At 48.6% G+C, this 65,469-nt stretch overlaps 1 protein-coding gene across 1 annotated transcript; it reads right to left on the reverse strand.

Annotated features, from left to right (window-relative positions):
• Window positions 1-5,158: 5,158 nt before the first annotated feature.
• FADS6 (fatty acid desaturase 6) lies at window positions 5,159-55,862 on the reverse strand. The gene is made up of 7 exons (XM_054048107.1): window positions 55,647-55,862; window positions 19,402-19,958; window positions 14,912-15,078; window positions 12,344-12,524; window positions 10,697-10,884; window positions 9,578-9,757; window positions 5,159-8,305 (listed from the first exon to the last, which is right to left on the reverse strand). Exons 2-7 carry the CDS (start codon window positions 19,952-19,954, stop codon window positions 8,156-8,158), a joined length of 1,419 nt encoding a protein of 472 aa, XP_053904082.1. The 5' UTR covers window positions 19,955-19,958; window positions 55,647-55,862; the 3' UTR covers window positions 5,159-8,155.
• Between the last annotated feature and the right edge of the window lie 9,607 nt (window positions 55,863-65,469).

Genomic DNA, 65,469 nt, shown 5'->3' on the forward strand with positions numbered 1-65,469 from the left:
CACCCCCAGATTCCAAACACAGCTAATGAATGGTGGGAACACATCTTCAATCGAAGGGGGAGAAATCAGCCTTGCCATGTCACTTAGCCTACCAGCATCACCTCAGTCTTATCTGGATTGAGCTTCAGCCAGCTAGCTCTCATAAAGTTGCCCAAATCTCCTTCCGGTGACAGCTGGTGATATTTGAGTTCTCTTTATCTACAGAAAGACAAGTCAGTCCTTTGTGAGGCTACTTTTAATAGAAAAAAAGCCTTGAGGCCCAGAATATAGTCCCTTAAAGGTCTGATAGATAAGAACTCCCTCCCACCCAGAGATAGACAAACCAAGGCCAGCCAACTTATCTGGCTGGGGCATGGGAATATGGAGGTTTCTGTCCTTTAATACCCTCTGGGATGCATTTGAGTTAAACAGTGTCTTTATATTATCTACATCACCACAAACCAGACAACTCCTACTGTCATTTAAACAAAACTTCCACATAAAATGTTTTAGAAAGGGATGTGATTTTGAGAGTCACCGCTGCTACTCAGCAACATCCACATTCAAGCCCTCACTGCTGTTTGTGACAGTACACCTTTGTCCCGGTCACTGCTGTCTCTGAAACAGTAGTGAGCGGCGTTACTTCCTGGCTATGCTTGCAGGTAAGCTCTGTTCAGCACCTGTCCAGCTACACCTGCTGCTCACACCCCTTCCCAGTAACAGGTAATTTTTGTGGATTCTGAGACAGGAGTTGTATGCAGTCAGTGTCATTGTAGCAATGTCAGTTCCAGGATGTTAGAAAGACAAGGTGGGTGAGGTAATAGCATTTATTGGACTAGTTTCTGTTGGTGAGAGAGACAAGCTTCTGAGGTACACAAAGCTCTTCTTCAGGTCTGGGAAAGGTAGGCCCAGCATCACAGCAAAATGCAAGGTGGAACAGATTGTTTAGCACATATTGTAAGGGACCGTTCAAGGTAGAGTGGCCCATTAACACCTCTGCAGTCATAGGACAAAAAGAGGGGGTTAGCAGGTTACTGATTCTTGTAATAAGACATAAATCTAGTGTCTCTGGGCTTGGTTACACTTGCAGATGTAGAGCGCTGGGAGTTAAACCAGCCTTCGGAGACCGCAGCAGGGAAAACGCTGCTATGTGTTTACAACTGTCAGCTGCAAGCGCACTGGCGTGGCCACATTAGCAGCTCTTGCAACGCCACAAAGAGCAGTGCATTGTGGTAGCTATCCCAGTGTGCAAGTGGCCGCAACATGCTTTTCAAATGGGTGAGGGGTGGAGTGTGACAGGGAGTGTATTGTGTGTATGTGGGAGGAGAGACAGTGTGTTTTGGGGGGCAGAGAGTGTGTCAGCATGCTGTCTTGTAAGTTCAGACAGCAGCAGACCCCCCCCACACACACACACTCACTCACAACAGCAGCATTCCACACTAATGGTTTCTTTGTCCCGGAGCAGATAAGCATGCCGGCTGTCAGAAATGGAGCTTTGAAAGGGGATATCTGCATCCTGCAGCTGATTTCAAAACAATGAGAAGAGTGGCCGCTTGACTTCAGAGGATTATGGGATGTTTCCAGAGGCCAATCACAGTGCAGTAATGCAACACCTTATCCACACTGACTCCCGGGCATTTCAGCCGGGGCGCAGCAAGCTTTATGCTTCTCTTGGAGGTGGATTACCAGGAGCGCTCCAGCTGCAGAGTCCAGGCGCTCTACGTGCCTTGCCAGTGTGGACACCTCAGGAGTGAGGGCGCCCGGGGCTGCTTTTATGCGCTCTAACTTGCAAGTGTAGCCAAGCCCGCTGTTCAGCCATGATTTTTAGTGACTAGCAAAGTTATGAATTTAAGCTCCCAGGACAAAACACAGGAGAGCATGCTGTGAGGAACAATCAATTTTACATTCGCCCCAGAGCAATAGACGAGGGGTAACATTTTTACTAGATGTTTAAAGGTATTTCGGCCCCTAAATATGCATGTAAGTGCCTTGTGGGATTTTCAAAAGCCCCTAGGTATCTAACTTCCATTGATTTCATTGACTTTCAAAAAGACTTAGGCTCCCAAGCCCTTACATCACTTTTGAAAATGGGACTTAGGCACCCATGTCATTTCCCTCAGGTCTTTTCTCCAACTCCTCTGGTGTTTAATTGCCAAGTAAGGAACAAACTAAGTCCAACCTGCATTTTGGAGATGGGAGGAGGTGCACGACATGAGCAGTTGTGCAGGGAAGCACTATGCATCCATAACAGGAGCAGGATCACTGACCAGGGCATACCCACTAGCTGACCATGCCCTCTCCCGAGCAGAGCCATTCCTTGGGTATGGCGAATCGGGCGACCACTCCGGGCCACGCACTTCAGTGTGTGTGTGTGTGGTACTAGGCCGGCCCAGGGAGGGTGGGGTTAGGGATGCCTTGCATTGCTTTTTCTTGCTCGGCATCGTCAGGCTCCGGCTCAGTCGGTGGTAGCGACAGCAACAACCCCAGCCCGCCCCACCCCGCCGGCTCCCAGCGTTGCCCGCTGCCGCACCAACAGCGTCTTAGTGCCACCAAAACACGCCAGCGCCAGGCTGACCCCATCCATTGCCCTTCCACTCTGGACCCCTCCCTTTTCCGGAACCAGCCAGCACAGGGGGCTCCCTTGTCCCTAGGACAGGTGACACCCTAGGACTCTCCATTGTCCCTCGCCCCCCAGCACTGGGGTTCCCTCCCCACACCAGACTTCACCCGTATAAAAAATGTTAAGGGGGGCCCATACAGGCTGATTTGTCCCAGGCCCCGCACCCCCCTAGGGACGGTCTTGCTCCCCAGTATTATCATCCAGATACCTGCCAATGCACAAAGGGAATAGCCCCTGTCCACTCCGGGCTGCTAAGTGCTGGCAGCACTAGCACCATCCTCCTATGCTCCGCAAGGGCAGGGGGGCAAATTATCGCGACCTTGGAGCAGAAGCACCAGTGAGAATGGGGCTCCTTGCACTTTCTCCTTTGCCTCCATGGTGCCCTCAGGCAATTTGTCTTTTAACACTTTATTCCCAGGCTAGTAACTTTTCTGCCTGGAGTTTCATTGTGCTTCCTCCACACCCATCAGCCTGAACCCATCCTCTTTCTCACCAGGACATTTACAGCCACGTTATGCAGTAACTCTTGGTCCTTCACATCCATCACCCCAGGATTTGGTACTGGCAGAATTTGGCTTAACCAACTGTCTTTCAGCCTCAGAGGGTCCCCACTTCTATTACATTGCTGGCCAGTATGATGCATTGGCCCTTCCCTTCCTCACAAGGTACTCTCTTTACAGAACCCCAAATCATCAAGCAAGAGAAGGATGGATTTCTACCACCAAGTTGTTACAGTGGGGCTGGTAACACCCATATAGTTAAGATTGAAACTAGCTTACTGTTTAACAGGATTTTGTCAAGCCGGGCCTTAAAAACCTCTAAGGATGGAGATTACACCACCTCCTGATGTAACACATTCCAGTGCTTCACTGCCTGCCTAGTGAAATAGTTTTTCCTAATATCCAACCTAGATCTCCCCTACTGCAACTTGTTCTGTCATCTGCCACCACTGAGAACAGCCTAACTCCATCCTCTTTGGAACCCCCCTTCAGGTAATTGAAGGCTGCTATCAAATCCCTCCTCACTCTTCTCTTCTGCAGACTAAATAAGCCCAGTTCCCTCAGCCTCTCCTCCTAAATCATGTGCCCCAGCCCACTAATAATTTTCGTTGCCCTCTGCTGGACTCTCTCCAATTTGTCCACATGCTTTCTGTAATGGCAATGCTTCTACTAAAGCAGCCCAATATGCTGTTAGCCGTCTTGGCAACAAGGGCACATTGTTGACTCATATCCAGCTTCTCGTTCACTGTAATCCCCAGGTCCTTTTTTGCATAACTGCTGCTTAGCCAGTCGGTCCCCAGCCTGTAAATGTGTATGGGATTCTTCCATCCTAAGTGCAGGACTCTGCACTTGTCCTTGTTGAACCTCATCAGATATCTTTTGGCCCAATCCTCCAATTTGTCTATGTCACTCTGGACCCTATCTCTACCCTCCAGCGTATCTACCTCTCCCCCCAGCTTAGTTTCATCTGCAAACTTGCTGAGGGTGCAATCCACCCCATCATCTAGATCATTAATGAAGATGTTGAACAAAACTGGCCCCAGGACCGACCCCTGGGGCACTCCGCTTGATACCGGCTGCCAACTAGACATTGAGGCATTGATCACTACCCCCTGAGCCTGATGATCTAGCCAGCTTTCTATCTACCTTATAGTCCATTCATCCAATCCATACTTCTTTAACTGCACAGGGGCTGGCCAGCTCCAGGCCTCTGGCCCTTTAAGGCACAGGCCACCCTACCACAGTATCTTTTAAGAGCTGATAGTTCAAATTGCTCTAAAAGCTACATGCATACTCTCATTATTTTGAAAATTGCTATGCCTTGTCAGAGCCAGGGATAGAGTGAGTGGTGCCAGTCTGAGATCAGTTGGCCCAGTGGTTCTTCAGGCACCGCCTCCTCAAGACGGAGCTGATTTTAATATTCAAATTGCTCTAAAACCCATGTGTGTGGGGAGATTATCTTGAAAACTGGTATTTCACAAGAGAGGCTGACGTAGATCAAAGTTGGGGTCATTTGGTCAAGGGGTTCTCAAATTACAGCCCATTTACACTGAGCTGGCCATACCAATTTCAGATTCTTATAGCGTTTTTGATGCAGAGCTAGGGAAAATTCACACCCCAACCTTAACCTCAGCACTAAGGTTTTTGGGCGGTGAATAATCAATAGAGTTCCTACGCTGCAGACCGTCTTCCTTAGACCCTAGTAATTGCCACTTTCAGTCTCTAGGTGGCTCTGTAGGTAAGGATGCCTTTGTGATGGAGAATTATTGAAAACTGCCATTGCGCCCACTGTTGCTTGGCTGATGGGATATCAGGTTTTGTACATGTTAGTGGAGGGAAAAATAGCCTTTTCAGTCCTCAGGATTTCTTTTCCCACCAGGTTTCTGTCAAATCCACTTCTTTTCAAACAGTGCTGTAATAACTACAGTAGCATGTGGCAGTGGGATTAGCTAATCTGTACTGCCTAAGAGTGTAGCTAATGCACAGTTAAAATCTCTCTCCTGCTATCGCTGGAACTGGAAGCTCCATTAACATTGCAGATTTTAGCATAAATTGGCCATCAGGATTAATGAAGCATTTAATAACAGAATCATAAACATTATCGATGGAAAAGGTCTGTTAGAGCTTAACTCTGTGACTCAACTGCACATCCTTGGATGATCTCACGAGTACAACCACAGGGCCCGATTCTCCTCTCACAGTGGTGTAAACCAGGAGTAACTACACAAACCAATGGAGTGACACCGGTGCAGAACTGCAGTCAGGGTGAAATTCACTCCTGTGCACAGGGCCAAGGGGACTTAGGCTGTGAATATGCCTAGTGCTGACCCTGTGCTCAGAGGTGAAATTCACATTCAGTGAGGAAAAGGAAGGGCCTCCAACTCTCAAGATGTGAGATCTTGTTAAATCTTGGTAAGATAAATGGCACAGATATTCTAGTATAGCCCTTCTTAGATGCACATTCCAACACAAGACCCACTCCCCACCCCTCCCACAGACATGCTATATTCTCGGGGCCAGATCATTTTCCTTGACTCCAGTGGTAATTTTGCCTGAAAAAGGACTGACTGCAGGATTTGGCTCATAGAAGGTGACCAGAGAATCTGCCTTTGCAATGGCTTTCTAGAACGGAGGACAAAGATAGATAAGCGAACTTTATTGCCCATTTAGAATGGTTTGTAATGGGCAGTTTGGGTTTTAGGATTTGCTTCTTGCTGAATGAGCATTTCTTTCCTTGCGTTAGCCACACAGCAGACAAAGTGTTAGGAACAGTGGAGGCAGTGCTCCCTTATCTGAAGTTATCTTGCCTTTTCTTAAAATGAAATATTAATCCATGAAAGTGGATAAATATTAATAGCGTCTTGGCCGAGAACCCAAAAGGGACAGAAGAGGAATTTGCCTCTTGCTGTTTTTCAGAAAGCTTTGAGAGGCAGTCTTAGCACAATGCAGTCACGCCCCCCTCTTCCCACCCTCCAACAATACTCCTGGCTGGTTCTGATGTTCATCCTCTAGGATTTTACAGCAGAAGGAAGGGAGGCTTCCTGTGTCTCTCCCTGAGGACAGTGGAAAAAGAAGTGAGACCTGGGCTCGCACTGCATTTTAGTCCTTTCACACACAGTTCGATGCTGGCGAAAGGTGCCAAATTGCAGCGCCAACCTAAGGGCTATCCCTCCGCCCCATCCCATCCCAAGTGTGGAGGAACTGTGCCAAGTAGTGTAAAGGAGAGAATCTCTTCTCTCAAGCTTCTCCCCCTTTTCCTCGCAAAGTGCTCTGATAATGTAACCCAGTCGCTAGGGATGAAAGCTTGCCACAGACTTTTGGCTTGAAGATCACAGGTTACCCCGGGCTCCTCTATATACCCAGGACTGGTGCATTGGCTCAGAAAACCATGGCCACGGGTCCCTCAATTCTAGAGCGAATCTCCGAGGAGCTCATGGCTCTCGGGGGCTGTGGCATCCCAGCTGCCCCTGAGGACATGAGCAGGCTGCAAGCCAAGCCCTCTCCTGGATAGTGTGGTATCTGGCTGCACACGGGGGCAGCTAAGCAGTGAATTAGGTACAGGACTGAGACCAGGAGTCTCTTGCATTCTAAGCCTGGCTCCGACACCAACTCCCTCTTATCTAGATCATTTAACCTCTGTGCCTTAGCTCCCCCGTCTGTTAAACTGGGTAACAACAGGTAACTATCTTGCCGGATGTGTTGTGATGATTAAGTGCACAGGGCAACATTTTGGGACTCTGCCTACATCACTTAGGCATTTTTGAACATTTTACCCTTAATATTTGTATATTGCTATATATCCAGGGTGAAATACTGCCCCTGCTGAAGTCACTGAGAGTTTTGCAGTGGGCCAGGATTTCACCTTAGGTATATGGCACAATTCCTGAATGAGCCCAAAGCCCCTCCAGTAGCTAGAAACCAGCAGGCTCCCAGAGTCCTGCCTTCTTTGGATAACTGCCTCTTACAAAACTCTCTGCGATGTTGGTGAGTATGTACGGTGGCAGGACAAACAGCGGGGTTCCACGTTTGCAGCAGGAGGCTGGGGTAACCTTCTGATTGCCACCATGACCACCCACCACACACACACTCCACATGTCAGAAGCCGGTTAAGTTTGAAGTGCACCCCAAAGAATCCTCTCTCTAACTCTTCTGCAAATCCTCCATCCTGCTCTGTGCACTGGAGTGAAACCCTGCTTGCACTGGGGGGGAGGGGCAGCACAAAAACTTTTCACCAACTCACCCCCAAACTGCTCTGGCTAGTTTTGTCAAATCCACACTCCTGGAAGGAATTTATTTATCCACAAAACAGGTAGAGCACAGGCTGCAGCAGTGCAAGTTTCTCTTACCACCAATGGGCCTCCATTAATCTGGAGAGACCACCTTTAAAGCAGCACATTCTTTATGGCCCATTCCATCCTCAGCCTCTCAACTGAGTCTGCTGACTAAGGTTTTGTAATATGGGCATCTTTCTCTGAGGAACTGGAGCCATCAACTGAATTCACACGGGCCATCAGATGGGAACCAGTTTTCGGTTGTTCCAAAAATACAAGCTTTGCCTAGATTTGAACCATTGACCTAGAGTTAAAGGCTGCCCCGCTGCCAGTCCCCTGAGTCATCCTGTCCTTTTGGCACACTGGAGTTGGATAGGATGTGAATTCCCTTTCTTGTTGGGCTCCCAGTCCTGTTCCAGAGACACAACAGTAAAGAAAACAAGAATCAATAGCGACCTGTGTCCAAGAGTTAAAAGAAAATGGAGGAAAAATAAATACCAGCTTCTAATATCTCAGGTAAACTCCCATTTGATCTACTGTATTGGAGCTACAGAATTCCCTTCTGTCCCATCACCATTCAGTCACAATTTATCATTCTAGTGGCATTTCTTGGTCTCTATGTGTGTTTCTATCTGTCCAAAAGCAAGACACTTCAGGCAAACTTGTTTCCTCTTTGATTGCTTTATAAGGGCAATGTCTTTGGTTTTAAACTTCCTGATCTTGTCCGATGTTATAATGACCCACAGGAAACAGCCCTATGTCTTGCTGTCGTGTTCCAGAGCCTATCATTGAATCCCCACAAGTTCAGTTATTGGGGGTGCATTAACCATCAGTTCCTCGTAACGGTGTAGGAACAACTGTAGTCGGGACATATAGGAGTCCTCGTTGTATGGCAGCTTCTTCTTTTTCAGGTACTGGGAGACTATGGGCTTGATCTAAAAGGGAAAGGTAGTATTAAAATGGCACAGTAAATTCTAATGATGATGACTTACATTTGTACAGGGCCTTTCCTCCAAAGTGATCATTAAGTCCTTTGAAAACTATGCATGTAGGAATCATATTGCCTACTGACAAAATGTAGCCAACTCTGGGGTGGAATGCAAAAACTGCTTAACAGTAGCTAACACTACACAATGGATTAACTCAGGGAATGAAGATGAATACAGTATCCAACTCGAGCAGCAAAGGGTTCTCTTATCATAAGGGCCAGATGACCACAAGCGCTCACTACTTTGATCTTGCACCTGATCTGAAAGCTAGGATCTCTGCCATCCTTCCCTCATACCACGCTGGGGCACTGGTTCAATATTGGCACAGAGGGAAGAGTGCCACCTACTGAACTACCAACATCACCCTTTGTAGCACCTGAAGGTTGGTTTGTTTGTTTTTTGAGACCTCCCAAGCCTGACCTTGCTCATCTTGTGAGAGCTGACAAGGACACTGCCTTGAGTTGGTATCACAGTAGCACCATGTCTTTATTGTTACTAACACCAGAAGTATACATGGGACTGTAAAATTAGTAAGTGGTGTCAAACAAACACAGTGTAGAGATGTGCCTGGACTGCAAAGTTTAGCTCCAGATCTCAGCTTTCCCAAAATTTCAGGGTGTTTGGATCTAGGGTTTTGGTTGGAGCCTACATCTAATACACTGCAAGTGGACGAATGAACACAATACAGGTCAACCATAGCAGATGTATGATGATTATAGCTGGAATTATTCACAGATTAGGCGGGGCTTGAAAAGCTTTCCTAGGAGGAGAGGGGGGACTTTGCTAAACACTCACTGGAAGGCTGCTACAATAATAAAGCACAAAGTCAAGAATGGAGGAAGGAAACAACGGAAGAAGATTGGAGAGAAGATTGACTAGAGTGTGGGGAGGAAGAAGTGGAGTGGGAGAAAGTGAGGACAGAGATCTAGTTAGAGTTGGAGTTATGGAGTGTTCTGAAAATGGGAAGGAGTCTAAAATTAATGAGGAAGAAGAGGGTAAGCCAGTGCAAAGAGAAGAGTGCAGAAGCATGTTCAGAACTGCAGGTTAGGGAAAGAGGCTTACCACCTCCATTTTAGTTAACTGGAAGGGGGAAACACACAAACTTATCTCCTCATTACCTCTTCCCATACTCATCAGTCTTCTCTATGCTAAATGGCACTCCCCCTCCTATCCCCCTCCCTCCACACACCTTCTGGACATGCCCTCCTTTTATCTTACCTTCAGGCACATGTTGTCAGAGAGGTTTGGGAAGAGGTGATGCTCCACATGGCAGCTGATGATTGAGTGCCCAAAGGACCAGTCCAGCAGGGCATTCCGGGGCAGATTCAGAACTCCAAGGCTCATCAGGTGAATCCGCTTGGGCTTCTTATCAACCGAGAACATCGGGAGGCCAATGTGCTACAAGACAAAACAGGAAGGCTATGGCATCTCTTCCTACAGCAGGCAGATAGGGAGAAGGGCTTCCTGAGGACAAGGGTGGAATCCAGCTGTCAGGCCAGGGCAGAAGAGTGGCAGTTTCTTGAACTCCTCATCCTTTTCTGTACATGATCTTGTGAGTCTCCTTCTTTATGGGGATGAGGAGTCCTCATAAAAGGTAACAGGCTAGTGCCATCAACTGGAATGCTCTAGTTTCCCACTCACTATTTACGAGTCAAGCATGGTGTGGAAGCATTCACACACTGCTCCCCGCATATTATCCCAGGGCCACCCATTCATGGCACATAGAAAATAAGCTTCTGTGTCAGAATCCAATGACACCACAGTAGCTTGGAAACACCAGCGGCTTCAGAGGGGTTAACCTGCCTAAATGTGATCAGAATCCGGCCATCTATATGCATTTCATCCTAGGCCTGTCAAGACTGATCTATCAATGAATCCCCAACGTGCGAGGACCACCCACTTTTGTGGTTCTATGCTCATTCCATCTTTCCCAAATGCACCTGGATTTTAAAGTAACATCTTCTCTTAGCGTGGGAAGGGGCCAATTCTGATCCCATTTACACCTGTATAAAACTGGATAAATTCCACTGAACTCAGTAGACGTGTTCCATTTTTACACCACTGTAATTAAGATCAGAATCCAGCCTTCTGTGTTCATTCTGTCTCAACTTTCTGCACACTGCTATGCCAACTGACATCAGTCTCCTCGACATTTTGGACCTGAGTCTAATCTGATGTGAAATCAGTGCAACTGAGATCAGAATCAGGTTGTTTGTCTCAAGTTTCTAGACGCTTCAATTGCCAAAGTCAAAGTGAGAGCTATTTAATTAATACAGGGAGCTTTGCTTTGTTTTGTTTCCAAGGACTTTGGTACAAGCTGGAGTTTGTAGCCTCTACCTGGAAGATGTTAACATGGATGTAGGGGTGGGCAAGGAGAGATCGTGTGATCAACATGCAGATGAGGGCAGACCACACTGATTGGAACCCTGAGACATTGACCAGGAGCCAGTAATGGGAGTAGAGCCCAAGAAACATGCAGCAGAGGGTCCGGAGAGCTGTTTTCAACTCAACATCCTTCAGCAAACCTATGAAAGAAAGAACAGACAACGTGTAGGGCAGCAGTCAACCCCTCCCCACATCTTCCAGGTTACCCAGCTGGGGAACAATGCTGTAGTGCTTATATTCTAAATCCCAGGATAGGCACTGGTCAGTCACTATGTACAAATTCGAGGAGCACCTGATCCCAGATCCACTTCAACACCTAAGGTTCCGCTGGCTTTCAGAACATTTTTGAACAGTGTCACCAAGAGAGCTGTAGGACATGGATTTGTTTCTGGTTTAACTTGATTATTGTTCTAGTCCTGAGACAATTTATGGGTCAGATACTGAAGACCTTACTAAGCTTCAGCAGTCCTTACTCGGGTGAAATCCCCCACTAAAGTCAATAGGCATTTGCTTGAACAAGGACCGAGTAAAAATTAATTCTGCAACTCTTACTCATGCTGAGTAGCACTCACCCAAGCGAGTAGTCTCATTGACTGAATGCTACCGCTACTGTGCAACATGAGTTAGGGTTGCAGAATCAGGACTTAAATAATGACCTCAGAATTTGGTCCTATATATGATTTTTCTGCAAGCAATTAGCATCTGTTCACTGCCCATGGTTGTGTGTTGGCCTCCTGTAGACTGAAGAGCTTCCATACACTATGAACGTTGTATTTCCCCAGTTATCATCCGGTCTCTTCTTCCAATGTCTGCACCACCTCATCCCATTCTTCCCAATGAGGCCATCTTCTTACACTTCCTAGCACTGACACCAGTACACTTCAAATATTTTCCATCCCTTTCATTCATTATATTCCAGCCTAGCATGCCCCTCACCAATCCTACATACATCTAAGTAAGGACAACAGGATCTGGCCTGGGTAAGGGCTTCAGTGTTTGTATAATGCTTTGAAGATCTGAAGAAGTATATAAAAATCTGGATCCTGTTGTCCTTATCTAGGCAAAATACCTGCTGAAGTCAACGGGTCTGAGAATGGACTGAATTAAAAATAAATAAGGATTTCAGGCACTTGGCCCATTGACTTCAATGTGAGATTTGCCTAAGGTCTTCAGTATTTGACCCAATATATTTAAATACTGAGTTTTTGTGACTGCATTCCATTCTGAATGTAAAATCTGCTTCCAAAAGGATCCCTTTTGTGTCAGTTTAAGAATCAAGAAGCCCCACAGATGGTTGTGGCGAATGCCTTAGTTTTGAGCAGATGGCCCAAAGGACTTCTCCTGCTCCTTCCTACTGTCTGTTATACGCGCTTGTCCTGTCTCATCCTAACTTAGATTGTAAGCTGTTCAGGCAAGGGAATGCATTTGTACAGCTCCTAGCACCATCAGGCCTTTAACCTGACTGCGGCTTCCATAATGCCGATAATTGTATTTATCTTTTGGGGCCCCTACAAACTAGTTTAATTTTTAGTTTAAAAAAATGTTTAGGTTTTAAACAATACTTATAGAAGAAAAATATCTCAGAGGAAAGCAACATACCAAGTGCCACTAGAGGGGTTAAAATAGGTATAGCAATGGGTGCAATGAACATGTAGACGTATCGGTTCAAGAAAGGAAGCTTCCAAGTACTGGAATCTCCTAGTTTGATAACATTAGTGTAACCGTGGTGGAGTTTCACGTGGTTGTAGTATGCCTGCTCCGCTGTGAAAGCCGAGCAAACCTGGAACAGAAAGAAAGGAGAACAAAATGAAGAACAGCGTGCATGCAAGGATCAGAACATGGCAGGTACACAACATTGTCTCACTGGGATGACCCCACCATAGAGGTTCACACTCAAAGCCTTGTTATTGTCGTGCTCTAGGACAAGATATGATATAACAACACCCGAGAAATGCATCTGATGTCATGTCTGCACCACATATGCCTTAAAATGCTATTGAAGCTGCATGATACAAGCATGGTAGATAATTTCTGGAGTTACACAAAGATATGTACTTTACAGCTGACGACAGTACTAATCTCTAAGGTCATTTACCATGATAAGAACATTCCACTTACACAAAGAGTTATTCAGGCTTACTGATCATCAGAGACAGGCTTTAGCCAAAACCCTGAATCAAACAACCCCCAGCTTCAGGGTAAGTTGAGAGTGAGAGGCAGAATTGAGGCTCAGGCCCAGCTCCATTAAGTGATGCATCTAGTGGTCAGGTATACCTTTGGCTGTTCTGAATGTAGGAACTCTTACACAGGTAGGAGCTCATGTCTGTGCCCTAACTGATTGGAAAGCTAATTTCTCTTCATTTTGGAAATTCCAATTTTCCAGTGTGGTCTCAGAGTTGATGTATGGCCTTAATTTTACAAGAAGATATTATAACAAATCTGTGTTCACTTTTTACTTCCTGGTTATCACTACATTGCATATCAGGGCCATTTGCAATTTTGCAACACCAGCAGAGATAGAATTCACTTCCTCCTGCTTCAAAAAAGCACAAACTCCTGCCAACTGAGCCAAAGGAGAATCTCTGGGAATCTTCAACAATATAGAGACTACAACACATTCCTGAACAGTTCTGATTCCACCCAGTAGAGGGCAGTGGTGTACATACTTAATAGCCAGCAGATTGCAGTGCTCATTCTATCTATACCGGGGTCGGCAACCTTTGGCACGCGGCTCGCCAGGGTAAGCACCCTGGCGGGCCGGGCCAGTTTATTTACCTGCTGAGGTTCAGCCGATCGCGGCCCCCACTGGCCGCGGTTCACCATCCCGGGCCAATGGGGGTGGCGGGAAGCGGCGCGGGCGAGGGATGTGCTGGCTGCGGCTTCCAGCCGCCCCCATTGGCCCGGGACGGCGAACCGCGGCCAGTGGGGGGCCGCGATTGGCCGAACCTGCTGCGTCAGCAGGGAAATAAACTGGCCCAGCCCGCCAGGGTGCTTACCCTGGCGAGCCACGTGCCAAACGTTGCCAACCGCTGATCTATACAGACAATCTACAGTCAAAAACATGTTTTTCTAGTTCTGCTACGGTGTTATTAATTTAACAGAATAAAGTTAGTTAGCAAAACTAATTTGTTTTTAAAAGGAATTTTTTTCTCTGAATATATCTTTCCCTTGATCGGAAAGTGCTACTAGTTCAGCACATCAGGGACTGGCTTTTGAAATGAAGATGTGATCCCAGGAGCTGTTGTATTCACAAGTTATGGATCAGTGGAGCAGGTGGTTATCAGGAGAAGACTGAAGAGGATTGCCTTCATTTCCTTTGGCATTTTCAAAATCAGAAATAAACCTCTCCCCTCTTTGGAGAGGAACATGGCAGTTAATACACTGCAACTTGTTGAGCCGTTGATTAGAGCTAATGTGCCAAATTCTGATCTCAGTTACACCCACATGAATCGAAAGTAACTGAGTTAAGAATCTGGTGATGAGTTGCCATCAAGGTATCTGACAGAACTGCCTCTGCTCAATGGAAATGTGCTTCTATGCATATTATCTACCCCATCCCCAGGTATGTACACACATTCATAGGTGCCGACTCCGTGGGTGCTCTGGGGCTGGAGCACCCATGGGGAAAAATTAGTGGGTGCTCTGCACCCACCGGCAGCCAAACTCCCCTCCCACCCCACCTCACCTCACCTTCGCCTCTTCCCCTGAGCGCGCTGTGTCCCCGCTCCTCCACCTACCTCCCAGCACTTGCAGCCGGAACATGGCACTCTCAGGGGAGGAGGCAGGGAAGAGGTGGGGCCAGGGCAGAGATTGGGGGAAGGAGTCAGAATAGGGGCAGGGAGGGAGTGGAGTTGGGGCGGGGACTTTGGGGAAGGGGTTGGAATGGGGGTGGGGCAGGGGCGGGAGGAGGCGAGGCTGGAGGCTGAGGGAGGTCGAGCACCCTCCAGCACTAGCAGAAGTCGGTGCCTATGCACACATTCACATACACATGCCATGGGGGATGCAGCAAACCACCCCACATCCATGCAACACTACAAGGTGTAGCTGTAAAGCTTTGCAGTGTTCTGCCTAGCTATCTAGGTTTTTATAGTCACCCAACACCACGAAATCTGAGCACTTCCTATATAAACGTACACACAGGAGCATTCTCACACACTGGTTACATACCTCAAGGAAGAATATGGCCCAAACTTTCCCCCAAGACTTGGACTCCGTCAAGGCATTGTGGCTGGCCAAGTGGCTTCCTTTCACTGTTACAGTGTGGTGCACTATGCCCAAGATGAAGATGCCCAACAGGAAGGGAAGGGCATTGTCTGAACGCAGACACAGGAACCCTAGAGATAGAAAGAAAAACCTTGGAGCTGTTAAGTCTTCTAGATAGTCAAGATCAGACCAGTATAATGGCCAAGGCAAGACCCAGGGGGACTGCTTTCCCCATAAGAACTACAGCTCTCCTGGGCAAATGAGATCTCATTTTGAAGGAGTCTCCATTTTCCTTCTTCTCACCAAGGTAAAGTGGAAATCCAGGTACCCAGTTCAGATACAACGGGGATGAGGGCCATAAAAGCACCTAGCTTGCTTGACAGATGAAAATCTATGGGACAGGGAAGTGTTCATGTAGTCTCCGGGACTGTCAGTGACAGACGAAAAGGGTTACGATGAAGGTTCTCTTTATGCTGACTATCCAACTCGCTTTCCCCCCCAAGTTTAAGGGCAAATACTTATGTAGTCAGAGTGCCCTGCACACACCAGGGCATTCTTGCACTCCTCCAGTCTCCCCCACAAGCTCCCTGGGCATTACTCTCCCATCCCCCACTATTTCAGGGACTCCCAGCAACTCCCTGCCCCGTTCATGCCATGGGCTCTGTGTCCCTCCCAGCCTCCCTACCAGGATCCCCCATTCTTCCCCTGCCCACCTCCAACCACAGAGACTGTGTGTGCACCTTGTGGATAAACATGACTAAAACACAATTCCTAACTCCCCTCTCCCCACTGCTAAGACCTCCCCTCTCTCTCTTTTCTCAACCACCATGGACAATACCATCATCCAGGCCCATAACCATGGGCAGCGTGGCGCATAGGCTGGGGAAGGCTGTGCCTCCCCAAACAGCCTGGCGTGGCCCTGCCCACGCTCCTCCCCAAAGCCCTGCTTGTCCTTCCCCCTTGGCCCCAGCCCAGGCAGGCTGGTCCTTTTCAGGGAAGCAGCGTGCTGGGGATAGAGCAGCCGGGACTTGGAGTGGCTGAGGCCGCGCAGCGTTGGGGGGCCCCAGGAGCTGGGGCAACTCTGCCAGGAGCTCAGGGGGGGAGGGAGGGGGCTGGAGGCATTGGGGCTGCCCAGCCTGTGCTTAGCGGGCCAGGGGGGCCATACACTGCCCACCCTGTGCTCAGTGGCTGGGGCCGCTCACCACCGTCCCGCCCTGTGCTCAGGGGCTGGGGGCGCCGCTCATCCGGCACTGGGGGATCCGGCGGGGGAAGGGGGCAGATCCTCGGGCGAGGGGACGGGGCTGGCCGGGGGCTAGCCTCCCGCAGCTGGCGGGTCAGAACCTGGGCATCACCTTCAATCTGAACCTCTCTCTGATCCTCACATCCAGGCTATATCTAAATCTTCTCCCTCCAACATAGCTACCGCCTCTCGCAGAGGTGGAATTATTAAACCAATGGGAAAGCGCTCTCCCATCAGCTTAGAGCGTCTTCACCAGACACACTACAGTGGCACAGTTGCATTGGTGCAGCTGGGCCGATGCAAGTTTGTAGTGTAGGCCTGCAAAAGGAATCAGCAAGCTTTAGATATAGTCTAGATGTGAGGATCAGAGAGAACACATATTGCAAGGGACCACTGAAGGTGAAGTGGCCAGTTAATACCTCTCCAGTCATGAACAAGGGAGAAAATGGAGGAGTAGTGGGTTATAATTATTGTAATAAGCCATAAATTCGCTCCATGATTTTTAGTGTCTAGCAAAGTTATGAATTTAAGCTCCCAGGCTCGTCTTTTGAAGGCGGTGTGCAGGTTTCCAACAGAAGGTGTTATATCTGCCCAACCGGAACGGTCCAATGACATCAGACTGACTATTGTGGGACGATAAAGAGGACAAAAGACATTTGTTGTTTTGTCCCTCCCTCCATGAACAGGAGTCTTGCAAGTGGATTTCTCCTGTCAGCTGAGCTTGCAGCTCAGAGCACAAGGGAAGAGGGAGATAAAAACCCCTAACAAGAAGGAACTGGATCTCTATGCTGATTGGACTCTGGAGGGGCAAGGTTTAGAAGGCACAAGCAAGGCATCCCTTGATGCCTACAAATAACTCCAGAATGGTTAGGTTGTTGGTGCTGAAACACTGCCCATCACGCTGACCAATACTGTCTCATTGTTCACTTGTACACACACACACACACCATCTATATCCATCTGCTGTCTTTTATCTCTTATCTTATATTTTGATTGTGAACTCCTTGGAGCAGGGACCACCTTTTTGCTCTGTATTTGCATAATGCCTAGCACAATGGAGCTCTTGTCCATGACTGGAGCTCCTAGGTGCTACAGTAATACAAATAATAATTTCCCATTTTCCCTCCATGCCCCCTTTTCCTCATTCCACCCTATACCCCCCCATTCCCTCCATGCCAGAGGATCTGTTTGCTCCCCATTTTCCCCATGCCAGGGTCCCCCATTCTTCCCCCACTCCATCAGGGGCTCTGTGTGTGCCCCCCTTCCTCCCAGGCCTCTCCATTCCCCCCTTCCCTCCCACCATTTTTATTTTCCTTTCTTTCTCTCTCTTTCTTTCAGGGTATTAACACTTTTAAACTGTATTGGGAGGAGTGGGAGAGCTAAACTGAGGAGTATTGTTAATAGTTGCCATCAATTGGCTCTTTGATCTATAGATTATTATAGGTGGTTGAAGGAGCTGGCTCTGCTAATCAGATGCCAGGGACACCATGTGTCCCCCATTTCCCCCTTCCAATTTTTGCATTTCCACCAAAATCAATAGAACATTCCCTAACATTTTGGAATTGATTGGATACAGCATTCATAAGTTATTGCATTGCATCCAAATATCCAAACAGAGAAATGCCATTATGGTGAGTGGAAGTCCTCGCACGGTTGGTCAAATAAACAGTGATGGCAAAATGTTCCAGAGTTCTGGTTCAGCTCAGCTAAGCAGCCATAAACCCTCCTTTTCTCCTTGTGGGTGACCTCTTTCCTTCCACATTAAAGCCAAGGCTTTGCTCCTCACTTTTAAGGCACTCCACAAATCTGTTCCCTACATCTTAATCTGTATCTCCAGCTGCACCCAACCACATCCAAGGAAGCTTCCCTCCTAAGAGCTCCCTTCATCTCTCTTTCCCCACTCCCAACTCAATGCCCTCTGTCACGCTGCTTAGTATGCTTTGGCCAACACCCAACTCCCATTCGTTCCTTATTCAAAACACTTCTGAGAAGCTACCTAACTCTTGCAATTTCTAGCTACAATCACGCCATTATTGACTTCAATGGGATACATTTGGCTCATGCTGTTTAGATGTAGAAGTGCAGGTTGCTGTCTTCATAATTCCATCCTGATGCAACACTTCCAAGAGATGACACCTCGCTAGCTCCCAAACTGGTTTAGGGGCCTGTGAAAGGAGTGCGAGCACTGTCTGTAGGGTGTAGAAGCACTCCAGTATAACTGGGACAAACCTGGAAATACCTGTCCCAGGATGAGTGGAGAACCACCAGCCACAGGACAGTGCGACACCTACGCTCGCAAGTGGTTGCTTCTTGTACCCCTTATTCACAGCAAAAATTAATGCTCACGGGCTGCCAGATGATAAACGAGGGCCTGTATTGGCAATTCTTGCACATCCTGAGAGAAGCTGCAAGACCAGCTCGGCCTGTAGTTAAAAATACATCTCTCCTCCATCACACCCACCATCAGAACCATAAGAAGTGACTCATATAAATACAATAACAAAGCTTCCACGGCAGGGCTGAGCTCCCACTTTGAAGATCTCACTGGGATAGACAGAGCTAGTATTAAATGGCAGCCCAATAGTGCTGAACAAGGACGGTTTCCCCAGATGCGCATCTTTGCATCAAAGGGTTAAATCAGAGACCGAGGCACTGAAAAGGCTGCTGCCTCGGCATCCCACTTACCTGAAGCTCACCTGTACACTTCATCCGGATCCACAGGAACAATTACAAGCTGCATCACCTCCTTAAGCCTGAGCAGGTTTAAAGCACAGGTACTGAAATGATGCTGAACACAGTTCAGCTCTACTATATTCAGGTTCTTATGCTGCTCCCATCACCACAGTATCTGAGGCCCCTTTTGCCTGGCGCTACACTTGCAGCTAAACTGCATTCAGCATTGGCTCAGCTGTGCCCACTGCTGACCCCAATTGTCACCAACAGCTAATTGTGTTCATACAATGCAGATCTCGGACACCATCCCCCGCGGCAGCTCCCACGGGGCAGTATGGGAAGTAGGGCTTTGGAACACAGGGGCAGTACTTGGAGGTGCCTTTCGCCCCATCAGCGGCAACATCTAGGTGGTTAATAACCAGCTGAGCTTTCATGCCTACTAACACAAAGAGAATACGGTTCCCTGTTAATGTGTAATGAGAAACCAATAAGGAGACACAGGGGCCCTTCCCTTAGTTGACACAAACCTTCCCACTTTTACCTGCAGGAAGGATGAGGAAGTTCAGGGCAATGATGGAGTCATCTATGCCATGTCTCTCCCACCAGCTGCTTCTCTTCACCACCTGCTGCACCAGCTCAGAGAGCTCCCCCATCAGGGCTTCCTCACGTCTCCCCTCCTCGGGCGGCTCTGCTTCCTCCTTGGCACCTCTCTGAAAGACCCTCGGCATCTCTTCTCCTCCGGAGGTGTTTCCATCTCCATCCAGGACGGGATGACTTAAGGTGGGCCCTGGATCCTGTCCTTTCGGAGTCACCTCCTGTTCTGGGGGACCCGCTCTGCTGGTGCCAGTCTGCAGCTGTTGTGTTGGAGCTGCAATCTCTTGACCTGGTGTGTCCCCTTGCCCCAATTTCTCACCTTTCTCCTGGGCATTTCTTCCTTCTCCTGGGGGTTCTGGCTGTTCCACTCCATGATTTAGGGGAGAACCTTTTTGCAGTGGCTCTATCCTGGCTGCCCCTGCCTCACTTGGCTGCTCTCCCTTCTGTCTCTCTTGGTACAGGTCCTGATTCTCCATCAGCATCTCCTGCCATGGCTCCATCCCCCTGTAGAGCACAGGACACTGCAGAGTGATCCAACGTCCCAGTACCTCTGCAGGATCAGATAACAAATGAGCCTGTCCCGGGAAGGGCAGAGGCAGCAGAGAAATGCAGCTGGCCTTGGCAGAAGTGCCACAGTGTGCAATCTGAAATGCTTGCAGACTGCAAGCTCAAATTGCTTAGCGCTAGTAATGCGAAGCTGGCTTTAGTCCCATCCCTAGACTCTGCCCCTTTCTCACCCTCATCTGCTTCCTCCACGCCCTTTCTGACTCTCTCTCCCTCATGGTGCTGCTGTGTCTCTTGCCCTTGGCTCTCTCTCTCATGAAGAATAGCTTGTGCAGGCAGGCAGGAGTTCTGCTGCTCTCACCAGAGCCAAAGGACGTGAGAAGGGCAGCGATATAAAAAAAAAAAAAACGTTACTGCTCCTATAAGAAGAGCACAGAGCTGTGCTGGAGGCAAGAAGAGGGAGAACAAAGAGAGCAGAGAGAGCACAGAACAGCTGGGGGAAACCTTGTATGCATGCCAAGCATCCTTGTTAGGAGGGACAGTTCCTATCCTACTGTCTCTTCCTAAAGCTCCTTTAGCCCCAGGGATTTTAAAGGAGTTAAAAGGCGTGCTCCTATTTTTCTCTCCAAATGTTCCTACATATAGGTACCAAATACAAGCGGGTTTAGGAGGGAAAACAAGGAGCTGGGAGGGGAAAGAGTTTGCAGCAGCATTAACCTATTTCTAAAAGCAGCCATCAGCGTAGTATCTGGGAGTTTGTAGCACATGGAATGTCCCTGGGAAGGGGGGGGCAGGGAGGGAGAAAAGGGGTAGGAAAAAGAGACTGTAATAAGAGCTGGAGATAGAAAGACAGGCAGTGGAAATGGTAAAGGTGGAGAAATCCACTGGTGGAAACTACTGAGAGAAACACCAGCAGTGTATCTAGGCCAGAAGATATTGTTTCATTTACTCCCAAGAGAAGAGGAGCCAGAGGAAGCACAGAGGGTATTGGGTGGATCTGTTGTCTCAGGTTCAACAGCCTTTAATGAGCGGATTAAGAGAAGTCAGGGGTGAGGGATAGAATCAGAGTTACAAAGAGACACAACCAGATGGGTGCAAAGGGGTTACAGTACCAGAAATCAGGTGCCAGGTGACACATGCATGTTCTCTTGCTCTCTGTTTCTAGTTTGCTCTCTCCTCTTCTGCAAGTTGAGAGACTGAGGCTGTGGGGTTTTGCCTGGCTACAAACTATAGCAGAGGTTTCCTGTAAAAGACTTGTTCTTTGGGGACACTATTCTCCCTTCTTGCTGGGGACTTCACCCAGTCCATTTGGGACCCATAAGGAACATCTCCTCTGGGGTCCATAACAGCAGCACATGCACATGCTGAACCATTAATTAAGCCAGACTCCCAGACCAAGAGGAGAGAGATCACGGGAACCCCCTAGGAGGGTGAAGAGACCTTGGATTTCATAGCGGGTTGAAACAACCAGTTGGCTGGGCACAGAATGTCCCCAGTAAACACATGCCTAAGGTTCTATCTTACAGCCCTTCTCCGGAGCCAATGCACTGGCACAACATCATGACTGTGAGTAGGTGCCACCCACTAAAGGATTAATCAGAACTTGCTACAAAGGAGTCTCCTGCCCCCAGGCCACTGCTCAGCCAACACACATTGCTTGGATGTAGTAATGCCTACATAATTAATACCCTTGTGGGGGTGGGTTTCTGGGAGAACCAGTCTCCGCTTGGAGAATGCTCTAGGTTCCTCGCCTGCTCCTGCCATTGAGCTGAGTTTCTAAATAATCATTTATTTCTCTCTCTAACGTCATGGCCACGTTGGGGATTTGGCCCAGTGGCAGTCACCAGCGGCTGGCTACTGATGTCGCTCCTCCAGCACACATCTTTGGTGTAGAAAAGGGAGGTTGCTATGAGCCATGATTTGCACCTGTGCAGTTTACCCCGTTTCACGCAGGGATAACTTCACTGATGCAAACTGTGACTTACATTGGCTTTGGCTGCTTACACTAGGGGTTTGCACTAGTGCAGCCACACTGACGGCTAAAACCCCTAGTGTAGACAAAGCCCGATTCACCTCCAGACTTTTATTATTGCTTCAACCACAACAGTCTGGCACAGCAGTATCCCTAGCTATGACTCTGATTTCTCCATACGACATTTTTAGTATTATTATTTGTATAACCATAGCGACTAAGGGCCTCAGTCATGGACCAGCCCATAAGACCCCCTGGGCACTCTACAAACACATACAAGAACCCTGCTTGGCTGCCTGCTAGCTAAGGGGCAGACTGTAGAAGGAGACAGATCAAGAAACACATTCCACTTTTTGTCTCATGGAGACTTTATATTTGTTCCTTCTTAGTGTGTTGTCTCCTTCAATCTAAAATAAAAGTCACTTAGCCAAAGGAAACCTGGTTCATAAGTATCTGTATGTGTAAAAATATAGAGTTTAGTTCACTTTGATTCACAGGGTCACAGTAGTAGTTATTCACTATTAGATTAAATTTACCCCTGTGCAGAGGGCTAGCACGGGGCCTATGCACCATCTGCATTCCACTTCAGCCTTCAAAACGGAGCTTATCTGAGATGAGAGTAGAGCAGAGGCCTCACTGGGATGAACCTCTCTTATTATTTGGACAACTATTGGGTTATGTGAATCCTGAGTGTCACTCATTTTAACACAAATGACTATTCATTCAAAACTGTATTCTGAATGTTCATATTTGTCCCTCATTATCCACCCGCTTTGAAAGTTTTAGTCATAAAACAAGGGTGGAGAAACAATACCATGTGACTTCCTGTGGGTGACCAATCGCACCACACAATCGGAAAATAGCAAACAGCAAAAGTGAACAGTTTGTGCACAATCAATAGGCTGCAATGGTTTGTGAAAACTCTGGTGAATGCTTACATCTAGCAAATACATTCACATGACTCAGTTCCTAACAAGCAGCAAATGCCTCTAACACTGTATGCACAGTACCCCACAACTTGATCACGACTGAAGTCTTTGAGTACCGCAGTAAAAGAAGTGCTTTATTAATAATCATAATCACCAAAAATGGAGCTAAATTCATAACAAACAGTTCATCCAGTTCTCCCTAAACTACAGGTTTCATCATCTGTGCATGGAAAGAACAGCGGCAAAAAGGACAGGGTTGATAGTATTTTAAAGACGAAAGGAAGAAAAAAGAAGAAAAAAGTAAAAAACCAGGCCTGTCTCAGCAGAGTCTGACTTGTGCTCTGACAAAGTTCCTCCAGCTGTAGCCCCCATAAGGAGAATCTAGCTTTGCTAAGCAAATGATTTAGAGCCAAGAGGAAAAAAGTACTATGTTTATGTCAGAAGTTGGCTCAAACTCATTTCCTCTCCCAAAGGACCTCATGGCAACACAATATTAGGTGACACTGAATGTAACAAGCTCATTAAAGGATTAGATTTTTATTCCCATAGCAAACGTGTCTTGGCTGAAAGATCATTTCCCAAGCCACAGATGACTCTGAAACAGCATCTGAACTTGCAGCAAGTTTAAAATACTCTAACTCTACAGTGTGTGAATCTGGAGATCCATGTGAACAGCTGAGAGATCATTTTGAACATGGACTCATTAGCAACATCCTGTGAAACAAATTATTAAATGCTGCATGTGGAGGGGACATATCTTATGCAAGGACATTGGGTGAAATTCACGCGAGTACAGAAAAGCTGCACACAGCCTTCTAAACTCCTTATGTGACCATTATGACTTAAGTGGTGTGTTGGTCTTGTCTAGATTCTCTACATTTGGTCAAATTCCACCCATGATGATGATTTTGTAAAGTACTGCGCTCAGCATGGAAAGGAACAAATGTCCACAGCCATCCAGGCCAATGGGGACACATTGGCTTACATTTGCAGATTCCATCTACAAAGTCATCCCAGACAAGTCACCCATTGAAAACAGTATATAAAGCCGATCACATTTTCCCCCCCACCATCATCAAAGAGTCAGAGATTTAAGAAATTCCAATGCTGATCCACTTTCACAGCGAGGACATATTGAGAGAGCACGTGAGAAAATGACAGTGGGGAAGCTAGCAGTGTCTTCATCAACACTAGGTTCTCAAACGCAGCACCAGACAAAGGAATATAATAACCAATAGGCCCTTGAGGCATTAGTTTGCGGTGCAGTGATTTTGGGGGTATTTTTTGGATACGGACAGTGGACGAACAGCAGTGGTGAGGGGAGTAACTGTGACAGTAAATTTAACTGTTGGTCTCAGGTGGAAAGGTCCTGCTCATCCGAACAGCCATCGGACTGAGGTGCTAAATTCTGACAGCTCAAGGGTTAACTGGGTCAGATGATCCAGTGTCGGAGTTAGGTATTAAACATCGCTCCGAGTTCAAATCGAGATGGGCATGTTACAAAAGGGACTGAGACTAAACTGTAGATTTAGACTGAGGAAACCATTCTAAAGCTTTGGAAAGTTAGACCAGGGCCTGGCATGCTGTGAATCAACAACTCGAAAAGCTCAAACATTAACTGTTAATCCCCCTTCATGCTAATGAGTGGATCACACCTATTCAATGTGTTTCCAAAGCAGAGGGCTGACGGTAAACGTGCAGCGGTTGTCAAATGGCAGTAGATCACTATCGATGCGTAGATCTTCACCCTATTCCTGTAGCCCAGGACTTGTTTTTAGATGTTAGCAGGAGATAAGATGGGTGAGGTAATATCTTTTATTGGACCAACTTCCAGTAGCTTTTATTGGACGGACTTCTGTTGGTGAGAGAGACATGCTTTTGAGCTTGAGAAAGAGCTCTGTGTAAGTGCAAAAGCGTGTCTCTCTCACCAACAGAAGTCGGTCCAATAAAAGCTATTACCTCAACCACCTTGTCTCTCGAATATCCTGGGACCAACACGGCTACAACACTGCATATAGCCTGTAGGAAAGAAATTCGCCAAGATTAATAAGATTAGACTCATGTTTACCAGCAGGTGGCACTGGATAGTGAAACTAAGCTGGTACTTTGTCATTAACACAGTAAAAGGGTTATTCCAATATAACAGGTTACTCTATTGTATATCTAGGTGCACCAGTTTTTTTTCAGGAAGGAAGATGATATCTGTCTGTACCTGTGCAAGTTTCTTCATGAGGTTGATAGATTTCCATTCCATACGGCTAAATGCAGTGCCTTGCATGGTGTCAAGTATCAGAGGGGTAGCCGTGTTAGTCTGGATCTGTAAAAAGCAACAGAGAGTCTGGTGGCACCTTTAAGACTAACATGTATTGGAGCATAAGCTTTCGTGGGTGAATGCCCACTTCGTCGGATGCATGCAGTACTTTCAGTTGCTTTTTACAGATCCAGACTAACACGGCTACCCCTCTGATACTTGACAGGTTTTTTTCAGCATTTCATAGACCAGATATTGCAAGGGCTAACAAGTGCCATGCATAATCTGTACAATGTCCTAGTTACTTGCTAACTGACCATTTATTATTTACATTACAGGAGTGCTGAGAGGCCCCAATCAATATATGGGTCCCATTGGGCTAGATGCTAGGGAAGTTAGATGCTCAAATATCTTTGAGGATCTAGGCCTAAGTGGCTGCTCAAAGTCAAACGGGAAATCTGTGGTAGAAATGGAGGAATTAACCCTGATTTCCTGGGTCACAGTCCAGTGCCTTTAACCATTCCTTGGACCATGATTGAGCTTCTGGTCACTCCTCCAATAGAAATACATAAATTATAAATAAATTCAGAGATTTATGTTTCAGATGTTTTAAAACTCTTGGATGTAAGTTCTCCAGACCTACTGATTTTAAAAATTTAGTAGCTGCTGTTTAATATCCTCCTGACGTACTAGTGGAATAGAAAGAGTGTTATAATAGGATTACATCATCTGTTTTCCCCCAAATACAGAACAAAAATATTTATTGAACACTCCTGCCATATTATTGATAATTATACCATTTCCACCTAGTAATGGACCAATAACATTATTAGGATTTTTTTTGTTCCTAATATACTTTAAAACCTCCTCCTCATTGTCCTTAACTCTGCTGGCTATAGATTTCTCCTTCTGTCCCTTTGCTTCCCTTATCAATTTTCTACTATTCCTAGCTTCTGATTTATACTCATTATCATCAACTTTCCCTTTCTTCCATTTGTTATATATATATTTAGTTTTCATAGCTGCCTTCACTTCCCCTCTAAACCAGGACTTTTTTTTTTTTACACCAATGCAGCCTTCTTCCTCAATTGTGGGATTGTGGCTTTTGGGGCATCTAATAAAGTGTTTTTGAATCACTCCCAATTATCATTCACATTTGTATAATTAAATTCTTCCTCTCAGCTGATCTGGCTCATAATTGTTTTCAGCTTTGAGAAACTGGCCCTTTTAAATCATCAAATATATGGATCACAGGTCTGGATTCTATTTTGTTTGCACATCATAAATGTGATCAAGTCCTGATTACTTGTACCTAAGCTACCATTAATTGTTAGGTCTGTGATCAGTTCCTCTTTATCTGTCAAGTGTAATACTGAAAGTCTAATAAAGAATTCCCCTGGGTTAGATGCCACACAGAGTTAGGTAGTTGTCATCTATAATATTTAGAAATTCCAAGGATGTCTCAGTACTGGCAGCATGAGACCTCCAGCATACCTCATTCAAATTGAAGTCTCCCATGATCACACAGCTTCCTTCTCCCTCCCCTCCGCACATTTCTTCTCTTTATGTCTGTTGGTTCCTTGATTAATTTTGTTCTCAACATCTCCATTTTGTGTTGAGTGCTCAGATCTTCCCTTTCTTTGCCCTCCCCTTTTGTTATTAGTTTAACAACCTCCTGACTATTCTAGCCAGCCTGTCCCCATGAAGACTAGCCTCTCTTCTACTGAGGTGGAAGCCATTCAAACTGTACAGCCCCCTCCATAGGTGCTGACTTCTCCTCTGCCAGGTGGGTGCTCGAACCCCCCTGGCCCTGCCCCTGGCCACGCCCCTGTCCCGCCTCTGCACCACCCTCACTCCACCCCCATTCCACCGCTTCCCCAAAGTCCCTGCCCCCTTCCCGCCCCCATTCTACCCCCCTTCCCCCAAGTCCCCGCCCCTTGTCCGCCTCCTCCCGAGCGCACCTCATCCCAGCTCCTCCCCCTCCCTCCTGGAAAATTCTAAGTGCCGCCAAACGGCTATTAGGCGGGGGGAGGGGGGCAGTAATCACTGGGAGGAGCGGGGATGCGGCGCGCTGGGGGGGGAGGTGAGGCAGAGGTGAGGGGAGCTTGGCTGCTGGTGGGTGCTGAGCACCCGCTAATTTTTCCCCTTGGGTGCTCTAGCCCCAGAGCACCCACGGAGTCGGCACCTATGGCCCCCTCCACTCATAGAAGGTGGACCAATGTTCCACCAAACCCTTCACCCCATACCACTTACCTAGCTAGCAGTTCACTTCCAGAATCTTCTGCCATCTGTTTTCCATAAAATAAATACGTAAATAATGATAATAGCATCATCAGTGAAAGTCCATTGACTTCAGTGAAGTTGCACCAATGTAACTGGGAACAGAATTTGGCTCCAAATCTTCAGAAACAAAAATATTGTGTTGCCTTGATTCTAATCAGCCAAGAAGAGCTGATCTGATGTTGTAATGCTTGTAACTCACCCTCCTTGCAGGTGCCTGTGTGGATGAAGTGCAATGGGATCCGGACGGGCAATTCCAGTTCTGCTGTCTGCTTGTATTAATGAATTCTGCTTCATCATAACTCAGCATTTGTCTTTCTAATTCACTCCCCCAGACTCTGACTGTTGTTTTAAGCCCAACAGTCATGTTGGGATGGGACCCACATTGATTTACCAACTCTTGAAGCTGTTTTATGGCTTTTAATGGCCCCATTCTGCACCCACTGAAGTTGGTGTGATTTTTGCCACTGCCCAAAGTACATTTTCAACACATGTACAGTATATGCAGGCCTTGAATGCTGATTATTTCAATGTGAATGATTAAGATGTACAAAAAAACAAAGAGCAAAGATAGTCTTGTGGTTAAGGCACTTGATTGGGACTCAGGTGCTCTGTCATAAACTTCCTGTGTGACCTGTGCAAGTCATGTGATTTCCCTGTGCCTCAGTTCCCCATCTGTGACAGCGGGATAATGATACTTCCTTTGTCTGTCTTTTGCTGTGTTGTAGCGGTGCTGGGCCCAGGATATGAGAAAGACAAGAGAGGTGAGTAATATCTTTTACTGGACCAACTTCTGTTGGTGTGAAGTACAAGCTTTCAGACTACATAGAGCTCTTCCTTGGGTATGGGGAAGGAAATCACAGTGTCTGAGCCAACTCGTATTTAGCTCTGATTTCCTCCCCCAGGCCCAAGGAAGAGCTCTGTGTAGTCTGAAACCTTGTACTTTACACCAACAGAACTAGGTCCAACAAAAGATATTACCTCCCCTACCTCACCTGTCTGTCTTGTCTTTTTAAATGATAAGCTCTCCAGGGCAGTGACTGTCTCATTATTGTGTCTATACAGCATCTGGCACGAAGGGGCCCCAGTCTCAGTTGAAAACTCTGGACACTACTGTAACATAAATGACAACTTGAACCTATCCTACTCAAAGACTCTCTATCAGTTTGAAAATAATATTTCCATACATTTCCTTACAATGTTACTTATTACACCTTATATCATTAACACTAAAAGAAGTATTCTTAAATCTACTTTACTTTTCACTATGTATGTTGTTTGTTTACTTTGGATAAAACTCACTTCTATGCTGAGGGTCAGCACAAGGCCTATTCACCACATGAGTCCTATTTAAGATTAGGGTTTACTCACCTTTTACAAAAGGATAAACTTCACATTACATTCAGCTTGGACAGTAAAACAAGCCCAGCCAGTTTCATTTTGGTTTATAATCAATTTCACTGTAAAGCCCAGTGTGGCAAGATTTTTATTTCTATAATGAAAATGTTTAAACCCAACAGTTCCAATCTGAATCACCTGCGTCACCTATTGCCTTATACAGTCAGCACATAAGAAGCAGCTGAACCGCATGGACCAACTTCTGACCCCCGTTATGTCAGTGTAACCCCACTGACTTCAGTAAAGTTGTGTGGACACAACTACAAGTAGGATGTGTACCCACATGTAAAACAACAAGCTACAATTTTGAAAAGACAACAGCAAAGGCTCACAAATCCTTAAAATACATGGCAGCTTGCAGGGGTCAAATATAATCCCCAGATGCACAGCACAGTCCTTCCAACAGTAGGCTCCTCCTTCCACAAATCCTGCTGCCTGGCTTTTCCATCCATCCTTAGTAACCAGCTTCCTCTGCTGCTGTTCAGAGAAAGCTGTCCTAAATCCAGCACCACCTCACTCCCTGCTGATTAAACAATCCATCCGCATTTCCAATTAACTTGATCAAGGGTAGGGAGGATGGCGAGTGAATTCCACAGTCAATAGATACTACAGGCCAAATCCTTCCCTCCTTGACACCCCTGGAGCCTTACCAGCTCCAAAGGAGATGGGTGTAACTGAGATCAGTATCTGGCCCTACACGTCTTCCCACTGGGGATTCAAAATCTCCCTGCCGTTGCTGCTCCCTCCCTTTTCACTCTGTTCCCATGTCTATTGAGATCTAGTTTGTTTCCAAACCAGGTTGTCACCATTCCATCCTTAAAGCTCAAATCAAGCTCATGTATAAACATGGGAATCTCTCAGTCCAATACAGCAGTGACATAAGTAGTCACATAAGGGCAGAATATTCCTGCTGCACCACCCCTAACAAAGGGGATAGAAGAGGATGCATAGCAGATAAAGCAACTAACAGCAGAATGTTCAGCAAAGCAGGCTTCATGGGCCAAATCCATCCTTGATGTAACTCCATTGACGTCCAAGGAGTTAACCCAACAGCGAATTTGTCCCACAGATTTCAGTGGAGTTGCACCCATTACACCAGGAATGAATGTGACTGGAGAAAGAGCCTTGATTATATTACACCCTTCAGTTAGTTTCTTTCCTGGTGTACATTCCCTATCCCCCCTGCCCCTGTGATCTAATGCAGTTTCTCAAGGACTAGTCCATAGACAGGCGCTGGTCCCTGAGATCTCCCTGACACAGTTTAGGAAGGCAGCAAGCCTGTCCCTGGCCTCAAAAAGATTGAGGGAACACTGAAATTCTAATGGACCTCTCTGCTTTACCACTTCACGTCGTTAAATCCATTTTCTCACCAATTTGCATCACTGTTTACAATGAGTAAGTTACACCAGCTTGCAACAGCCAGCCCAGCACCATTTATGTCACTGGTGATTATGGCCCTACATTTCTTAAACTGGAAGAGGCTATTTTGATTTATTTTTATAACTAGGTGCTACAGACAGGGACCCGGCACAATCTGAAGAGAGGCCAGGTCCCAAACACACTGCACTGGCTGCAGACCTGTCTCTGTGTGCGTGCGCTGTTGTCACTGGGACTAGGCCAACGTACAGCAGCTGAAGATCTGGCCCTATCGGTCCTTTGAAGGGTGCACTCAGCTGGCAATGTGGAAAACGCTCATTCTCTACTAAAGCAGTGCCCTGGTTCTCCCCATCACCCTGCGCCTTGGCCCGTCAGTCACGCCGGCAGACAGCGGGTGTAAAACGCCACCAGATCAGCGCAGAGTTCTGCGCAGCGAGAAACCGTCGCCGAGTCCCCAAGCAGCGGGGCCGGGTGCGGGAGAGGCCCGAGCCTCAGGAGGGGAGGCAGGGGCTGTCACAAAGGACGGGAGCCAAGGCGAGGGGGGCTGGAGGAGACAGTGAGGGGCAGCAGGAGCCTGGCACAGACTGAGTGGGTTCTGGGGCAGGGAGAGCTGGGCGGGGAGCCTGGCACAGCCTGCGGGGGTTGCTGGGAGGCTGGAGGACCGGAGGGGTGGGAGGCTGCTGGAGGACTGGGGGGCAGGGGGACTGCTGGGGGCTGCTAGGTGATTGGGGGACCTGGGGGGCAGGGGAGGCTGGAGGGCCTGAGGCAGCCTCCCCCCAATACTTCCCCTCTCTCCATATGTCTCCCCTAAACTGTCCCTTCCCAGCCCCCATCCTAGCCTCTCCCCTCCCTCTCCGGCCCAACTTACCAGCACGGCCTCCTATGTGCGGGGCCTCCAGGTTGCCATGGCACCAGCAGAGGGCGCACACAGAGAGAGAGAGAGACCAATCAGAGGTCATTTGGCCTGAGGCCAGGCATTACACTGTCCCCCAGTGGCCAGATAGAGGAACTGCATCTCTTGTGCACACCTGGCTGGGCGCCGAATGGTCCCACTGGACTAAAGATATAGGTGGGGGGTGACATAAGAGCTCATACTGTGCTTGATTCAAACCCAGGCTGGCGATAGCAACCCTGCCAAGTCTTTATCCTTAGAGCTTGTCTATCCACAAAGGTTGCACGGCTTTATGTATACTGGTATAATTATACCCCGGCAACCACCCTAATGTGGACACAGTTATACCAGCAGAGCGAAGCGTACGTCTACACTACAAGCACAACAGCTATGTCACTGTAGTGTAGCCATTTACAGAAATGATGAAAGGGGGCTTTCTGTCACTGTAGTAAATCCACCTCCTCAAGAAGTGGTAGCTAGGACAATGGAAAAAATTTTCTCAGCCCTGAGCACAGTAACTAATTTGACCTACGTTTTAGGTGTAGGTGAGGCCTGAATCCCATAAGGGAAGAGGAATAAGCTATATCCATATAAGACAGATTTTTACCTCTACAACACCAATATAACTGTGTCCACACGAAGGGTCGTACCTGAATAACTAATTTGGTTAAAAAAATCACTCTCCTAATCAAAATAGTTATACCGGTACTTTGTCCTGACCATGCCTTGGAAACTTACACTGCTGTGGCTATAAAATGGATACTTAGCTGCCTAAGACATGCGGCTAGACCTGATTTGGGTTATACGCAGGGTAATTCCAATGAAGTTACTCCAGATTGGCACTGGTTTAACTGAGATAAGAACCTGGTCAAAAGGCATCACTTTTGTAAAAGCAGCCTGCTCCAGGCCAAAGTGAGCTGAATCCTCAGGGGACTGCGAAACTGAGAACCCTGGAGGTAGGTTACTGACTAGACCAAGGGCTGTGATGCAACTGAATCTGGTGTGGAGCTGCCCAGCTAACTGTGGGAGCAGTGCAACGGCTACCCATTACCTCAAGACATTTTCTTGTCTGTTGCTTGGACACAATGCTACCCAGAATGCTCTTGGGCAAGGCAGGGGAATGTACCATGGGAACAGGGTGTAGGGATGGATCAAGCTGGAAATAAAGCTCCTGGGTAGATTACATTGGTTGATCCTCTGATGTTTCTTAAGCCTCGCGTTGGGCAATCCTGCCACTTACCAATTGGGAAGTGGCCGTGCAAACTCTGTTGCATCACCCTGCTGGCTCCAGTCCCAAAATCAGTTTCCCAGGTGCTAGTGCGGTCGCTCAGCCCTCACCGATCAGAGAGATGATCACCCTGGATTACACCTTTGCCCAGCATTACTGATGCTGTTAAAATGAACTTTACAAACAACTGGGCTTTTTATTTTTTTATTTTTGGCCCTACACGTGTTTGGGTCATTAATTTAATGCCGGGTTAATTACCACCATCCCAGAGAGGGAGGGATTAAACCCGGTTGTTTGCCCATTTACGGGACAAGGTAATAACTGCCTGCTGTCCATAGTGATCTGATGAGCGAGGACTGCATAGCCGGAGTGTTCATGAGCCTGCACAATCCACGTGCCAGTCTGGAAGCTGAATGAGGATCTGACTGCTCATCTCTGGCCCGTCATTTGGTATCTGCAGCGAAGAGGATGGTAAATCTCTTCAGCTCCCACACCCCACCTTGCTCTCTGGATCACACTGAGAGTAGAGTATAGCCTTGTGCATTTCCTTGTAGCTGTCAGCCACTCAGCTCGCAAGGATATGACACGATCCAAATGGGCCAGTGCCACTAAGCACCGTGGGAATCCACCTATAGGCAGGGGTTGTTTAAGCCAAGATTTGGGTATCACTTACCCTCTGTGCTTCCTGATCCTTGCCCTTAGACCTGCTTTAGAATAAAACAATAATGCTCGGAGCTTCTGAAGCAACTTTCACCCAAGGATCTCAAAGAGCTTTACAACTCCTGTAGGGAAGGACAGATATGGGGTTACTTTTGCCACTTGTGAAAGGCAGCCTCATCTGGGGAGGTACATGGCAGCTGTTTCACATCTCAACAGCGATGCCATACAACAGTTTAGGACAGGAAGTGGAGAAAAATATTCCTCTCCTATCCAATGAAGCTGCAAGGGGAAATTTGGCTCAGACACTGGGCTTAACAGCCAAGCTCTCATCAAAGGTGCCATGGGATTGCTAATGAGCACAAGCGGTCAAGAGGACTGGTTTTATTGCTTCATCTGCCAGGCAGCACAGGCCTGCCTATAATTAGGGCTATGTAACAATGCAAAGAGAAGAGTGCCACCTACTGGTAATCATCAGCACTGCCTCCTGACACACCTTCAAGGTGCTCCTTCCAAGTAGTGCCTGGACCCAGCCCTGCTTACTGATGTCTGATTGGAATCACAGCACAAGGAGCGATAGTTGTACAGTTAACACGGCACTGAACACATTTGGCAATTCTTTGTTGCAAGATCTTCTCTAGGTAGATCAACCGGTTCAGCAAGCTCTTTGGAAAAGTGTTTATAATCCCTGCTGAATGGAATGGCGGAATTCCCCTAACTTGGGAAGCCGTACTCATATCAGGTCTGGTATCTCTATTACCCATGGCGTTTTTAACTGGATTTTTATAAATGTCAGGACAGCAGGTTGCTTTTGCGCTTATGTGCTGTCCTTCCTTCCTTCTCTCACCTCATCCCTTCATATCGTCTCCACCTCATTCCTTACCACCCTTGGGGAGACCTCTCTTAACCCTGCTCCACCCTTCATTCCCATCGTCTTCTCCTCCCACATCACCTTCCCCCTGCCCATCACAATCTGATCCTGCTGACTTTGTATTACCTTGTCACACCCGTTCTCCCTCCAGATTCCCTGCTCCATCCCCGAAAGCCTCCCACGGATCCATGACCTCTTTATCTCCTGCTATTCTCCTTCCCCTCACATGACCCTGGTACTCTCCATCTGACTCAGCATCCGTCACTGCCCTTTCCTTTGGTGGCTCTTCATCATAAATTGCCCTGGCCAATGCCACTGGGTCCCTCCTCTCACACACACACACACACACACACCCTGCCATTATCCCAACCCTTCTCTTCTTCCTCCCCCCTCCTTCATTGGACATCCCACCATGCGGCTCTCTCCCCCCCCCCAATCGAGCATGCATTATCTACCTCTCCACCTAATTCTTCTTCCTCTGTTTTTCTGCCATCTTTGCTGCCTGATTGATTCACTTTCTTCCTCTCTCCTCAGTCCCCCATCCTCATCTGTGAAACTTCTTTTTCCAGATTGACGACCTTCCTGATCCACTGCTTCTCCATTTCTTGTGCTAATGTCCTCATCTCTCTCTACAGCCTTGATCAGACTCCTCCACTCAGTCTCAAGCACTCCCATGACTCTATCCAGCCTCTCCCTGAACTCCCTGTTCAGATCCAGGGTTTGAATTCAGCCCATCTTTGCCCACCACAAACTTGGGATCCAGAGCTGAACCACCTCAGGGTTTGAGGGTTATTCATATCCTGGGGTTTATGGTTCAGGCCTATCTAGAATTAAAATGCCTTTTTCTTCTGATAATAAAACTCCATAACAACAACTGCAGTCCTTTGCTTGTGCTAGTTCATTTATATCATGCAGTCGAAAGAAGTAGAAGGATAAGTTAATAGGAGCATCAGTTACCTTACTCAGAGCGTTCCCCACTGACCTCCAAAAGTTCTTGAGAAGAAAGCAAGGCAACTCATCATACATATCATCTGATACACACTGTCTGGGTGATTCTTCAGTATGAGAGGTGGCTATTTGCACGGGAGTATGATAGCTACGATGTAACAATTCGTGATGCATAGCATGATGGTGCACACGTAAATAAATAATTTCAGGGTGGTGAAATAAATCTTATCCTTAATTATCAGTAGAATTTGGGTCTACAAGATCGATGGCCCATGCTCTACCACCTTGGCCATCCTTCTTGCTTGGTGTATTGGCAGTGAGCTGAATATCACTGAAAGCATTTTTTCCACTCGTGTACTGAGAGGATTTTTCCATTGGGATACTACGAGGCAACGATTCTCCAGGGTCGGCATCTAGTGTTTTATCTGCTGGGCCCTCAGAAATATTGATCAATATGTATATTGAAATTTGACATCTCAAAAGAGCTGGGTCTACTTTGTTTGGCATTGTACAGTGATTCTTAAAACTCATTCAGCATGTGGAACACGTCTTACCAGACAGATCTTTTCTCAGGCTGCTTCCCATCTCATTTACAATCACATGGACCACCTTCCCTCCCATCTGAGATCCCCTAACATCCATGTGGCAACTACAGTTATTAATGGAAAACTACCACTAGAAAAGCACTTAATGAGCTTCTTCTAACGCAATACAGCAGCTGGAATCAAGGCTAGGCCAGTACCATGTGTCCAACCAGGTGTCCAGACCAGAGTTTGGAAACCACTGCTCTAGGTTGTACACCGATGCACAGCTGGCATTTAAGACAGCATGGGCACAGAGACGCACTCACCCATCATCATCAGGAATCAAATCTGGGACCTTGATCACCAAAGTCACATGCCTGGAACTTAAAAACTCCTCTGGCTGTGAGAAAGCAGTAGAGTATTATGGCCCATAAAACCAGCCACTAGAGGGAGACACAGTCACAGGCACTAAGCCGGTTTATTACACTATTCTACCATTATTTCTAAAAGCTTTGGGAGATTTGAAGGCGCTGGGAGGTTTAAAGCAAAACTCTCAGGGTTCTGGTTTTAGGGGCAAACAGTAAAGGGTTACGGGGCGTTCTTGACACGTGCCGTGTGTTAAAGGAAAAGGATTAACAGTATCTGGTTTTCACTGAGATCATTCTGTTAAGTAAGGGCGGCAGAGGATAAATCTGTCCCCAAAGCTAAGCTCTCAGGGTGGGGATGCTCATTTTACAGAGCCAGACATGCTCTCTCAGGCTAAAGTGAGAGCGTTCCATAGAATTGGGAAGATTCACCATAATAGAATGCTAGTGATTTCTGTGCACTTGAGATAGTAACGTGCAAGGAATATTTCTTCTGATTCCCCAGAAGCTGCAGCAGGAGAACACCACTGGGGAGCACTCATAGCACCAACAAAGAGCCCCCCAAAAGCAGCAGCACCAAAATAAATAAGACAAGAGATTGGCGGCAGACGGGATAGCATGCAGTAAACTAGACCTGACACATTGGATGACTGCCCCCTGCTGTGCAGGGATATTCCTGGAGACCACGCCTCATCGTGCAATGTCTTGGAAGCATGTTACACCTGGACTCCAGTCACTGCACTGGCTTCCAGTTCGCATCAAGGTGCTGGTTCTGATTTATAAAGTCCAGACTGGTTTGTTTGTACAGACAGACTTTCTACTCCTCTGTAACCCCTGCAGTTGCAATCAGACAGGAGCCAGGAATCTGAGGGAAGAATTTGCCCTTCTAAAAAGCGGTTTCATGTTCTTCCACTCCAAGGCAAGGAGCGAAAAGCCCCCCTAGAAACCCTAGACATGTTGACTGGAGGCAGAGGGATGGCAGTGGAGGGTCCTTGACTCTGGAACTTACTCCCCTTGGATACGATGGAACCAAGGCTGCTGACAGGGCATGTTCAAGTCCTGTCTATTTCCTGGGGGTAGAAAGCTGGGTCTTCCAAAGGGATGGGGTGCATGGGGATGAGTAGGTCGAAGGGGGAAGGTTGGTGGATTTGGAAGAATGATGAATGTGCCCATTGGGTCAAGTGACACCCGGTATGTGTATTTTTATGCCGCACTGCACATGTGCATGGATAGGGACAGTTTATAAGTTCAAATATATGCACGTCTGGGTCTATAGGAATTCTCCTTGTTTGCATTCACGAGGCCAGCATAGGCTATTAAGGGGCTATTGAAGGTGGTGGCAAACCTCCCATCGGTGCTGGGTGTCACAGCACAAAACCAGGTTGTGTCTGGCTGACAATCCTGAAAATCTGTTTTTCTAAGGAGGTGTGGCAGAGACTCGTGGGTGTTGAAAGTCAAAATGACCTTGCCCCATATCTTGTGCCCTTACTTGGATACTACACACCCCACACTCTTCCAACTCCCGCTGACTCTGGCGAGATAATTTAAGGAGCCAACTGAGTCAGCTTCCATGTACCTGACCTAGTGGAATGAAAATCGGTTGGACCTGAGTTAAGCCCATGACGTGCACAACTCCCACCTTCATGTCTTGGAAGGGAAGAGTGTTCAGTGGTCCAAAATCTCCCTCACTTATATCAGTCAAACTCCATTGAAATCAGTGGGATTGCACCAGAGAAGGATTTGTCCCAACAAATGGAATTTGTATTTAGTCCCACTGGCAACTCCCACCGTCAATGGCAGAGCACAATGCTGGCAGCGTCCTGCGGAGATTGTAAGCTCTCCGGGGCAGGGACCGCCTACCGCAATGGGCCTCAGGCCTCTGGCCACTACTGTGACACAAATAATAAGTTCTCAGTTTGTGTGCCAGTTGCCTTACCGCTGTGCCAGGTTTGCTGTCCATTCCAACATAGGGCTGGACCTGACCACCCGAGTTCAGTTTATTACATCGGCAGAGAACGAAGGGGTTGATGGAGGAGATTGGTATCAGGGCTGAGCAGAGGAACCATTTAGGCAGATCAGAAAGCAAAGCAAAGGCCAGGACAAGCAGCTCCACAATACGCTGACTAGTCCCGTCACTGAATATAAGGGTCTCATTTTGGTGTGCTCCGTTTTTCATGCAGATGAGCTAATTCTGAGTTTGATTGGCCTAATCGTGGGCCCTGTCCTTAGTCATGGGCAATAACTGGTGAACTCGATTCACCCCAATAGTGCAGGGAGGTGCCGTACGTACCTTCCTATGTCAGTGGGGATCTGTGCCCCAGAGGGCAGTCACCCCAGTGTAGGGCAGAGGCACTTGTGCTGTAGTAGGTTCCACCAGGGAAGGGCAGCTTGAAAATGGGGATCATTATACCCATCCACCTTTGGGAAGCGCTGGAAGGTCTCCAGATTAAGGCGGCTGCCTAAGGACCCAGTATTACTGCTACACTCTGTATTGCGACCTAAGCTTCATAGGAGCCCAGCAGGTGGAGCCCGCTGAGGAGACGCATTGAATCCGCTTATCCTTGAATCCTGCCATAAACACGTCCCCGCCCCAGTTAGGGCCTCTGCTAGCTCCCAGCAGGTGATCTTTCTATAGAACACAATACTAATAAAGATTGTGTTGCTCGACCTGTAGCTGGGGTTTCTTTTATGTGAGAGTCTATTTCAGTTCAAGCTTAACAGTCCAGCCCCTTGGAGCCTGGCCTTATAACATATGACTCCCCTGGCTTGAAATGCCACTGCAGGTTTGAGCAAGTGCAGAGGAGCTTGGCAGGAAAACCTGCATCATTGCCACAAGCCTTCCTCATTTTCCTGTTGATGAGGGATTTTTGTCTGTATCCCTCTCTGAAGAGCTGGTGTGCACAAAAATAAATGAAGCAAGAGACTCTCACCTAAGTGTGGAATTTGCACCCGATTCCTGACCTCAATTATTTAGAATCAGGCTGTGACGGTGCCCCCCATAAGGCTTTATGGAAATATGCTTATGAATATATATATATGACATAACTAGAATATGTTTTATGCTCCATATGCCATGTAACATATCTATGCAAAGGTTATGATCTACTGAATATATTCATCCTATTTGTATGCATGTATCATTTTTGTATTCAAAGTTATGAATATTGGCTGTGTACTTGCTTGATTTTTAAGTAGCCTTAGTAAAGTGTTTGGTCAGCTTCTTGAGAAAGGAATGTGCAAGTTAAGTGCCCAATCAAGAAGCAATTAATGGACGATGGATCTTGGAAGGCTTCAATCCACATAAGAAGTCTACATGAGGGCGTTCAAGCTAGCATGTGAACCATGGCGGCTACCTGTAAGTTATGAGTCGTGCATGGACATGTGACTTGCCCATGTGACTCCAAAACTCCATCTTGTAGCTGGACTTTGCATAGGAGAGAGGAGGGGGGTCTCCACCCACAAGAGAAAGTCTATTTAAGCCCATGGGAGACCCCTCCATTTGGTCCTGAGCTGGCTAAAGAGATATCCTTGGGGGTGGAGAGGCTACCTGAAAGAAACTGGAACAAAGGACAGTAACTACAGGGGGTGTGAGTGATTGCTGGACCCAGACTAGAAGGAGACTAGTCTGTAAAAGAAAGCTTAGTGGAATTCCTCTAAGGATGAGGTTTTTATCTGTACTCAGTTTTCTTACTGTATTAGACTCAGACTTGCGTGTTTTATTTTACTTTACTTGGTAATTCACTTTGTTCTGTCTGCTATTACTTGGAATCACTTAAATCCTACTTTCTGTATTTAATAAAATCACTTTTCACTTATTAACTAACCCAGAGTATGTATTAATACCTTGGGGCGAGGGGCAAACAGCTGTGCATATCTCTCTATCAGTGTTATGGAGTGTGAATAATTTATGAGTTTACCCTGTATAAGCTTTATACAGGGTAAAACGGATTTATTTGGGGTTTGGACCCCATTGGGAGTTGGGCATCTGAGTGTTAAAGACAGGAACACTTCTTAAGTTGTTTTCAGTTAAGCCTGCAGCTTTGAGGCACGTGGTTCAGACCCTGGGTCAGTGTTGGAACAGACTGGTGTATATGACTCAACAAGACAGGGTGCTGGAGGCCCAAGCTGGCAGGGAAAGCAAGGGCAGAAGTAGTCTTGGCACATCAGTTGGTAGCCCCAAGGGGGTTTCTGTGATCCAACCCGTCACACAGGCTCCAGGCAACTATAATGTGGCAGCCTCCCACGTGGCCAGGAGACACTTTCGGGGCACTAGCCAACACCCCAGTCTTTTAACAATACAGATTCAAATATAACCAGTGAAGTGTTTGATCTATAATGATCATTAGCGTTTCTAGGACAGCTTCTGGTCTCACTCCTGCGAGTGTTAAGCCACTCACTGGCACAGCATTACTCCAGATTTACAGGATTCACGGAGATCAGAACATGCCCCCCGTGGGTTTATGCGTCTTTTAAGCTCTTCGGGGCAGTGGTTTTGTTCTTCCCTTGCCACCGCTTTCTCTGTTGTAAAACTCCAGGCATGCGTATAGCACTACACAGACACTGGGCCAAATCCTGAGGCCTGACTCTTTTTCCTTGGGCAAATTCCCACTGCATTGAAATCAATGGGAGTTGCAACTGCTTGCATCAGGGCTGGCTGTGGCCTCAGGAATGCTGGGGAGGCTGTGATGTAAGTTTTAGTTCACATCCTTCTCTTAGTGGCTTTTCCTGCTAGACTCCACCCCCTTACCATGGAAGCCACACTCACGGAATGACAATGTGCTGAAAATTACACTACTCTGCAGCTTACGCCCAACGTGGAATTTATATCACCGTTTACATCACAGCTGTATTTGTCCCTGGGACACTGGGGCAGATTTTAATCTAGTTTCATTGGTGCAAATCTGGAGCAACTCCACTGACTTCCACGAAATGGATACCGGTGTAACTAGAGCTGGCTGAACTGTTCACAGCAAGCAGCTTATTAGAAAGACGTCGTCCTTGTTCGGGGTGTGGATGTCACCTGGGGACCCTCGAATTGTTTGATCAAGGTGATTAGGCTTTTCCCTTGCCCTCTGCTCTGGTACTGACTGAGAACCACTGCTCTAAGATGCAACCAGGGGTCCTGGGCCCCCTGCGGGGACAAAGAGCATGTTTCAGGGGGCCGCCAAGCAGGGCCAGCATTAGACTCGCTTGGGTCCAGGGTAGAAAGCCGAAGCCCCACTACATGGGGCTGAAGTCCAGGGCCCTGAACCCTGCCACCCAGGGCTGAAGCCGAAGCCTGAGCAGTGTAGCTTTTTGGGGGCCCCTGTGGCCTGGGGTCCCAGGCAATTGCCCTGCTTGATATCCCCTAACGCTGCCTCTGGCTTTTATATGCAGAAAACCAGTTATTGTGGCACAGGTTGGCCGTGGAGTTTTTATAGCCTGTTGTGGGGGCCTCAGAAAGAAAAAGGTTGAGAACCGCTGCCTTATAGGACAGATTTCCTCCCACATGCCTTTGACCGAGAACCCTGAATACGGTTAGACTCCAGTTTCCCTTTTATTACCAGCCACTGATTTACCTCTTCCAAGACACCCTTACAAGAATATTCCCTAACATAGGGTTATCATACGTCCAGTTTTTCCCAGACATGTCCGGCTTTTTGGTAATCAAACCCCCGTCCGGGGGGAATTGCCAAAAAGCCGAACATGTCCGGGAAAAATACCGGCCGGGCACTTCCCCTCCCGGGCTCCAGCTGCTCTGCTCCGGGGGCGCAGGGTCCAGAGGCATGGGGGCTGCCCGAAGCCGGTAGCGCTCGGGCAGCTTGGGCTCCAGCTGCGCTGGGGAAGCGCCGGCTGGGGGCGCAGGGTCTGGAGGCTGCCTGGCAAACCATGAAGCTGGTAGCGCTTGGGCAGCCCTTTTCGCGAGGCTGGGAAGGAGGAGGGGGAGTTAGGGTGGGGACTTTGGGGAATGGGCGGGGAATGGGCGGAGTTGGGGCGGAGTTGGGGCAGGGCCGGGGATGGGAAAGGGACGGGGCCAGGGCCAGTGGAGTGTCCTCTTTTTTAATTTTTTAAATATGGTAACCCTACCTAACAGCACAAGGATCTTAAATAAACAGGGCCAAATGCTCTGTGTAAATCATCATTGGTCCATTGATCTCCATTCCATTGACACCAGTGGAACTAACACCAGCTTCCATGAGCTGAGGGTCTGGCCCATGAGGTTTATTAGGAAAAAACAGCAAGTTTCACTTTAAAAGAAAAGTAACACAATAGACCAAACCTACTGAGGTCTGAGACGCCCTAGCCTTGCCCAGGAAAAGTCGACCCCAAACCCTTGAATTTACAGAAAAGAGTCACGTGTCTAACGCTCACATTACTAAAGCTCTGAGACTGTCCAGTGGCCGTGCAAGTCTTCAGAGTCCCAACCCTCAGTGCCAAAATAGCCTCCTCACTGAGGGTATGTCTACACTTCAAGCTGGGGGTGTGGTTCCTAGCTCAGGAGACGTGCTGGCGGTAGTTCTCAGCGAGACCCTAGGCACATACATGGGGTGGCTAGTCCGTCCCAGCGCTTGCACTGCTGTGGCTGCACGCTATTTTTAGTGCACTGATTTGAGGAGCGCTAGCATGAGTAGGTCTCTAGCTGGGAATCACAAACCTCCCGCTCAAAGCATAGACAAAGTTAGTCCGGCTCCTCAGCCATGGCCATTGAACCCTTCCAAGTCAGTAGGCGTGAGAGTGAATTAGTATATTCTCCACTGAGACTTGCTTACCTCAGCCTAGGGAACATCCTGACACAATAGCTATTGCATGTTCTTCTATCGACTTGTTTCCATGAATAAACCCGGTGTCATCCACCCCTTGTCCCATCGTAGGTTAATTTCAAAAGTCTCTCTTGAGGTGTTGACTAATAATGGACTTCCTCTCTCTGCTTAGAAGTTCCAAGTAAAGGCAATTACTAATTTGTGTGTACCTGTTCTTGGCCCAGCCAAAACTAATGGCCTCTCCCCCTCACCCACCTCCCAGGCGTCCCCACCTGTCTTACCTGAAATTCTATTGGATGTTAATTAGGCTTTGACTGCCTTGGTGGAGATGTTACCTGGTGTTCAGTGTTCAAGGAGAAGAAAGGAGAAAGCCAAGACAATGCAACATTCAGATTTTATTCCTTCTTTCACATACACTGTACACTCCTAGCTAGCACTTCTGGAAGTAGAGGTCTCTATGTTCCTAGATATTTCCCTATACATAAGCATACTACCATGCTAGAAAGCTTCCCAATGGATACTATCCCTTTCATCACATCTGAGATAGAAAATTAAACTTGACTATCATAGCCTGTTGCTGTATTTACCATGCTATTACATTCCCTTAAAATCTCTCTCATCACATATAATGCCCCCGTTGAGAAACTATCTACTGAAACACCAGAGACAGCTCTCTGTGGGTTAAAGAAACCATCCTTGAATCTCTTTTGCCTACTCACAAATAATCAGCTAGTCATTTCAGGTGATAGGGTAGAGGCACCTGGGTAGACAATATCTAGGCCACCACTGAAGATAATCCTCAATCATACTTCAGCTTTTAGGAATGTCTTTGTTTATTCAAAACGATTTGCCAAATGCTTTGTGCAAACAGATTTCAGCCCGTGGCTCCAGTCTCCAAGGGGGCTGCCATGGTTATATGGCACTAGGCCAAGGACTTGGGAGACCTGGGCTACATTTTTCCTGCACAGGCTTCCTGGGTGAACTTGACCAAGTCACGCTTTCTGTGCCTCAGCTCCCCCATCTCTAAAATGGAGGTAATAGCCCAGCCTGTCATCACAGGGTGCTGTGAGGACAAATACTATTCTGCTGGGAGGTGCTAGTAACTGCTTGGGTCACAAACCTCTTTGAGATTGGGTGTGAACACACCCTGCAATTAACATAACTGTCAGGATGAGTTAATCAGAAGTTCCCCCACCACCAGCTAAGACAAATGGGGGTTGTGTGAACCCACTCAGGAGCCTGGACTGCATTGGGTAGGCTCACGGTTTTGTGGGAAATTTTGTGTGAGAGAGAGAGAGAGAGAGAGAGAGAGAGACACCACAGAGAAACTGAGGACAGACAGCACAGAGAGCAAGAGGCAGAGGCAAAAAGCAAGAAAACCAAGCAGTAGCCTGTGAGCACAGTACGACCCTGGAAAAAGCAACAGCGAGACCTCATAGGGCTGTCAGCTAAACCTTTCTTCTTTGTTCCTCCTGCATTCGGGGCAGCAGGACTTGTACATTCCTTGTAAATAAACAAGACGGCACCAAAGAAAATACCAGACTCCATCCATTTCAACTCCCAACTAGAACATCTCCTGTGCCCTGAACTTGGACTAGCCGCTCGGGTCAAAAACGGGCAACAGTGTGTTAAAGATTGGGAGCTGCTCAGGAATGAGGACCCACAAAGTGCCATGGATCAAATCTGGACTATTCGCTCAGGCGAAACTCTCTTTTTCTGCAAACACTCTTGCAAACACAGACTTGCGTGTCTGAAAGTTCGCAGACAGCAAATAAGAGGGGTGGTGAGGACCAAAGCAAATTGGTGGTTTTCCACTTGCGAGTAAATGTTTGTGCATACCTTTCGCCACTGTTTGCCCAGTTCTAAAAGTCACAGATAAGCCTGGCCCACCCGGTAGCTGCTGTTTTTATTTGTTGCTTCTCTTTATAGCTGCGTCATATGTGTAAGGTTACATTGAAAGAACAAATAAATGCCCACACACAAAAGAGAGAGAAGGTGGGTGAGGTCATATCTTTTATTGGACCAACTTCTGTTGGCGGGACAGAGAAGCTTTCGAGCTTACATAGAGCTCGTCTGCAGGTCTCTCTCACCGACACAAGCTGGTACCTCACCCACCTGGTCTCTAATATCCTGGGACCAACAGGGCTACAACATCACCACGTACAGCCTGCAAAATGGATCCCTTATACCCCCATCCTGGCTCCTTTTGTCAACAACAGAGGGGCCATTGTTCAGATGAAATGCCCACGGGGTTCCCATAGAGAAGTAGGCGGAAGCAGCCAGCTCTCTCCTTTGTCTCCGTACCGTGTTCTCATTTTCCCAACACTGGCCCCATTCTTCCATTCGCTCCCTGCACGGCTGGGGTAGCGCAACCTTCCAGCTCCCTGGACAACAGGCAGCCTGGCCCAAGCTCACAGCAGAGAAAGCAGCTCCTCACTGCCATGCCAGCTGCCCAGCAGAAACCCCAGTGACCTGTGCCATGGCGTGGGAGGGGTTTAGCTAAGCGAGGCTTGGACACGCAGAGCCTTCTGGCTCAGCTGGACATCAGCAATTTAGCTCTGGGCCTATGCTATGCACCGAGGTCAGAAATGGGAGTGTGGTGGCAGCACCCTAGCCAGGAGCAAACAGGAGAGCGGGTGTGGAAAACCAATGCACTGAGCCATTCCTCTGGTTGTATGCCAAAGAGCACCTCTGCACCTGGAATCCAGGCCTCTGTCCCCATATTTGTACATATCATGTAGCCAGTACTTACCTTTCTGTTGCAGTATGAAAGAACCGCAGGCTGCCCATGCACTCTGCCATTCCCTCCAGCCCTTCCAGAACAGAAAACAGCTGCCTCTCTTCTCTCATCTTCCAGACTCGCTCCTCCCAAGCCAGCCAGCTTCTCTGCCTCCCTTCGCCAACATCTTCCTTCCCCGGGCTTCCCAAGAACTCCTGGTGTCTCTCTGCAGTGACACTAGAGCCCGGCCGCCTCGGCTGGGATCCACTGATGCTCTTGCGCTAAAGGCTCCATTCAGCCGTACACACTGCACAGCAGCACATTTTGTGGGCTGTAGAACGTTTTGGAAGTTCCCTTTCTTGTCAAAGGATAAGGGACTATAATCTGCCATTTTTGCGTCCATCTCTTGTCTCTCATCACACACTTAGACACTATACGCTCTGTGGGGCAGAGACCGTCTTTTTGTTATGTATGTACAGTACTTAGCCTGATGGGGTCCAGAGTTGTGACTGGGGTTACTCCAGATGCTACCACAATCCAAAAAAACAAAACAAAACGTCACTTTTTACATGAAAGCTTAAATGAGCACTGGTAATTAAAGGGTTAACGAACAAGCCGTCAACCAGCCATTTTGCCAGCCCAGCCAGGCTCAGGGAACCAGTTAGTCTGTAAGACCAGAAACCCCTCAGACAATCTGTTCAGGCCAGTTCTGTTCAGAATTCCGCTCTGCCCAGAAAGAGCAGGAGAGTTTGGAAAGGCCAAACACAAAGCAGCAGTGCTGAATTTGGGCCAGGGTTTGCCAAGGCTGAGCCCCGGCACCTCTAGGCCAGGCCGTTCCTCGCCCCGGCACCTCTAGGCCGAGCCGTTCCTCGCCCCGGCACCTCTGGGCTTGGCACATCAGTTATGAAAGTAAAAAAGTTACTTGAGCCCCGGCACCTCTTTCATTACAAATTAAGCACTGCGAAGCAGGATGTCACCATTGCCACCCTCCAGCATTTGCGTCTTAAGAGAGCCTCATGGACTCACTGCTCCTCCTTGCCACCCTAGCCCTGCTGCCAACATACATTCTGAAGACCAGAGGAAGGCCTCCATAGGTCCCCACTGGGCCACGGACCACACTAGGACAGCCACTAGTTTTGCAAATATGTTAACCTTTGACAAAGCGAACACACAAAAGCATCTTAGTTTGTTTGCTTCAAATTCCCTCCTTCCCACCTCCAAGAATATCCTCCAGCTAGAGTCTCAGGCCCTATTGATACTGGGAATTAGCCCCAATCTCAGGAACTGACTGCCCGTGTGGGCCTCAGCCAATGCCCATTGAAATCAGTGGGAGACTTTCCACTGCTTTGGAATAATGGACCAGGACCCATGGGCTAAGATTAGGGTGATCATCATGTGAAGATCCGCTTACTTGAGTTTACATGGGGGGAGGGCAAAGTAGGACAAAGCTAAATTGGGAAGGATGGAAGGATATGCAATAAAAAAAAAAAGAAATAGGAATTAATAATGGAAGTCAGGGTGTAACCTACACTGTGGGAGGAGCATGGTCTAGAAAGTTTATAGCAGGTGAACGAGGCACCAGGAGAACTGCTGTGACGGGGGAATTAGACAGGCACATGATAAGGCAGATGCATGACCTTTGAGAAGTCACTTAACCTCTCTAAGCCTCAGTTTCCCATCCATAAAACAGGGATTCTAATACTCACCTCCTCCCTGTGGAGAAGCTTAATTAATGTTTACACAGCCCTGTGAGATGGTTATAGGAGAACTGCTATGGCCCGGCAGAGACTATTATTAAAATAATAGAAAACACGGGGCCAGTCTCTGATCTCCTCTGGGGATGGGCAAGAGCCACCTGTGGGAGGCGCCAATCTGCCAACCAAGTGGTCAGGACATAACATTTATCACACGAGCAAGGGGAGCCTTGTGCTAGATCACATGCCGCACGGGTCTAGCACTGGCTGTGATGTAACACGGCCATATGTCCAGCTAGCTTTATAGGCCCAGAGAAATGCGGCCACCCAGCTCAGCAGATTCCTGAGGGAGTTTCTTCAGAGCCTGCTCTTTAGCACTCATTGATTTTTTTACCATTGGGCAGTTTCTTTCTCTCTCTCAAGATGAAGAATTAACACAATTACTAGTGAGCAAAGCATGCTGCAGCCTGCGATAAGGGTGTATGTAGCCCTGGGCTGCAGAGATGGGGGCATCCATCCAGTCCCATTTTCATGGCCAGACCAGTCTTACGAGTTACACTTGGATGGGTCTCACGATATCGCGGGGACTGATTCTCCATACCCCGTGGTAGCCTCAGACTCTTTAGAGGAGAAGGGAATGAAGCAGCCTCAGGAGTTCAAGGGATTGCTCACTCTGTTCTCTGTGCATGGTGCTGCATTTCATTGCACGTCCGTGTATCACTGCGCTTTCCCCTTAGTGCCTGGCGTGGCCTCTTATTGGAGGGTGGAATGTTACCCCAGAAGGCCCATTACAGATGATCTATGAACTCTATACCAAGTGTTGATTGAGATAATTGGGACCCAATTAAAATACCCTGCCGCTCTGTACGAGGCTGCACCATGAAGATCAGACAGGGACGGGGCGTCTCTTTTTTACAGTGTCATTGATCAAGCGCGAGTGCCCTGTGGAATCATGTTGGAACAGGGAGTGAAAGCCTAGCCCCGCTGACGTCAATGACAAGATTCCCCTTGACTTCCGTGAGCTCCAAATGTCATCAAGGGTCTTCAGAGCTACAGGAGTGTGACCTACCCAGATCCCTTCAAATAATTCTATGGGAACTCAAGGGCTCCTCCTTGGCCCAGAGATTCATGTGGCCCCCCTAAAGTCTGGGCAGGAGATGCTGGGAACAATGAAGGGGAGAAAACCCAATGCATAAAATAAGGATGTTTACTTCCTGCTTTGCCCCAGTAGCCTAAAGAACAAATCCCATTCAAATAGCAACCAATTCTTCTTTCCCTTGCTGCCCAGGTCTTAAAGGCCTGATTGCCAGAGGCCCCTTAACTCCAGTGCAAATCAGCGGGATTAGCGGGTGCTTGGCTTTGCAGAAAATCCAGCGCAGCCTGTTCTTATAGCACATTTTCAATTGCCATCAACCCTCTGGGCAGCTGTGGGGGCTTCCAAATCCATTTCTTCTTGCTAGGGCGACATTAGGGGCAAAATTCCAACTGGAGGGAGAGGGCACCTGTCAGCCTCTGTGAAAAGCACATGCTTCTGTCACAGGAGTCCGTGGCCAGTGGCCTGGCATGACTGGGGACTCAGACAGCAGGAGAGCAGGACTCGAGGGCAAGGCTGAGAGGACGTCTTGGGGAGAGCTCTGGCTGCAAGATGGAGTTTTGCTTCTTTTCAGACAATTCCTTTGCCACTGGGTGCCTTTCTCTGGGTTAGTCCCCAGACTAGCATTGGTCCATCTCAGGTACAGACCTGCCTAATACAAAAGTAAATTCAGCACAGACCGGTCGAGGCCTTCAGGTGGGAGGCTGTCCTGTATTCCCTCTGCCCGTGGAGGAGAATTGGCAATCCAGGGAGCACAGAGGGGTAGGAACCAGATGGGGGACAGGCTCCTCTTTGGGGAACACAATAGGGAGTATGTCCTTGTGGTTAACCTTGGTGGAGGGCCGAATGGTTGGGAAGCTGTGGAACCTGAACTACAAACACCGGGAAGCTGGGTGCTGCACCACAGAATGCGTTTGCTAAAGAGCTGATGGATAACCGGAGGCTGGCAGCAGATGGACCATCCAGAAAATCCATCCGAGTCCTAGGCATGCTGGGAGATAAAATCCTAGGAAAAAGGGACCAAGAATCTCGGTCGTCCAAGGAGACAAAGGAGATCTGGAATCACAGGGAGAGTTGGATTTATCCTCTTTAAGGGCCTGATCCAAAGCCCACTGAAGTCAAAGAATTAGATTCCGATCATGAGGATGATCTTACATTTCTATAGCAGCTTATCTCCTGAGGGACCTCAAAGCACTTTGTGAACTTAAATCACTGTACAAACCATACACAGAAATCACTGTGCCCACCACTGAAATGCCGCCACCCCTGGGGTGAAACACGACAACTGATTAACAGCGCACAGGAACACTGAACAATACTTTTAGGATGAGAGCAGTGGAAACTGCAGGAGTTGTAAGTTAAGGGTGACTTGATTACAATCTAATAGTAGCTACATAGGGAACAATTACTTGATAGGGGGCTCTTAGCACAAAATACAGGCTCTTTCCCTCTGTGTAGAAATTGACCATCAACAAAGGCCATGTAGATTAGACAGGTAATCAATGGTTCTTCAACACATAACATAGAAAGGATGCAAATTAATATTAAAGGAAGGCGGGGGTAGGTGGGTTACACACACACAAATAATAATAATAATAATACCTGGCTCTAATACAGCACTTTTCATCCATAGATCTTAAAGCACTTTACAAAAAAGGTTAAGCATTATTATCCCCATTTTACAGATGGGGAAACTGAAGCACAGAGTGGGGCCGTGACTTGCCCAGGGTCACCCACCAGGCCAGTGGCAGAGCCTGGGCTAGAACCCAGGGCTGCTTAGTCCCAGTCTATGCCTTGGACACTAGGCCAGATGTTATTTTCTGTCTTTTTGAATGGTTTTGCTGGGTAGAGCAACTGACCCCACTCCCACCAAAGCCAATGGATGTCTTTCCCCGGATTTTAATGGGGGTTGGACTTGGCATCCATACATGAGCCAAAGCCCACTGAAGTCAAGGGGAGTCCTTCCAGGGGCTTCACTGAGCTGTAGATCCACCCCATAGAGAAAGACTAAAATAGACAAGGTACTCCTGCCGTGCAGAATTCTTGTCACCCGCGGGCCATGGGTACATAATGTGTTTGGATGGCTGAGTCAAATCCGAATTGTTTATTCATTCTCTCACCTTGGAAAAGGCAGGTGAGTCGATTTTGCTCCTTGGCTGCTTTAATTCTGCACGACTGCTTTAACCTACCAGCACCCCGGCTCATGCCACTACGTCATTGGCACAGAGCTCAGGTTGAACCGCTTGCCTTGCGGCACGCCGGAGGAGCACACCAACATGCAAGGGGCCCACGCCCTCTGTCGGGGTTTATCGCTCACACAGGCAATGCCCAGCACAGGTGGATATCGCTCAGCTCGTTACCCGAGGAGTCATCCTGCAGTGGCATCAGAGCACTCGCCACAAACACTAGGGCCACACAGCTGCTAATCACCCAGGATGGCTCGACATTGCTCAAGCCAAGTTATGTAACCTTCTTACATAAGCCAGGCGTTGTGCTGCTGCAGTGGGAGGAGAACCCATGGCTCCTCTGCTCAGGTTTGGTTTCATCCCCTGGGCAGTCAGTGGAAATACACCGCACTGGTCTGTCCAGTCTACGTGGCACGGGCAGCTCCTCCCACTAACCTCGGGAGCAGCAGGAATTCAAGAGCTGAAAGTCCCTTATGTCCCCTGGGGCTCGGATTAGCAGCCTTCTGCTCAGACACACGCTCTTGGGGTCACTGGTTGATACCTTTGGCAAACCCTGGTCCCCTTGTCTTTTTGGGCCTGGAGGCAAAGCACAGGGGGAGGGTGCAGGCAGAACAATCTTCAACACAGGTAGCGCCTTGCCTAGCTAAGGAGCATAAAGGAGCGAGAGCTGGCAGGCTTCATCCCCAGGCTTGAGGGCAGATTTGCAGGATGCTGGAGTAGGATCCTACAGGACTTGATGGAGTTTTAGATTTTGACCTTCACACCCAAGCCCCATCCATCTCTCCCTTTCTTTTCCTCCTGATGCATGACCAACCTGCCCACTCCCCACGCAAGCTGCCATCCAATCACTGTGACCGTGCTGGCCAGAGCAGGGCTCCCATCCAGGGACGTCACATCTCTCCAGCTACGGCTGTCCACAGGCTGGTAGTTCAACCTATTGCCCGACAGCGGAATGTGTCTTTATTTTTAACCACTTCCCTTTAAGCACTGATGGGGAGGTTGCCCGCACAATTGTGGACCCTTAGGGAGCGCTCGGCTGGGACGCAGCCTCTCGTCGCCTCCGACCAGCCGTTTGTCCTGCTATTGCCGACAAGAATTAAATAAAAAAATTTTCTTTTAAACCAAGAAGTAGGGACAAACTGGAACCAGAAACCCACGCGGTTCTGAGCTTTGCTGCTTAGTCGGAGCTCTATTGGGGAGACGACCAAGCCCTCTGTTTGTTTTCACTGATCCACAAAGAGGCAAAAAGGCTTCCAAAACAGAGTCCAGTGTACTCCACACTCCTACACCTCCCCAGGGGCCAAAACCTCCAGCATCCCTCCCTGGACCACTTCTGTGACTCAGCTATGTGCCGCCACTACGCAACTAGGCAGCGCGTTGAAAACGGAAAGGTTGCAAACAGCATGAACAAACTCGTCTGTCAAACTCAACAGCACAAGGGGCACCGTGCCGTGGGTATCAGTCACTCCCATATTTAAGTCAGCAATAGACTCAGTAAGTAACCTAAGTCAGTAGTTTAATACATAAAAATTCAGCTGCCATAGAATTTCCCATCTGGAGCAGAAGCCAAGGGCCTGGCTGCAGCATTAGGCCCATCGTAAATTCCAGTTGGGTGCCACCCTACCAGGGACAGTGGTATCCTGGGAGAGGCAGGGGCTCCCCAACTGAAGGGCAGCAGCAGCATGGGGAGAGCCCCAGGACCACTCATGCAGAAGACAGAAGCTACTTCCTGGGTGGAAAGAGCTGGAGCCTAGGCTGAGACTATCCTTAGGGTCCACATCTCCTCATTTCCCATTAGAAGCCAGCCCTGCTTTCCTCTGTTGATGCTTTCCTTGCCATTTGGTTTGCTCGCCCTGCCAGATTAAGGGCAGATCAAAGGATCTTGCTGAGATAACAACCTCCCCCCCCCCCCCCCCCATTGTGCAAGGCAAATCAAACACCATAGTATCAAGCCAGACACCTTCTGAGTCTTATCCACTGCCCCCCCTGGATGCAACCTTGGGAATCTACATCCTATTAAGCTGCTAATTGTGGCCACAGGACGTAAGGAATGAGCAGTATCAGGAAGAGGTACATGCAGCAAGACCAAATTACATCAGAGGCCGGATTCCGTCTGGGCCAGTCATCGTCCGTCTCTCTGTCCTTCTTCCCATCCTTATCTCCAGTTCTCCACTGGTATTCATTGGGGGGAAAGTCCCTAGAAGAACAATATCCCTTGGGCTTGCCTAATTTTCTCTTCCTCCTTCCTCCATTCCCTTGCAATCCCTCACCGGCCCCCTCCTGCCATCCTGCACTTCTAGCAAATCCTTCCCCACCCCCGGCTTTGCTCTCCCATCCATTCCTCCTTTCTCCCCTCCCCCCCCCATCACTGCCCCATCTGGCAGTCCCCCCAGCTCTCACTCACCCCATGCACCTGGGCTGGGGTAACACATGGAGGTGGAAGGAGACAACACGTGCTCCCCATCCCCCTGGGAGGCCAGGAGCTCTTTCTTTCTTCCCCTGGCTTTGCAGCTCCATTCGACTGCTTGCAACAAAGCCGGAGGTGATGGAAGTTGGTGGAAGAAGAAAAAGAACCCATTTGAGAGAGGCTTGAGGCGGCTCCTAGGCAGCTGGAGGTGGAGAGGGAGCACTGGGACCAGCCAAGACAAACCTCTGTCTGCGTCTAAAAACCCACAACACCTCTTCCAGATCTCAGTGCACAAAGTGCACCACTGGGGCATTGGGCAGGCAGGTCTTTGGGCTCTAGCTTCCCGACAGGCAGAGGCAGCATGATGTAAGGAATTCACTGCAACACATGGGGAAAGAGGAAGGCCGATGCAAGAGCAGCATGACTGGAGAGCACTTTCCCCCTTTACGATTATGGCATATACATTCAAAACATGTTAGCAGAAGGGACGCCTTTTTGCTCATCCAGCCTGCAGGCAACACGAGTTGGTTTTGTCAATGTGTTCCTAGTCGGTGGCTAACTGCCAGCTGATGCAAACCAGACAGAAACCTCTGATTTCATGAACGAGAGCCTGAGATGGACATAGGATCCCTGCAGTCCAGGCCCCCAAATCTGTTACGCTGAGCACGCAAGCCCCTTAGCAGGTGTACGCACAGTGAACAAACATGAATGAACACTGGGCAAAATTCTACTCTCAGCAACCTCAGAGCTGTTGTGTTTTCATAGCGCTTTCAAAGCGCCAAGAGCCAAATTCTTCCCTCAGTTACACCGTGCAAGTCCACCGGGGCTGCCTGACCATACACGAGAGCAGAAGCCAGTTCCCAGCACTTTGCAGAATGCTGTAAAACACATTAGCGAATTACACAGTATCCCGTAAGGTAAGAATTGTTCTCCATTTTGCAGATGGGGTAATCAAGGTGCAGGGAGGTCATGGGACTTGCCCAAGGTCACAGAGTGAGTCAGTGGCAGAGCCAGGGATTAGAGCTTCAGCAACAGGCATTATTCACACACTAGGGGGTGGAGCAATGCTTCAGAGGAAGGCAGGGACCTTAGTAAAGAGCAAGGGTGATATACCAGCATCTGTCAAAGCTAATTCTCTTCTGGGTCCCTTTGCTCTACCTGCCTGGTGCCTCGCTGCTACTCCTCAAGCAGGTTTCTGGATCTTCTGGTTGACTGGGATTGAAGACCTGACACCCGTTCCTCCTCCTTATTCCCAGGCTGTGTCTGAACCACTCGCCACAGCAGGTTCCTCACAATCATAGCAACTGAGCCACAACACACTTGGGAAGCCAGTGATGGAGCAAGGTCAGTGAAACAGGAGGTTTCTCCTCCTTTTTATCTTTATTGTTGCTGTTGGAGGTGTCCTTCCATAACTCAGGCGGGGAGGTTGCCGACTCACTGACAGGTGAATTCGCTAGCTCTGTTATGGAACAAGACATGCTAAAATGGTCTGTTATGCCTCTCGTTGACCCCGGTGCTGGGGTAACTGCATGGACTGCAGTGGCGTTCCTCCTGACTTACACCTGAATGAGGTGAGAATCAGGATCTCAGGGCCTGATTCTCCATTGCCCTGCACCACGTGTAGCTATTTAAATGTGCAAAGTGAGTTTAAAACCCTGCCTGGGATGGGAGTGAGAGGGTTCTGATTTGCTAGTGTTTCCCAGCCATTTTGCTCAGGTATAACTGACTCCAAGGGGTCACTGATTCTGCGATAGAGCTTTCCAGGAGTTTGCAAGGATGGTCAGTTTCATTCAGAGACTCCCCACACGGGGGCGCTCTGCTCAAGAACATCATCACCACCTGGCCTGCCATTATCTATTTGTCGCAGGTACGGAGAAACAGGCAATAGCCAGGAGAGGTAAAGCGTTAACTAGCCACATTTCATTGGGATAAATGAAAGCTCATGGGGCCAGCATCTGATCTCAGTCATGCAAGTGGAAATCCAGAGTAACGCACTCAAGGCGAAGGGGGGATTGATCCTGTTTCCATGGGCTGCCAATCCTGCTCCTCCAGTGAAGGCAGAGTCACTCTGGATTTACCCTAGTGACTGAAATCACCATCTGGCTCAGTGCCAGGCTTTTGGTTCATTTGTGTCAGTGTAGAGGGACCTCCAGACTGGCCGGCTGAGGGTTTTACCAAGGAGGTTTTTTCCCAGTACCTGGAGCACTTTGCTATCCCGTCTAGGTTCTTCCACCACCTCTCTAAGCACCTGTATCTTGGTCTCTTACTTCACTCCCATCTCTCTTGCAAAAGCAGTGACTAAAGGGAGACACAGCCACCTGCTAGTCCTTAAAGGGTGTTAACACCAGAGACAGAGAGGAATTACTGAGGGTGATACCAGGGAGCATAACTTAGAGTGGGAGGAAATTAATAGAGGGGGAATTTAGGCTGAATATCAGGAAGTGAGATGGATCAGGTTGGGCAATATTCTCCCAGGAGAAGAGGGGGAAGCTCCATGGCTCCAGGCATTAAAACTTAGACCGGACGCAGCACTAGAAAAGTGTTGTACTTAAAAGCAACAAGAAGCCACGTCTGCAGAGTTTTCGTCACACACAGGTCACAGCTTTGCTAAATGCCACTCGATAAAGTCAGGCTCCGCTACTTAAACACAATAAGGTCAATGGAATGGAACCACAGCAATGTTGTACATGCCCAGATTAGCAGTGGGCGGCTCTCTCTGAAGGCTTGGAGGCTGTGTGCTCCGGTTGGACGAGCACTCTTGTTATTCAAGTGCCAGCAACGTGCTCTGGGGACAGATCTTCACCTGGTGTAACATTGGCATTGATCTATTGCAGCCAGTGGAGCTGTGAGAGTTTGCACCGGCTGAGGATCTGCCCAAAGGAGCCTACAGTCTAAGGCCTCCATCCTGCAACATGCTTCTTGCACCCCTCGTACTTTAATGGGGGTCTGCCCGTATCTGGGGCTTGGCTACCTGGAACTCAGGATCAGGGCTTAAGGAACAAATCCAGAGAAGACAGGGTACACTGGGAAACCCAGCGCATCCTGTCCCCGTTATCAGGTACTATTGAGCACCCTGCAAAACCCTCCTTTCTGCAGCCTCAGCCCTTCAACTCCCCCTCCCTCCCCGTCCCCTCCAGCACATTCTGGCTCCCCTTACCTGGTGGAAGGGGTGCTTGGTATCAGGCTGCTAGACCTTCTCCTCCACACAAGGGTCAAGGATCTTCTTCAGGGGGCAAATCCCCAGATCCCGCCAGGAACTTCTGGCCGGCAGGGCTGTTCGTCCCTTATCCCCCTGCCAAAGGGGAGCTGCTTCCACTCACAGCCAGAAACGCAGGGAGAGGCTGGCCTGGCTCGCAGCATTTCTGGTTCCAGGCCTGGAATGGAAAACAACGTTACTGGGACATGTAGGAACCTCAGGGAAGGTTCCGTCGGGCATACGGGCAAAGATGTGGATGATGGCCCCCAGCCTCAGTTGACATAGGAAGGTTCTGAGTGAACTGGGGGGGTTGTTCTTTCCTAACTCCAGTCAATCTGTTTTGTCAAAGCGGCTCTCACATTGCAGCCAACGTGAAGCAAATCTTTTTGGATGCCATGGCATGTAATTAACCTGTGGCACTCACTGCTGTGGGGCAATTAGCCAGGGTTTCATAGGAAGGAGGAAGCAGGGAAATGAATAAGAATAGCATGTGCAATGGCATTAAATGACAAGGGCTATTAATCTCTCAAGCTGCAGGGCAGGAGCCACTTTTTCATGATGCCCCTATGCGATAATTTGATATCTGTCCCCGGGGCAATTTTGCATGCTTGGCTATTTGCTTTTCCCTCCTTCCTTCTCCGGGCTGTATCCCGCACACCCAGGGTCATTGTCTTCACATAAATCACCATTCCAAACACAAACAATAACAGCTTGAAGACAATGCAGGGCAGGGTGAGTAGGTCAGGAATCAAGGCTCACTCTGGGAAGGGTAATAGTAGAGGCCCGTTCTCACCACACCCTGCCTCTGTTTGTGATCAAGGCTGGAGTGAGACTCAAGTCTTCCCTGAGCAGGGGCTGGTTGGGGCTTTCCTGCACGGCTCACGCAGGCCCGCCCTAGGACTTGTCCTCTCTGCCAGACACCTGTGTGGGCAGCGTCCCCGTGTGATGTGGCCACTCATCCACAATGAACGTATTCCACACAGGCTCCCAGAACTATCCAGGTACTTGCGTGAGCCCACCACTGTAGTATCCAAACACATCACATGCATCAGGGAATTTCTCCCCACAACACCCCTGGCACGCAGGGAAGTATTATGAGATGGGAAACTGAGGCACTGAGTGAGTAAATGACTTGTGCAAGGTCACACTGGGAGTCCTTGGCAGAGTTAAGAACTGATCCCAGATCTCCCGCGTCCCACTTCGGTGCCTTCACTACATGACTATCTAACAGCTGTTAGACTGTACCAACTACAGGTCCACAGGGGGACAGAGAAGCAGACAGTATTTGTGCATGTGGATTCCGATGCCTCAACATTATCAGCCACTAAGGCCCTGTTATTGCTGCTGCAATGGGTGTTTGCTAATTCGCCTGATTTAGATCACTTGTCAGTGGAAGATAGGATGTGTTTCTTACAGACCCACCCTAGCAAGATGCGCTCCCAGCACCATAAATTACCCTCCGTTCTTTGTGCCTCTCAATGGATTTATTAGCCACTGTAAAACACATCCAGCATTAATCACCCACACCATCTAACCCAACAGCTCCTCCTCACTCCCTCCACCACACCGTCCCGCTCCCGGCTTTGCCCACCCTGTTTTGGGGTCCTTGCTCAAAGCCAACCACGCCGGGCCAGTCATTGCAAGCTAACTAGATTGATGACTCAAGCTAATGCCCAGACTGTTGCATTGCTAGGAAGCTCTGCACACACCTGCTGAAGTTGCGCCCCAGCGGAAGATCCACACGCTGGAGTCTCTTCATTATTATTCCATTTTCAGTTGATATCGGCAATAATGAGTTTGGTGACGAATGTTGCCTGGGGATTAGCAGCCACAACACCTTGGGCGATCGGTGCCACCCAGCAGGCCTTGAACCCTCGGAATTAGTGCTTAGCTAGTGCGTTAGAGGCACATGCTGCACCCGACTGCCTAGGCGCATAAGCCCCACAAAGCAGCATCGTTCTGGTTCTGCTGTAGCGATGAGGGGGGAGGGACAGGTCAGAGAGAGGGAGTGCCAGGGACTCCCAGCCCCTGAGCTGCATGGCAGCGCGTTCCTCAGCAGCGTGTGGAGCGGTATTGGGGACAGGTCAGGGAGGCAGAAGAGGCATGGCCAGTAGGTCAGCATCTATGCGGATTCAGTGACCAAATTCTCAGAGGCGGGGTGGGCTCAGCAGGCCTGGGGCGGCTACACCGATGCTCCACCCTTTGCCACAGTGGTGGGGATCAGGGCCCTGCTCCAGCAAAGCACTGAAGCATGTACTTAACTTGAAGTCCACACGTCTCGTTGAAGTCAATGGGACTATTCACGTGCCTACGTGCTTTGCAGGACCGAAACACAGGTGCAAGGGACCAGGATTTGACTCAAACGTCATTAAGTCAAATATCTGATCCAGTGTCAACAGTTTGAAAACTTCCTCCTCCGCCCACCCCCACCCCCCGATTTATTAGAACAATCAGTGGGAACCTGCATTGGCCAGCTCCTGAGCATTTTGAAATCAGAGTCCTGGTTTCAATGAACTAGCTGAGCAAACCGCACCATATAATCAAACCCAGCCTCCCTGCCTACCCACTGGCCAGCTCCATGCTGCAGCAGGGCTCCATAGCCAAAGCTTATTATTTTAACACAGTTATCACTTGAATGTGTAAGGCGTTTCCTGTTCCTGCTTGCCAGCTAGGGTGCATTGGAGCCAGCCTGCAGAGAGACAGCCTAGAGTAAGGTGCGGGGAGTTATACTTCTCTGTTATAGGGAGCAGCCTGCTTTGTCTCTCTCTGGTTTTTTTTGGATTCTTGGGTGTTATCATTCTGAGTTCTAAAAAATAGAGTCCTGTTATGTTCCAACTTCCAGTAAGAATATTTTACGCTTTTATCTAACTTCTCTGTGAGTATGCCAGGAAAACAACACGTGGGACTGCGATGCCACAGCATGGTGCATGCTGGGACGTTATAGCCCCAGAAGAGCCTGTAATGTGAATGGTTGGGGGGGCAACCTGAACTATTAAAAAGAAAAAAGTGTAAAAGTCATTGTACCATGATGGGGTGACATCTCCAACCCCTGGCCCTGATGGTGAGGGGAGTAAAATCCCTGGTGTATGGGACCAGGCAGAGTCCCTGTCACAACACAAGTCCCCTCCAGTATTTGGGAGCTTTGCGCACACTGCCGCAGGGGCACAGGGCTGTGCTCAGGGTAGCTGAAGCCTGACCCTACCCCTGCTCGGCCAGCTCTAGTATGTTTACATGATACGGCTGGGTACCTTGCTTCTTCCCAAAGGAACGTATTTCATAACCCACCTCCCCCACTCCACTTCAAAGCCCTCTGCCACCTGACAAATCCTCTTGGGAACAGCAGCAGGGCCCAGTCTCCCAGACGATATGCCCCGAGCCTCGTGTTTCATTCCAGCACTGCTCTTGGGAACGTTGTGATGCCTGCAAGTTTTCATGGGCCAAAGCCCCAACCAATTCCCCCGGGGGCATCCCATTCGCTGCCATGGTGCCTTACTCTCAGCCTGCCTCCTTTAGTAGGCACTGACGCCAAGGGGCTGTCTCCCACACAACGCTACAAAACAGGAGACGCCTGTGAAAGACTGTGGGACTTCTCAGCTGGCAAATCACAGGTCTGGGAGCTATTTATCCCTAACACAGGCTTCAGCAGGCCGGAATGTGCACAGCATCCCCTGTGCCCGCCATTAAAACGCTTGACTAGACTCTCTGTTTGGGAATGCCAGCAGCGTTGTTATAGGCTCGTCTTTGTAGGAGAGACCAAAACCCATCCAGCAGTCAAGACATAGAGCAGGTCCCTTTGTCTGCTAACGTCACTGTAGGAATGCCCACGCAGGAGTTTTAAGTAACTCATTGACCGCGGGCTGTGGTGACGTAGAGCCAAGGGCAAAAGAACAAGCCCCTAGCACTTCACTAAAGGAGAATCTCTGTTATTAGCAGTCTATGCCCTATGCCACAGCACTGGTCTGATTCTCTCCAGCTGAGGGCAGTGATAGGAATCCACCTTACCTAATTTGTTACAAGAGATTTTCAGGCAGGATCCTAAAATGTATTTACTAACCGTGGAGGCCTCAACCAAGTCAGCTCCCCTTTGTACTGGGAACTGTACAGATACAGAGCAAAGGACAGCCCCTTCCCTAAACAGCTTCTGATCTCCAAGAGGCAATGATGCACATTCACACAGTAACTGTTTTAAAGCACACAGTGATTCAGTGCAGAGACTATTACACACAAGCCTCTGGAGCGCCTGGTTCTCCCCGTGGTAGGCAAAGCTGCTTTGTTAATTGCAGGCAACAACTTGTCTTAAATAGAAAAAATAAAACACATCCTGCCCTCCACTGGCCTAAACTAGCACACAACAGATCCCCAGGAGACTTCTCTTGTCACTTACAAATCAGTGGCTTTCTGGCTACAGACAGCAGGGCAAGCATTTCCATTCTAGCTCCTCTCCACCCTGGGGGTGGGTGCTAACCCCTGCTGTTTATGGCCAATTGGCCACAGCTGCTGTGAGTGGGTGTGGGGGAACACCTGGAAGCAAGCAGGCAAAACACACGTACAGAGGCTTCTTGGGTGTAATTGTGATCTCGACTCATATCAGGGTAACATCAAGGATTTCACAGGCATTGGTCCAGATCTACATCAATGCGAGATCAGACTCAAGCCCTGAGCATGCAAAGCTCATTGTTAACTGGGTCACACTCAGCCTGGAGCGAGTGGGTGAAACTCCTGCCACCTCAGGGTTAAGCCAGAGCTGAATTTGGCCCATGGAGTTTGGTCACCCACGCGCCTCTGTGGAATTTCTTTCACGGCAACACAGAAGATAAAGTTGGCAGGTGAAATGTGCTTTTTCCCCCCTCTGTGCCTGCTCTCCTAGAGCAGGGACTTGAAACATTCCCATCAGTGTCCACCATGTACTCATGATCTTCCAGAAAGACATCTACACTCTGAGCAAAGATAGGGACTGACAAATGGGGGAAGTCTTTAAAAATCCTCATAATGCTGTGTTCATAGCGCGCACTTCCTCCCAAAGCATTAATCAACTACAGACACTTCCCCCGCTGTTGAAATGCAGCCACCTCTGGGGGTGGAATGCATCAGCCCTCGGCAATACACCAGCACTCAGCAACGCACAACAGTTTAGGACAGGAAGTGAAGCCCCAGCTGGACCTGCAGGGGATAGTTTAGTAGGCAGTCTGGCCTTACCTAAACTGGGATTTGGCCAGGACATCTGCAATGAGCACAAGTTGTCAGGACCCCAGTTTTACATCTCATTTCAAAGATGGCCCTTCCAGGAGCAGAGCAGCTACTGTCTCAGAGCGGCAGTATCAGGGGGTAGCCGTGTTAGTCTGTATCCACAAAAACAACATGGAGTCCGGTGGCACCTTAAAGACTAACAGAGCTGCAGTGTTCTCCTGAGGTACATGCCTGGAGAGATCAGCACAGGAGATCCTGAGCTTCTCTATAGTTTTCCAAGGTGGGCAAATCACCTCACCCCTGAGACAGAAGCACACCACCCTCCATGAGCCCAACAGGCTTTCTGCAGTAACTTCCCCTTTCAGCAACAGGGGATACTCTGATCGGGCCCGTGATTTCCCTTGGGAAGGCTCCCTTGTCCCTTCCAAGTACTGGCCAGCCCCCATCCTGGTTAACTTGTGCAGCTGATGAGCTGACAACTCAAGGCTGCACAAATGCAGAGTTTCCAAACTGGCACAGTGGCAGGTATCCCAACAGAGCCTGCGCTGGGGTTTTCCAACATGACTTTGTAACTGGGTGGCTTGGCGAAGGGAGAACCAAGGAGCCAACTTTCCAACAGGCTGCCAGATGCCATGTTGGGCCCAACTTAGTGCCTCTCATGATGCCTCCAGCACGTTGCATGCTGGGATGGCTCTGCACAAGTGGGAAGTCAGTAACCAAGCAGTAGTAAGTAAAGGAAACTGCAGATAAACCCCTGATCATTTGTTGTAAGAATGGGTCAAAATAACGGCTAGGGATGGGCAGGGCGGGAGAGGGGGTGTTTAGAGTGGGGAGAGGCAGATCGGGGAGTGCAGCTCTGTGGGCAAAGCTTGGTTCATTTTTTAACCCTGAAGTTTCTATTTCATCTTTCACATTTCCCATGTAGTAACAGCCCTGCATGTCAGCCCCTGCAGTACAGGCCCCCGGAGGGGACTTCTTGCAAGGGAATTTCAGTGACAATTGCCTTGCAGCATTTTACTACCATCTTCTCAAAGCCCCTTTGCCCTCCCTATGGCTCTGGCCGCTGGCAGAGCTCTCCCAGAAGTTTGAGTCCAATGCAGCCATGCCAGTTAGGGACCCGCACAGGCTAGGGCAGAGCCCGGACATTGGTGAAAAAGTTAAACATGGTTTATAAAGCCGGCTGCATGGAGCGCGGTTCTCCTTCACTTACACTGGATTGTGCCCATTGACTTGAGTAGAATTTTGCTTGATTTGCAAGCGTGAGCTCAGTATAAGAACTCAGGTTCCCAATCCCAGGCACAGGGAAAGCATTTGAGCCCTGCACTGACCTTTGATTCCCACAGCAGGGCACCACTGGAAGAAGGTGCAGGTGTTTTTTACTATTGGGCTGAAGGACACAGCCTGAATCAGTTTCTGTCTGGAAGGGCAGTGTATTTACAGAGGGGTGTGCCCCAGACTGGCCTGCACACTGCTTTCACAAACAGCCTCTCCAAAAGGAGTTTGTTATTCCCAGTAGCCTCTGACATGCAATTAGCACATGTGAACTCTCCAGCTGACTTACGAGTCATGCATACAAATCAGAGAAGGCAGTGTTGCCTAATGGGTAGAGTACGGTGCAGGGACCTGGGTTCTGTCCCCAGCTCTGCTACTGGATTGTTATTTGACCTTAGGCAAGTCATTTCACTGCCCTCTGCCTCAGTTTCCCCACCTGTAAAACGGGGATAAAGTTGCTTTCCAAATGAAAAGCGCTAGGTAAGAGCTAGGAATTGTTAGGAGTCACTGGTGCTTCCTTGCAGTCAGGGAGTCTGTCTAACATGTGTGTAACTAGTTAGCAGTTAGAAACCCTGAGCTCCTCCTGTGACCTAAGCCAGAGAACTGCTTTAAATTGCATTGGCAGCAGAATCTTTTTTATTTGGGGGAAGATGGGCAATGCACCAAAAGCAAACCTTACCAAGAGGGGGAGGAGACAGACAGCTGTTCAGTTTATGGCGACTTCAGAGCCAAAATCCCGTCTATACTACACACTAAGCCCAGGCTCTGACTCAGGTATGAGCCCGTGCCCCCCTTCTGTCCACACACAAATCAGTCTGAGTTGGTCTGCAAGCACTCAGGGCCCAGATCCTAGGACCCTGCTGGGGGGTGGGTAAGAACCTGAGTCCGGCTGCGACTTAGATCCAAGCCCTGTCATTCTGCAGTCTGGACGCAGTTCAAGCCCCAGACCCGAGTCAGAAGGGCTGCGTAGTGCCATATACGGATGCATTAGCACGGCTGTGATACCCAGGTCCAGCACTTGTAAGCCCAGGTTTACAATGCAGTGTGGACACTCAAGTGCAGGCTTGGAAACACGGAATCCACGAGCCTGGGTCCCGCAGACCTGGGATTACAATGCAGTGTAGACTCTGCTGGTTCTTTCCTGGGCTTCAACATAAGTAGATAAGGAGAGCAGGATCTGTTCGTAGCCATTCCAGTCTGCTGCCCATGTGTGCAGCATGAGGCTCGATGGGTGGCCACTGTAAAAGTCCAGATTCTAGAGTAAAGTAGAGGCTGATGGTGCTTGCGGCAGGCTGGAGTGACGCTGACACCACTCGGAGGCCTGCACTGCGCTCGGGTGTTTGAAGGGGTAACTTGGCACAGTTTTAATGCCTGGCCACCCAGCCACGCTGACCCAGTTGTCAGACCCCCGTGCCTGTGCTCCACAGCCAGGCTGTTTGTTACCCTAGTGCTGAGACTCCAGGGAAGATACCAACACGACCTGGTTTGGAACTAGAGAGTGCCAGGCCCATAACAGTGCATGGGAACAGGTGGGTCTCACATAGCCTGGCAGGAGTTGTGCCATGTATCTGCTGCCCTTTGACACGTGACCCAAGGACAGCAGGTGTTTGCTGGGATCCTGCGACAGGATCACACTCACCTCCTGATGAGCACTCAGAATTCTGTGCTACTGTCAGACCGGCACAACCTCCTCCCGGCCACACCACATCGTTGCTCTACTTATTGCAGCCTGTCTGGGGAGCTCGGAAATGCCTTCCCACCGGAGGGCAATCCCACTGGGTGGAAATGCCGAGACCATTTAGTTCCTATTCTTGCTGTAAGATCCAGAGGTGGGGCGCGGGGCTCCCGAGCTGCTGTGGTTTGGGTTTGTTGACTGGCTCAGCCTCAAGGCTCCCTCACCTGTAGGTTTTCACACACACCTGGCTTTTCTGCCAGGCCTGGGAAAGTAATTGCTGAACCAGCTGTTTTGGTGAAAGAGAGGAAAGCGAGTGTCTGTCTAACACTCTAAAATAGCGGCTTTTCAACCTGGAGTCCGCAGACCCCTTGGAGTCCGCAGACTATGTCTAAGATTTGCAAAGGGGCCCGCACCTCCAGTCGAAAATGGTTAGGGGTCTGCAAATGAAAAGAGGTTGAAATGCATTGCTGTAAAGGATCAGACATTACAGGATCAGATTGTTACTGGAATCGCAAAGCTCAGTGATCCCAGAGGCCCCGAATAAGAGGCTGATCACTGATATTGACTAGCTGTCTGAAGAGCCATCTTGGTGTGGGAAGGGAGTTTCTTGGCCTGAGCCAAGCGTATTTGGCCTAGTGGAGGCTGCCCCTCTTGTTTCCTTTTCTCCTTTCCCAGGAATCTGGTGCCTTGTTTCTTGAAAGATCCCAGTGTTCATGGGCACCTTTGTGTTCCCGGCAGGCCACTGACCTTTCTGGCAGCTCCTAGCCAGTGCTTCCTACCTCCCCGTCCCATGCCCTCCTTCCCAGGACCCTGCCTCTGCCCTGCCCTCTGGTGCTGAGATATCCCATTAGCTCTGTAATACCTCCGAATTGACACCCTCTGGCCCTGTGCCCTCTAAACTGTTCTAGCTAAAATAGAACAGTGGATGATTTCGCAACCACAACAAAATGCTTTTCTCTCGTGCCCTCCGTAAAATCCACAGGGACCTTAACAACAACGCTCAGTTTATGTGATCAGCAGCTAAGAACAATTTAAAGCAACAGCTCTTGGGTATTTCCTTTGTTTACTTATAAACTCCAGAGTGGACAAAAGATCTGGTGCAAAGCTCATCTTTTTACCCAGATGTTTGGAAGTGGGAGGAGTGATTGGTTGGTTGAATTGTCATTATTTAGATTATCACAGCTCACAGGAGCTCTGTGTGATAGTCCCTACTGGAAGAGGGCAGGGGAGAGGTGATATTTGAGTTTTTAAGTTGCCTGGGTCATTGGGAATGGGCTATCTTGACTATTGCTAAGTAATGCTGTCCTTAGGATATTATTTGTGGTGTACTTTTGACGTTATTAAGGGCACCGAGAGTGTAGCGATAGTGGCCGCATTTAATACTTGTGCAAATCTAAATAAACAGACACAGACCCAAAGCAAACTCCAGATCTGAACAGCCCTGAATTTAGGAGTGTTCCAAACCCCTCCCTTCAGTTCCAGACAGGGCCAGCTTTAGGATTTTTGCCGCCCCAAGCAAAAACAATTTTGTCTGCCCCCTCACCCCCCGTTTTTTTCTTACCCCACCCCCGGCCCCGCTTCAACTCCGCCCCTTCCCTAAATCCCCAGCCCTGCCTCCTCCCCCCAGGCTCTCAAGCCTAGGAGGGAGGG

Source organism: Malaclemys terrapin, chromosome 13 (genome assembly GCF_027887155.1).
Source record: "Malaclemys terrapin pileata isolate rMalTer1 chromosome 13, rMalTer1.hap1, whole genome shotgun sequence".
Classification (NCBI taxonomy): domain Eukaryota; kingdom Metazoa; phylum Chordata; order Testudines; family Emydidae; genus Malaclemys; species Malaclemys terrapin.

Coding starts and splice junctions, on each gene's coding strand:
- FADS6 (XM_054048107.1), bottom strand. CDS start 19,954: ATGGAGCCATGGCAGGAGATGCTGATGGAGAATCAGGACCTGTACCAA. Junction 10,885..12,343: donor AACCCCTCTAGTGGCACTTG/GTATGTTGCTTT, acceptor TTTCTTTCATAG/GTTTGCTGAAGGATGTTGAG. Junction 9,758..10,696: donor TCCATGTTAACATCTTCCAG/GTAGAGGCTACA, acceptor TTTGTCTTGTAG/CACATTGGCCTCCCGATGTT.